General features: G+C 45.5%; 2 protein-coding genes across 2 annotated transcripts in view; one reads left to right on the top strand and one right to left on the bottom strand.

Annotated features, from left to right (window-relative positions):
- LOC146197220 (uncharacterized) overlaps positions 1-3,244 on the top strand; it is a 23,818-nt gene extending 20,574 nt beyond the window's left edge. The window contains exon 7 of the mRNA XM_084597139.1: positions 3,059-3,244. Coding sequence (XP_084453265.1) covers positions 3,059-3,244 — 186 coding nt within the window. The remainder of the gene's footprint in view (positions 1-3,058) is intronic.
- Positions 3,245-48,299: 45,055 nt separating this feature from the next.
- Positions 48,300-71,446, bottom strand: LOC146197219 (uncharacterized). Its single transcript, XM_084597138.1, has 7 exons — positions 71,434-71,446; positions 63,612-63,677; positions 61,445-61,578; positions 59,484-59,921; positions 55,647-55,730; positions 54,221-54,406; positions 48,300-48,541 (listed from the first exon to the last, which is right to left on the bottom strand). The coding sequence occupies exons 1-7, from the start codon at positions 71,444-71,446 to the stop codon at positions 48,308-48,310; spliced, it is 1,155 nt and encodes a 384-aa protein (XP_084453264.1). The 3' UTR covers positions 48,300-48,307.
- Between the last annotated feature and the right edge of the window lie 643 nt (positions 71,447-72,089).

Here is a 72,089-nt window from a genome sequence, read left to right as displayed (position 1 = left end):
GGGCTCTCAGCGAAACCAGCCTAAACAGCATAGGTGAACATTTTGCAGCACGTATGCACTCGTGCCCTTCACGAAGGGAACGTGTGGCTGTGCTGTTTTATAGTCATGTAGATTTTCGTCAGTTCACCAGATCTCTTTTTGGTGCTCAGGGCTCTCAGCGAAACCAGCCTAAACAGCATAGGTGAACATTTTGCAGCACATATGCACTCGTGCCCTTCACGAAGGGAACGTGTGGCTGTGCTGTTTTATAGTCATGTAGATTTTCGTCAGGTCACCAGATCTCTTTTTGGTGCTCAGGGCTCTCAGCGAAACCAGCCTAAACAGCATAGGTGAACATTTTGCAGCACATATGCACTCGTGCCCTTCACGAAGGGAACGTGTGGCTGTGCCGTTTTATAGTCATGTAGATTTTCGTCAGTTCACCAGATCTCTTTTTGGTGCTCAGGGCTCTCAGTGAAACCAGCGCAAACAGCATAGGTGAGCATTTTGCAGCACATATGCACTCGTGCCCTTCACGAAGGGAGTGTGGCTGTGCCGTTTTATAGTCATGTAGATTTCCGTCAGTTCACCACATCTCTTTTTGGTGCTCGGGGCTCTCAGTGAAACCAGCGCAAACAGCATAGGTGAGCATTTTGCAGCGGCAGTCAGCGGCCAGATTTCCTTATTTCTCTCTGATATGGAAGCAGAACATCGCTTGAATCGTTAGTATCAGACGAAGTAAGGCCACTTGAGCTATCATGTCTGTTTCTTTACTTGAGTTTCTTGAGTTTCTGAATACTATTAAATTTCAGCATGAAGTACTGAAATCGTAGCCGGTCTGAAGCGGAGGAACCGTGATGGAATATTAGTGATGAAATATGAAATATGGCCAGTTATCGCCGTGTGTCTAACAGTCACGAGCTTGGCGCTGATAGGCGTAGGTGCCGCCGCCTACCGCTACCGCGCGAGCGTCAGTGCGCATGCGCAGATCACCCCGATGATAACAGATGTCGTCACGTTTCCGTAAAATGCCGGCGGAGTAACATGCTGGAACCAATCAGCGCATGTTATGCAGGCGGCGTGCGGTATCTTTAGACGGCCGCGGCAAACTAAATGTCTATAACGTTTTGCAGGAGCTGCCAACCTGGCCCTCTCATTTCATACAGCTTGGTTAAAGGGGGACTTTATATGTGCGGTGGTAAGCTACACATCGCGTCATACTCTCAAAGGCGTAGCTTAAGTGTCCATAATTTATTTAAACTTTGTAGACAGACTACTTAGTTTCTATTTGTGTTATTTCTGCCTTGTGATTCATTGACGTCGTGACATTATCTCTACAAACTTGCTCTTGTTTCCATACCTTTCAATAGTTATTTTCGTCCTTTATATTTATGAACTTCCGCCAGCGAAATTATTATTACTTCAGGTCTGATCTCTTTTTTTTTAATTCCACGGCTACTACTTCCTGAAATTTTATCGTTCCGATCATACAAAATGATGTAAAAAACGCGAAAGTAGCCTTTTCTACATTCGTATCTGCCGACTCATGACTTTCAAACTGACTCCCATGTGAATGTGCGAACTATAGCATTAGTTAGTGACCGTACATGGTTTGCAGTGAAGTCACAATTCGGCAGTGCCTGCAGCTGTAGATGGTTATGAACTTCGCAAAATGATTTCTCCTATCAAAGGACATTTACTCACATAAAATCTTCTTAAATAAAAGCTAGGACGTTGATACGTATAATGGGCCATGTAAAGTGTTTTCGCCTGGAGGACCTTGATTCCCAATAAAGCTATGGATAAAAAAAAAACATTTTTTTGCTAAGTTTGCGACCAACTGTTTAAAAACTTATTTGTTTCACACTTGAATTGCTTTGAACATAAACTACAGCTACAAAGCAAGCTGACAAAAATATATATATTGTTTTAGCTTACACTTTATCGAAGTGGATATAAAAAAATCACCGTTCGGCGATTACCTTGAACATTAACTACAGATACAGAACAAGATGAAAAAGAAATATTGTTTCAGCTTACACTTAATCGAAGTTAATGTAAAAAACTGCGTAATGCACCGCATTCTTTGGAATTTTAGTAACAACTGTGCGAGATTCACATAATGCTCTGTTCATTAACTCACTGAAAGAACAATGAAGGGATACATTCTTTAATAATGTCTATAATTGTATTTTGCTTGATGCATGATTGCTTCCTCAGACCAGCTTTTGCTTCTTCGCGAAAGCCTCAAATAATGCTTACGTCACCGAAATTTTTTTTTCTCGGTGAAATTACTTTGACGAAGAGCCTTTAACACAATTTTCAAGAAGCACAATCTCTTTTTTCCGATGAATTGACGATGGTCGCCTTTGGGGTCAAGGACGTTCGCTTGAAATGACTCTAATTGGGTTTGACCTGGTGGGTATTTGCCCATAATCATATACTATGTACCTACGTCTAAGCCACACACAGCGAACACTGTATGCTTATAGCACTCTTAGAGACGCCGAACACAAACTGAAGTTGCTCTGTATCGAGAAAACACTTAATTCTAAAGATAAACTCGAGTTTCGCAAAGAACGGGCAAAATAAAAATGTACCAGGTGTCGCCATCCAATTTCACAAGTAAATTGCTGCATGTGTACGCATCATTTTGATCCGAATCTCTGAGGACCAGTATTTATTTTAAGCGATGACAACGGAGCCCTTTTCAGTGAAGTCGTCAAGAGTTTTAATGAAATATCTAATAAATATTTCTATTTATTATTCAGGGTAAAGCACCTTTTGCTGCTACGCAAGTATCAACGTACCCAGAAAAAACCACGCAAGAAATTTTTACTGGGAACCAAATTTTGATACAGTTGTCGTTCAGTGTCCTTTTAGGTTACATTATTTAAAATATTCTTCGTTGTTGAATATTTACTCGCATATTTATGCGCCCCCGCATAGAACCCTTGCCAACCCTCGCTTCTTTTACAACAGAATCTCAAACAGAACGCCAGGATGCGTTCCTAAAATCAACATATGGAAGCATGACACTGCCGTAATCTTAGGCGCATTTTTCTGTCTCATTCTCTAGTACTGCTTGATCAAAGAGCAATACGAAGACATCGGTCTGGCTTTGTTCGAGGTGGAGTGCGAAGACTGGAGCAATATGTGCACCAACCAAACCATGGCCCTGGCGGGCACGGAGAGGTTTCAGAAAATCACCACTTACTTTTCCAGTGTGGCGAACGTCTCAGCCAACGACCTAACCTGCTCATGACCAAAAGGAACAGCGGTACCGGACTGCTGCTATTTACAAGGGTTCGCTGTACGCCTGTCGGCGAGCGCTAGATACCACGAAAAACTGATATTGTGCTACGGACATACGGTATAACGGGCCGATGCTGTAGCGCAAAGTTTGGTTTATACATTTTCCTACAATCTGTTAGAGACACCGTGTTTGTCGCGCATGGTATAGTTCAGATTTATCTTAACTCTTGAGACTTAAGCTAAGCTCGTATTTGTGGACTAGTTTGCTTATGCACTTGTTTTCCTTTGCTCTTCGCTTTTCTGGTATGTCATTGACGGACAGTGGAAGAGGAGACAATGAACTTCAGTTCTTGCTTATTCTCTCTGGGATGGAGTAAAGAGCTAACGTGTGGGGCTTCCAACGCGGGAGAAGAGGCGATGCTTCCCCTACGCCCAAATAATTGATAGTAAACTTGAATGCTCAAAGCATAGTTAACAAAGTCGATTAGCTTGAGTATTTGATTCTAGTCCATGACTCACATAATAATTATTATAGAGACTCGATTGCATGCTTGAATAATGGACAGTGTTTTTATCCCCGCTACGAATAAAATCTTCCGCAGAGACCGACCCTCCCGTCGTGGCGGTGTTGCCGCCATAATAAACTGTTTGAGTAGTACTGTTCTTAGTGGTATATGATCATGAGAGCTTGTTTGTTAGGGTGAACTACTGGGGTAATTTTTATTACAGTCTACACAGTGTACAGACCCCCACCTGCATCATCCGATTACTTCGTTAAATTGTATGATCATATGTCCTTGTTCAGGGACGACTGTATCATTCTCGCAAGCGATTTCAGCCTTCGTATTGCAGACTGGGCTAATCACGATTCGGTTTTCGACTCGTCAATCAGTCCCCTCCTGGATATTATGCTTATGAATGACCTAATGTGGACTGTGTCTCAATTCACTAGATAAGTAGAAAACGCCCACTCAATTCTTGATTTGTTATCTATAAGCGCTTGTTTGACAGGTTACAGTGTGCATGTTGGTACAGGTATATCTGACCACAAGAGTGCTCGCATAACTTTGCTGCTTGATGTACAAAATAACGACAAAAAAAAAAACGAACATTATCACCGTAAAAGAACTTTTCACAAACTGATGACCATGCAGTTCTAGACAAACTCTGGAATTTGTGTCACAACCTGCCTGATAACGCAACATCAATATGGAACATCGTTGAAACTATATCAGGCCACTTCATAACGTATGAAGGCGTAATAAACATGCTACTAAAGCTTAAAATGAAATCGTCTGTAGGACCTTATGAAATCCCTAATGAGTTTTTGCGTCGTTATTCTGAGCCATTAGCCCACATCTTAACTCACCTCTTCGAACTTTCGATACAAGATTGTGTTATCCGCGATGACATGGCGCCTAGCTCGCGTAGTTTCGGTTTAAAAAAAAAAAAAAGGCGGCCGATTGAAGGTCAACAATTATCGTCCTGCCTCCCTTACTTCACGCACTGGCCAGCTCATGAATCATATAATATCTAAACTTATTATGTCATTTCTGGAAACAACTCATTATTTCGCCCTTTGAACATGTTTTTAGGAAAGTTATTACGTAGCGCCATTCACAACCATTCATGAACTTGCTACCTCGATTGATAATTGTGGACCTTATTATGTCATTTCTGGAAACAACTCATTATTTCGCCCTTTGAACATGTTTTTAGGAAAGTTATTACGTAGCGCCATTCACAACCATTCATGAACTTGCTACCTCGATTGATAATTGTGGACCTTATTATGTCATTTCTGGAAACAACTCATTATTTCGCCATTTGAACATGTTTTTAGGAAAGTTATTACGTAGCGCCATTCACAACCATTCATGAACTTGCTACCTCGATTGATAACTGTGGACAGGTTGACGTCATTTTTTTTTTAACTTTCCTTCGATCGTGTCATTTACAGTAAGCTCATCCTTAAACTACAGGATTTGGTCTTCCTACAGCACTTGCCAAATGAATTCACGCTTATCTTTCGAACAGGAAACAGTTTGTTGATATCAAAAAAATCTCGTTCTGGAATTTTACCTGTTACCTCTGGAGTGCTCCAGGGTAGCGTTCTTGGACCCGTCTTATTTCTAATCTTGATTGAATATTTAGTTCCCTCCGTAAATACATCTGAAATTAATAATAGACTATTTGCAGATGACTTCATACTTTTCAGTAACATTACCAGCTCATCAGATCAAGAATGCTTACAATCAAACCTGAATGCTATTTCAAGGGTGGCGCAATTTCTAGTCAATGGAAATTAATATCGCCAAATCTGTTCTTCTTCAGGCTACAAATAAAAGTTTCCACAGTTTTATTTACACAATTAATAGCCACCCATTAGTGCAGGTGAGTGATTATAAGTATCTGAGTGTCACCTTTACAGATCGCCTTTCATGGTCCAGCCACATTAACAATATTTGCTCGTCGGCAGCGAGAAGTCTTGGCCTTCTGAAGCACAAATTAAAACATGCCCCATCTGAGGCTGTTACTTGGTTTCAACTCTCTAATTCGTCCGAAACTCGAGTATACTTGTATTGCGTGGGATCCGTTCTTGAAAAAAGACATACACAATGGTCCAAAGAAAAGCCGCCCGCTTCATATTTAACGCATATCGAAGCACCATATCACCTTCCTTTCTGATAACTAGCAATAATATATCAACATTAGCGGACAAGAGAGCACCTGCAAAACTAAACTTCTTTGTTCACTGTATTTCAGACAACTCGATATGAATCCTTTTCTATATATAAGCTCCCGGTCCACACGACACTCGTCATGCTCACAACCATAGCATTTGCCCATACTTTACCCGTACCAACACGTTCAAGCATTCATTGTTTCCGCCCACTACCACAGCATGTAATTCATTGGCTACATATGCCACAAGATCATGGATGAAGCTGATGAATATACAGCCTTCTTCCTTTTGTATCGGTGATACGATCAGCTCTGCTTTCAAGCAATTCCATTGCATTCACAGTGCCGTGCACTATCACAGCATGCCTGTATCTTTGCGGCTCGTGACAGCACTGCTTTTGAAAAATGTGTTTTGCCATAAGTATCAAGTATTGTAGTTGGCCCTCCTTTTCTGTTTACTTTGATTGTTGCCCAGTAATGGATTTGCTAAGCTGGTGTTTATATCGATTGTTTTTATGTGTTCCCACATGCTTGGTCTTCTTGACTGTGGTATTTGTAAATAAATTTGGTCAGTGGTTTGACGGCGCTTTTATGGTGACTCTGTAACTGAAAATGGAGCAGAAAAGTTATAAACTAAGTTTGCATGATTTGGGTATTGTGGGATTCGGGCTTGCCGCGGCTGCCCTTTGAGCGGCCGCCGACGTGCCATGTTGTTCTCCTCGTTCCCTTTCTCCCGCCTGAGGCGGCGGAGAGAGGCTCGGACGACTTGTCACTGTCGTTCGGGCCACAGCTCCGCCCTGGCGTCCCAGTGGCTGTTCCCATTGGCGCCTTTTGGCGGGAACACGGAACCGCTTCGACGGCCGCGCTCGCGCGACCCTCCGAGCGGGGCCCAAGGAGAGACCCCTCCGAGACATCGCAAGGTGCGTAAGCAACTGTTCTTGTCTGCCGGCCTTTGTCCGCGCAGACCAGTGTGTACTCGAGTTCGTCTGCTCCGGGTCGTACCTGAGAGCGCAGCTCGAGCCTGTCGATCGTGATCCAACGATCCGCGACAGGCGTACCTTGCGGTGGTTGCCCACTCTCACTCAAAGGAACCCTCTGGTCACTACGAGAGAGAGATCACAGCACGCCCTTGCGTGCTTGCGGCGCGCACTCCGTGTCACTTCGTGCGCGCAGGGGAGCCTTGCTCCTCGCGCGCTCCCGGAACACGGTGACTGCGTATGTGTATGTGCGTTTGTAAATATGTGTATGTCTGTGCGTGTGTGTGTGTGTGCCGCTGGAGGATGGCGTTTCAATAAACGTCTCCTTTGTGAACTTGGAGGTTTGTGTCCTTGCAGCGAAGTGCTCTCCTCCCGATGGAGGTTGAGTGCGCGCTGCGGTGTTTCAGTGTGCGCGTGGTGACGGCTGATCGGGGCTTCGGCTCGCGCGACGCTCGAACCCGCGGTGGTTGGTGGCCTATGCCCACGTAGAAACCACAGTATGGAGGTATATTTTGACAGCGAATATTTAGGTTCGCTTTGAACACGTTTAGTTCGCATGTTTGCCATATCACCTTCGATGGCTACTTACCCTTGTTAGCATTTTTCTTTCTTTCTCCTTAAACAGGAAGACTACAAAACGTGTCCGCTAATTGGTATTAGGAACGTGTAGCGTGATATTTTCGAGAGAAAACAATAGTTTAAGAAATTTGTGCAACCTTGTTTTCCCGTCTTGCTGCGTCAGACAAGGCGGAACATTATTTATCAAACCGAATATTTAAATTATCTTCCATGCACATGAATAACATTTACTTAAGCGCTCTACATACCATAAATAGTCTCAGTTCAGTTAAGGAAAACAATTACGAAATGTTGAAAGTCGTGCATACAAAATTAAGAAACGGTAATAACAGGACTTCGCAAAATACAAGATCATTATGCTTCATTTCTTACTTCTATATTATACTTGTGTATGTTATCCTCCATTGAAGTTAAGTCTTGCAGGCTCTGAAGAGTCTTGGAAGCAAAATTTTAATAAAACAAATATTTGCATCATTCTGCTCCAAAATGCACTAAAATGTATCGTTTTAGACGGTCCTTCAAGCACATAAAAATGACGAAAAAATCTGAAGATGTGCTGGAGAACCTCAAGAAAGTAAACAAATAGTCTTATAAAGTATTTCAGGTATAGGCAGCATTCTACACTGTCCCTTTTATTAGTTGTAAATATTTGGTATTTAATATCCGGAAGCAGAGCTCGCACTGAGCCACCGCGGCAGCTATTGGAAGCCCCGCATATCTATTCTCCCAACTGCACTAAGAAAATACACTGAAGCCCACTTACCAAGCAACAAATAAGTGCGAAAAGTACACGTTTTAGGTGCGCACATGCCGTTCTCATAACATTGCTAAAGAGAACATTCGTTTTCATCCGGGCTTTTTTTCTACTCATACAACAGCTTGTTATAAGGGAGTAATTACTCATTGACATCCACCCAAGCGCAGCCAACTCTACCAACTGAGCTAACCAGGACGGTCAGCAGATCAGATGGTAGGGCGAGAGCGAACTGATCAATCACTGGGAATGTTGTTGGTCAAATATTTAGGGGAATTCCCCAGATTAGAATAGTATTCCAGGACCACCGCCACGGAAAGGCGATAGTCCCGGGTTCGATCCCCGGACCAGGACAAATTTTTCTGCAACTATGAAGTTTCTGAGAAAGCTGCGTAGCTCTCCTTTGTGGCCGTATGGCTGTGCTTGGGTGGATGTCAATAAGTAATTACTCCTTTATTACAAATCTACTCCACCTTAGGGGATTCCTCTATGGGGAAGGGGGGGGGGGGGGGGGGCGAACATGATGCCGCAGTTTATCTACATAAGCGTCGCAGTCCTTCTCCCAGCATGGCGTAAAGCAGTGCCTACGAATGTGGCCAGCACGACTGCATCTAAAGCACAGCGGTGGTCTGCTGCAAATAGTCAACAGATGTGAGACATCGCGAATGCCGACTCCTTCAGCGAGAGATTGTTCCCGGTTCAGCGTTCTCAACTCTTCCATTTTGAGATCACCGCATGTCACTAGCTTCCCTTTCGATTGCGCCGATTCGCAGGTACCATCCATAAATGGAACATTTTAAATAGGCCAATCTAACTAATTTCCTTGTGGTCCACAACATTCTGAGGGAATTCTTTCAAGTCCTGTGTCTGGTATGGGCGCCCAGCAAGGTCCGCATGCAAGAAAACGGAGTCAGGGACCAGCTTACCAGTTGGGAGACGGCGCAAAACAATACGGTAATCATCACTGCTGGTGTTAGCCTGAGAAGTATCCCGGCCAGAGGCCGATTGAAGCCTTGGTGCGGAGAACATCGAGGAACGCGACCGCTTGAAATAGCGTCTTTCGTCTTAGTGATAATGACAATGACATTAGCAATGATAATGAGAGCACACGTAATGCACCGTGTGCACCAGCAACGCTTACTTTAGCTTTCGCATTATGCAGTGTAGGTTCCACAGTGCTCTCGGAATTTTTAACGCTGCTCATGACTCATTGAATTTTTGATCAAAATGTTTTACTATAGCACGCCAGAGCTATATATTGATTTGAAGGCACCGTAGGACGCATCCTTCCGTAATGAATAGGTCTTTCGATGGAGGGGCACACCCCGAGCTGCTCGTAGTATAGTAACCTCGGATTGCTTGAACCGTAGTAGGTGGTGGCTAGGACATTCAGGTTGCTCAGAGAAAGAGGTTCCCGTTTGGATTTGCGGCTCTAAAGACCCCGTCCGCCTGAATTCCCTAATGTACAACAGCCGCCGTGTAATATTCCCTGGACGATGCTCCGCCTACGTCAACGTAGAGTTCTCTCTCTTGCGCTTTAACACGCGCATGGCTTCTTCCTTCGTGTGTTTCCTTCGTCATATTACGATGGAGAGGGGCCACCCAGAATTTGTTAGGTTCGTAATCGTGTTGAATGCACAGGCGGCTAAGCAGGCGACGGCCACTGGTTGTCTGCATAAGCGGTGAGTATTGATTTGTAAGGTGCGCCTCCCTCAGAACTCGAATATAGCTAAGGGCCCCCTAGGCAGAGAGTTTCTGATCTGAAGGACTGGTATGCAGGTCTAAGGCGCTCCTTGTTACCTTTAAGAGAATTGCATCAAGCGTAGCTAGGTGTTCTCGTTCTTGTCACTCTTAAATATGGAGTAGAGTAAGGAATCCTGCTAATTAGAAAGGCGTGGGCGAGCTGAAGCGAGTGCCTATACTTTTACACATTTTTAATCCCCTGCGTTTTGTTTGAGACTCAGTGGGTCATCTGTCCCACCTGTTCTTAAACTTTCCATATCTTATCAAACGTGGTTTTGGTTTTGTTTTGGTTTGGTTTTGGGGGTTTACCGTCCCAAAGCGACTAAGGCTATGAGAAGTCGTAGTGGACGGCTCCGGAAATTTTGACCACCTGGTGTTCTTTAACGTGCACTGACATCGCACAGCACACGGGCGCCTAGCTTTTCGCCGCCGCCGAAAAGCGGCCGCCGAGGCCGGAATTGGATCTCGCATCCTTTGGCACAGTAGTCGAGCGCCCTAACCACTGCACCACCCCGGCGGAGTGAAACGTGGTTTCGTTATAGGACCGAACATGGTTTCGTTATAGGTTCTATTAATAATAGAGTCGAACGCTGAGCTAGTTGGTCGCACATCTCTTGGAAGAAGGCAGCAGAGCAGGTAGCAACACAAAGCATAAGAAGCCCACATACACAGCGTGTGTGTGTGTGTGTGTGTGTGTGTGTGTGTGTGTGTGTGTGTGTGTGTGTGTGTGTGTGTGTGTGTGTGTGTGTGTGTGTGTGTGTGTGTGTGTGTGTGTGTGTGTGTGTGTGTGTGTGTGTGTGTGTGTGTGTGTGTGTGTGTGTGTGTGTGTGTGTGTGTGTGTGTGTGTGTGTGTGTGTGTGTGTGTGTGTGTGTGTGTGTGTGTGTGTGTGTGTGTGTGTGTGTGTGTGTGTGTGTGTGTGTGTGTGTGTGTGTGTGTGTGAGAGAGAGAGAGAGAGAGAGAGAGAGAGAGAGAGATTCGGATATGCAGGAGTTCGGATTTAGCTGGAGCGCACTGCAATCCATGAATGCTATACGAAAAACAACTGCATCACAATTTTAATAGAATTCTGGAATAACTCTCGTCATATGAGGTCGACCAGTGGCGAATACATAAGAATGAATGGTATGTAGAAGATTATCTGAAGTGACGGTGGCATCGGTCAAGCACGGGTCTCGATCAAAAGGTGATGCATCGTAGTGTCATATTGCAGCTTGCATCATTTGTCTTGCTGTGCAGTTGCTGGTGTATTTTTCAAGCCACCTCGCATTCACGCACGCCATCGACTTTGCCATCTCTCGGGCACGAACGCCGAACTGGGACATATGCTTTCGCAACATTAATCCCACATTGATTCCCGCCGCACTATACGTCCTTCCCGTCAACACATGTCCGTGCAGTGGGGCTGATTGAATAAACCACCAAGCGTCCAGCGTAACAAATGAACTCCCGTAAGACGCACAATGGAGCAAGACGATATGACTTATTTATGCATCTAAGGTCAACGCTGCTATGTGTAGTGCTGTTATCTTTATTAGTTCAGTTTGGTATGGGTAGATATCACTCGCGCGGGACGACGTACGTCTGCAAGCAAAAACCATCGAAGGCGTTCCCTGTAGAGCTCCTATCTCCCTTCGTGGCCCATGCCCTGTGCGTATGCTATGGTCAGAATCATTAAATATTTATTGCTTCGGTTGCCATACTTAGGCTCTGCCCTGAATTGTCCTGGGGCCTTTCCTGTAGAAATTCGTCAAATGAAACATGGGACAAGTGCTGTCGTTGTGTGGTCTGTATAGGTCGATGTCGAAGAAGGCAATGTTAAATTTCCACGAAGCCGAGGAGGACTCGTTGCTGGCCCCCACAAACTGCACGTAACGAAAATAAAATTTCTTTCATTAGAATATTGATTCTGAAGTTGCATATAGGAGTTTAGCAGAACACACAAAAAAAAAAGAATGCGCAAAAAAAATATTAATTCGTTACTCCTGCACAGGCATAAAAGATATCAGCCTTTACAGCATTCACCAAACTGAACAGTTTGGTGAATGCCTGCCACAGATATCGTCGTGCCCAAATACACGAAACCTTCTCTGAGTTTCAAACTGCTTCACGACGGCACTAAACTAGATTTCACGAGATGTACTTGCAGCTTCTATATGTCGTTAGTCATTGTGTTCCGACACACCAGGGAATGAAACTAGCTTTCCATTGAAAGCCAGCTGCAAAGTGTCTTCACTTACCAGCGCCTGAGCCGTGGCATTTGTGTTGCACACGTAGACAGCGCCGTCCTTCACAGCGACACCTTTATCACCGATGAATGACAAGTTCTGGCAGGTCTGTCCGCGCAATGAAAACAAAAACGTGCGAGGACAATTGACGAAGTTAACGTATTGTGCAAATACATCCGGAATCTGCAGTGAAAGATTCGTAACTTAAACGAAGCGATTTCTAGCATTTTGCAAGGTCATAGTCAAGAGGCATCTATCATAGAGTTCCTTACACTAACTAGAGGGAAAGCTGAGGGCGCTGCACTTCAGCCACCATGGGCGCGCTAAGAATCATGGGCCGGTGTGCTACTTGTTGCGGGACAGTCGGTTTTTCTCGGGTACGTGGAGTGGCGTTACTGCGATGTTTCTTTTTCGTCATCATCATCATTTGAAGGTGCGTACATAGACCGAGAAGCCATAGTAACGAAGGCTCAAAAGCAGACGTCGCCAATAAATGGTTTCTGCTTCCCGAAATGCCACTAAAAACTTCCTGAAGTGATTGCGCAACCATAAATATTTTTATAACGTTTTTTTATTTCAAAGTTTGCCTATTAAGTGCGAAATATTGGTATTTGTGCTGCTCAAAACTAAGCCAATAGGAGAAAGAGCCATCGCTTCTAATGGATAAATCTCACACTGACATGCTGTTTCTCTCTCTCTTTACAATTTATAGTCACAATATTCAATCTTAGGGCATTATTTACGGTAGAACAACGTTTATCTTTGCATTAGTTTTGGCCAAAAGTTGTAATTCTGCACTCAGTAGCTCACCGGCCCATGATGCTTTGAGCGCCTATGGTGGCTGAACTGGCCGTCTGGAAACTCCATGTAAACGCCCATAGACGGCAGCACAGCTTTCCCTCTAGGTAAGAGTAAGAAACTCTATGGCATCAATAAAGGAATTCGTTTGCAGACAGCTGCAGTGCCATCGCTGTATCCCTGTTGGATGTAATGCACAGGAGCAAATGGACGTTAGATACTGACCTTAATAGCAATCGTTTTCGTTGAATTCGCCACTTGGTTAGTTTCTCAGCAGGCCCGGGGACCGACAGCCAGGGGCGAATTAGTGTATAGAAAGTGAGCGCTAGTCTTCTCATTGCAACTCCGCAGACCATTCACTCGCACCTTAGACCTTGATTCGCCGGAGTGGAGGCGAGGTCAGTGACGTTACTTCACGTGACCCGCAGGGGGAAGGCGCAGCAGCGGCACTTACTCGAAGGCTCCCTGCTGTGATACCACGTGACTAGACGGAGTGTTTAACAACTGCTTCGCAGGCGCTTGGTTGCTCAGCCTCGCCTTGATTGAGGCGCCTGCCGGTCCCAGAGCGTTAACGCTTAAAAGCAGGCGTCAGTGTGCAGCCACGCTTAACACAGTTTACGCTCGCATAACTAGATCTAACCGGTATAAACGTCGTAATATTTTCAATATAGAAGGTGGTGGCAGTACTATGCTACACAGGAATATTTCTTTTCTGGTGCGGTTGTGCGTTGTAGGAGGTTACCAGTGCGAACCCTACTAGTTTATAACAGCTCTGTTTTTGGTGAAACCAGTCTCTTAGCGATTAGAACGGGTACCCGCATCGAAAAAGACTAACTACGGTTGTTTACAGCCTATTTAAAAGGAATAACATCTCTCTCGACCATTCATTTAAGTGCCCTGTGTCATACGCACATTGTCTGAGCGGGGTAACACTTCCCAGCTTGTGCAAGGGTCTCCGATGTTCATTTTGTCCTTGTTCTCGGCCGCAAACTTCACGACGCCGATGGTCGTGGATATTGCCACAGAGCTGTTTATGCCAGCAGCAAGGTTTTCGTAATTTTTCTGGAAACCAAGATAAAATAATGCACACATTAAAATTTGCTCGAATAATCATCTTAACTCGTAGTATAATAGAAGAGTGTGCTAACCTCATCTTCATACAAAACTGCTCCAAAGTTCGAACAAATGATCCATGCTACAAAACTCCCTTATATTATCAGCATAACGTAAACACATTTCCTTTTAAACACAAACAATTTGCAGATAGCGTGCAAAGGCAATTTAGAAATTTAACTTAATACCGGTGATCACCCAGCAACTAAGTACAAAAATTGAGAAATGACCCGCACTATTTGAAGCTAAACGGTTAACTTTCTGGTGTGCTATCGGGAGCACTTTCATGACATAAAGCCCTGAGATATATATTACTACGCTTGATTACGCAAAAAAAAAACTTAATTACACACCCTTTAGGCTCAGATAGGATATGGTAGCCGTCTAAGGTTATCATACGCAGCGTACGGATCATCTGGACCCCTTCAAAACGCATGAAATATGGAATGCTGACCCAAGGATGCCGCGTAGAGCAACACTAAAATCTACTAAAGACCTCCCTCACCTCTTAATGACGCACACGCGCGTTTCACACTGCGGGTCGTACCTCGTCAAGTGTGGAATCTTAGTGTGTACGTGAAAAACTAGAAAATAACAGTGTGTGTCTCGATATTCGTATACATATACACTGTTTTCACTGCAATATTTACATTCATTCTCGTGGCGTGTATTGAAAGCATTCTGCATTTGCTAACGGAATGCTGGTATCTTGATTTTATTTATGTTTAATTCAGAATTGCAAGTATAAATTCTGAATCATGAGCTAGGTATAGCAACTAGAGTACAAAGCAACAGATCTATTATGCAATATTGCAATATTAAGAGCATCGTTGTGTACAAGCGATGAAAAAAACATAAAAAGGAAGAATAAAGCTAAATGTTTTGACCAAGAGAGCAAAAAACGCTATTGTTTAAAAATTAAAAACACATCGGAGGGCCCATTTACAAAAAGTCAACAATCGACCTTGAGTCCAAATGCAAGCGGAGAAACTAACTACAAAAAATTTGAGAAAAATACATTAAGCAGAAAGTGTCATTCATGCACTGCAGATATACCTTACTTAACCTGAGATCTATGTCCAATACGTTTTCGTTTGTAGCTTTTGCACATGATAGTAATAAATTCATAACAATCTATACTCTGTCTAAGGAACAACGGAGTCATCACAATAAAATTTAATAAATCGATAAATTAGTATATACCTACGGTGCTTACCTTCGTAATCATAAGCTCGTTTACGCCGATCACGCACTTACTATCCGGTGGCGCATGAGACTGAAATATGATCAGGGCGCCTCTGTGGAAACAATCAGAAATTTTAAGCTGTATAGAGGTTTCGTGCCGTGCTCTCTTCATCACTTCGCCAGTCAAATAGAATTCGACGTCACAGTTCTTTGCTTCTCTCTTTCATGACAATTAAGAGCTTGAAGGACATCAGAAATTTTAAGCTGTATAGAGGTTTCGTGCCGTGCTCTCTTCATCACTTCGCCAGTCAAATAGAATTCGACGTCACAGTTCTTTGCTTCTCTCTTTCATGACAATTAAGAGCTTGAAGGACATCAAAAATTTTAAGCTGTATAGAGGTTTTGTGCCGTGCTCTCTTCATCACTTCGCCAGTCAAATAGAATTCGACGTCACAGTTCTTTGCTTCTCTCTTTCATGACAATTAAGAGCTTGAAGGACTGACAAGATAATAACTTCCAGGGTATGGTGGAGCCATACTCGAAACAATGAAAAGTGTTTTTTGATTTGTTTTAGTTTTTGGCGTTGAACGTCCCAAAGCGACCCAGGCTATGAGAGACGCCGTAGTGGAGGGCTTCGGAAATTTCAACCACCTGGGGTTCTTTAACGTGCACTGACATCGCACAGTACACGGACGCCTCTCCGGTTCGCCTCCATCGAAACGCAGCCGCCGAGGCCGGGATTCGATCCCGCTTCCTTGGGCGCAGTAGTCGAGCGCCGTAACCACTGCGCCACCCCGGTGGATATATATATATATATATATATATATATATATATATATATATATATATATATATATATATATATATATATATATATATATATATATATATATATATATATATATATATATATTTTTTTCCGGGGACCATTTAATCTCCACCTTTAAAGGTTATAACGCGAACGCTTTAATGGCTGCTGTTTGCCGGCTCTCTTTGTGGATCCTGGTTCACTGGCATGCACTTGCTACTCGCCTAATTATGAGGCTCTTAATATGCCTCTATTCTCTCATACATACCCTTCAGCATGTAGTCTTAACTACCATTTGTTATGCAAAACCATGAGATGGCATATAGATAAAGGCTGCGAGGCCTGATACGGATCCTGATGCACCCTCCCGTCTGTAATGAAAAGCCCGAGTTAGCTGCTCCGGCCAAATCATACACGTCATGTGGTCACGTGACATCAAATAGCCATACGAACAATCAGAGCGCGAGAATGCCAGCTGTGAACTACGCTGCTGAGCGTTTCCCATGGGTTTTCGCCCGCAACGCCGACGCTGACATTGCCGACGCCACATATTCCTGGACGACGGAGCTTTAACGCTGGCATGCTAAAACCTGCTGATAGTCATAGATAAAGCATGCTTTGTAAGCACGGAAAGCTTAGCCACCCATGACTACTAAATTGAGGGAACCATAGATCTCGACAAAGAACATCTCGGTATGGATGAAGTCTACGGAGTACTGCACAACATGACGCGCAGCGTTTCACAACGACAGGCTATCCAAATTAACCAACTAAATGGAAACCTCGATGATAAGCCCCTGAATAAGGTAGCGATCTTATTTACTGGCCGTTTGCAGCAGGCAACAGGTCCACAAAACTGGAAACGCGCAGAGAACCCTGATAGTACTGAACCGGGCAAACAGCCGCATAAACCGGAGATAGTACATCTCCCTCACATCGTATGTGAAAAACCCTTCGTGCACGTTATCTATGCCAGACAGCATCGGCATGTGGAGAAGCAGGCGCGCGCGTCCCCGCATATAATGTCCGAAATGTGGCGGGGAAAGAAAAGCCCTGTTTTACGTCTGCAATGGGCCTTCGACGCTCTAGGCCATGACCACTTTTAGACAACCTAGCGTACACCAAATATGGCTTATGTGCCGAAAATTGCCTGAGAGCCGTTCACCACAATAGAACAACCATACTCGGAGCAGGAGATTCAATTTGACTCCATCCGTCTCTAAGGGAAGGGAAGACCGCAGGACTAAGTTTTCTCCGCCGCGCTGTTTAACTTGGCATGCGTAATCGCCTGCTGCAGTTCCCAGAAAGTATTAGCCTTGTCAACAAACTAGGGGTTCTTCTGCTGCTACATTTAATAGAGAAAAGTTTGAATATCGTTTCGAAAGTGGCGCGCTCACAAGCAGCAGAGAGCGTAGTCATCTCTACGAAAAAAGGAAAAAAAATCTTAGAGAACCCACTTCCACATGTTTCCCAGTTTCTCTCCGTTCTCCTTCGTAGCATCGGCATCCTTAGGCTGTATCTTGACCCCAATAATGGCCAGTTCAGGCTGGGGGTACCTCTTCTTGATCCTACTGAAGGCGTTCTAGAAAGATGAACAAAAATTTGTAAAAAGTGTCTGCTTTCATTTTTGAAAATCAGAACAAGCCAAAGACACGTTGCCAACTGACGCACGAAGACCAGTAAAGGTACCACGTAATATACTCTAAACAGGAATTAACGTTCAAGGGACTAAAAGTGGAGTAACATGTCCTCTAGGACATTTCCTAGAAGAGCAGATTATCATTATCAAAACCCGGAGTTGGTTTTCGCCATTGAATAAACGGAATGTTATACTGCTGCCAACCTGCCAACGCAGGCATATATCCACCTAAACAACATTTATTTCATGCAATTATCAATAGCATAAGACATTTAACCGGGCACCAGCCATTTGGAAGTTAGCATTCAGAGGAGATTGCAACCTGGGTTAGAATCTTGATAAAGGTGAGATCTTCGCATATTTTCAAGTGCGACTCTGCTTCAGTGGCCCACGATAGATAGATAGGTAGGTGTGTTTATTGAACTGAAATGCAGAGTGGTCGGCCGGAAAGCTGTGTATGGCCAGCTACTCTGCACCACAGAAGGGGAAAAGAAGAAGAGGGCAGTGATGAGCGACGACATTATGAGAATAAGCATGAAAAAAAATGCAAAGGCACAGCAATTTGTCTCACAAGCGCGAGTACAGTTCCTTGTCGCTCAAGAAACGGCAAAAACACCGCATTGCCTATACAGATCTTCCTATGTCCAGCCAAGCGCCTAGAAGTAAATCCTGAGAGAGGCCTGCTGTCCAAACGCTTCATGGAAGTGGCCGCCGTTATCATTTCGCGCGCATACACTGGGCACACCATTAATATATGCTGCCGACCGCAGTTATTCAACAATCTTATTAACAAAAACCAGTAGTTTCGGTTAAACTGAGTAGTTGCGATAGCTTCTCGCGGCTCCGCCAGCAGAGCATTGAGTAATGCTATGTGGTTATGCTTGGCAAAGATTTTTTTAAACTAATGTGTATTCCTTGATTATTGCTATGAAGACACGTGATACCAGAAGCGGCTGTATTTTATTCCATCAATTGAGAAACTGCTATGAAGAGTCTTCTATGGTCGCTGCAGAAGTTACTCTTGGTCTCGAACTTGGTCACACGCATTGAAGACTAACTGGCTCTCGCTGTAACACTGTCTATACACAATTTACACTCAGCTGCGTGCACGGCGTTCGTGACATACCCTGTGCACTCCTTCTCCACAGCAGGTCGCGCGCGCTCTCAAGTTGACGGAACACACACGATACACACGGCGATACCCGGCTTTACCTAGATGAGTGATACTATCGCTTCAAAATCTGCCTCAGGGCATGGGCTGTATGCCCAGCAATGCGCTAGAAACCACGTTACTCCGTTTTTAATCCCCGATAAGGTGTTTTGTGTTTAAGAGTGTGAGATTTACGTCTCGTTTAACACCGTCGGCGGAACACTCATGGTGGCTTTGTTACCTTATGTCTCGACGTTCTAAAACAATCAAGTAAAACGGTTACGCGCGCGCCATGCTACGAAAGAAGTTTCATTCTCTTCGTTTATTTACGACTTCTCTCCGCGCAGCTCGAGAGCGACACCAAACACAGCAGGGTACAACAGCTTCAGGTGTCATGCGCATGTCTTTATGACTTTTGCGGTCAGCTTGTAAAGGCGTCGTACTTTACGACTGCGCACCCATGCTTTGACTCAGACAGGCATAATTCCAATAGCGCTTGCCATCGACTAAGGTTTAGAGGGCTCACGAAAATCAATTTACTAAACCTAGAAAACGCGCACGAGCAATGGACGCCTCATGAATCCTCTTCGCAACGCAAAAAAAAAGTTACGCTAGTTTCATTAGCACCGAACAAATGAATGAACTAAAATTATTCACCTCGCCTCTCACCATTGAACTCAATTCATGCCGATGTGCAAGAAAAAAAAAAAGAAGAAAACAAGTCGCAAAAACTTGTGTAACTTTGGAGCGTCCAATGAGCGCACGCGCCACCATGCCTCAGAGACGTCATTAGGGAATGTGCTGCCCAAATCGGTTACGAGCGGTCGCCAAGAGCACTTAATAATAATAATAATAATAATAATAATAATAATAATAATAATAATAATAATAATAATAATAATAATAATAATAATAATAATAATAATAATAATAATAATAATAATAATAATAATAATAATAATTATTATTATTATTATTATTATTATTATTATTATTATTATTATTATTATTATTATTATTATTATTATTATTATTATTATTATTATTATTATTATTATTATTATTATTATTATTATTATTATTATTATTATTATTATTATTATTATTATTATTATTGGTTCACAGGAAAGGAAAGGCTTTGCATATTATCGGGTCCCCGCAAAGCTTTCACGTTTGGCTCGAATACTCACAAAGCCCACCTTTCCGGATTTCTAGCATTACTCGTAATGCTTCCAGTGTCTGACTTAAAAATTCCCGCAATATCTCAGGGTGCTTCTTATGTCATGGTGGACATAATTTTAGCTATAACCGGGAAGCATATGATAAAAAATATACAGCGTTAATAATATGATAACCCGGATTCACATAGTCTCGTTGTTGTGATAGTTGGCTCGTTACTGTTTCGGAACGTAGGAAAATACACCACGTCGAAAATGGGCGCTTGTCAATTCGTTTGAAATAGATGCCTGCCTTAATCAACTTTTTGTGTCTTTTTTTTTGTAATAGGAAAAACTCGCACGAACCTTGATTTGCATCGTTTTGGTTGTGACATCGGAGAAGTCGCCCTTAACGTCGACGTCTAAAATTGCGTACTTGGACCCGACCCACGAGCTCAGATTAGCGAAATAGGCGGCCGTGGCAGTTTCCATGTTGAATCCGACGATAATTTTCACGCCACGTATTTCCAAAGAAACATCTGAAAAAATAAAAGAAAACATTACGAGGGACTTTCGCGACTAAAGTAGAGAAAGGCGATAGATAGCCTGAATGTTGCAATTTGCTACGCAACTGTCAGTATTAGTAACTGATCAATTAATGAGTTATTAATTAGGTATTAGGTAAGCGGTCAGCCATCAATTAGTCTATGCATGGTGGTGTTGTGCGATTGCTTGAGACTTCTATGACGTCATCCCGCCTCGGCCTATCAGAGCCGCCACAAAAGCGGTACAAATTTTGTCCGCGGGTAGGGTTGCTCCTGGCAGTATTCTAGTTCACTATACTCCTGACCTACGGGGCTGGGACTGGTAGGTCACTGACGCTTGCGGCAGGTGCTATCCGGCCATCAAATTTTTTATCTGCTGTTTATCTCCCACCTTCCTCCCTTCCCTTAAGGCGCGGTTGAGGCGTCCACAGAAAACAAGTGAGACACCGCGTCTTTCCCTTCCTATAAATCAATCAATCGACGCAAACTCGGAATACGGGCTCTTCTTCTGCCCTGGTGCCAACAGAAACAAGTATGACAGATACAGCCCATTCTCCTTCCTGTGAACCGATTAGCCTTTCTAGGCTCACGGTGAAAATCTCGCTTCGGCGTCCGCGAGATGCGTCAGCAAGATTCCGTGAGTGACAGATAGTGCGCCTTTCCTTTCCTTCCCTGTAAACCAATTATGGAACGCCAGTGAACTTTGTTGCGTTAACGCTGGTTGCGTTCGACAATTGGTACAGGTGGGTCACCGCCGCTTGCGGCGGGGGCTAGCCTGGCGCCGAATTTTTATCTGTTTTTTTCTAGGCCGTCATTGCACACGCCACCGCTGGTGGTGAACGACGGCTGTTGTTGCGGCGCGCGTCTTTCTTTCCCTCTTCCTTTTCTTTCTTCTCTATATTCTCTTCTATCTGCGCGAGGCAGCGGAGGTGGCTCAGCTACAGAGCCAGTAGAAGGCCCGTGCATTTTCTTTTCCTTCTTCCTACAGCCACAACAACAACAACAGCGCGCGATGTACCGTATGCAGCAGGAACGCTCAAGCTTTCGCATTTCTCCACTGCAGATTCTGCTGTCCCTTCGAAACTTTTATTGTTGCCGTTAATGACTTGGGTTGGTTTTTAAGGTTCAATGTCCCAAGCCAATTCAGACTATTGGTTAGGCCCGCCGTAGTGTAGGACTCCGGCAATTTCGACCGCCCGGGGTTCTTTAGCGTACACTGAATCGCACAGCACACGGACATCTCGATTTTCATCTCCATCGAAAAGCGGCCGCCGTGGCCCAGATTCAATTCCCGTGTCGTTGGGCTCAGTAGTCGAATGCTTAAGCGCTGAACCACCGCGGCGGGGCACTGCCTTGATGATAAATTACTACTGCTTTCTATGGCTCATCGATTATAAGGAAAAATAAAAAACAGACACATGATGCTGGTCGGATATGTCTTTTTTTGCAAACTGTAGACACTTCCTTCATAAGGCATCAAGGGTTCTATATTTATTTAATTAATTACTGAACCCTGAAGTTTGAAATCATTACTGAAGGGAGATATATTCAACGGCGTTGGGTGGAAGCATGCTTATTCGCTCGAAATGCTTTGATTTCGTTCGAATGGACTAAAGTTAAGGATTTCGGCACTTGGACTTGCGGCACTAGTTCATTCCCTGCATTACGGAGGCGAGGTTCGGTCGCGGAAATGAAAATTTGCGCTTTTGAGGTACCGCTCTGAGGTATTGTAGCAAACTGCAGACAGAAACCTCTATTTGTACTAAAATCTACAAGGGACGCCCGACTTCGGAGCCAAGTATGGCTTCAAGCGCGCTCGCTACGGATAACGCGAATTCGCCATTCATATGCCTTTTATTTCTTTGTTTCTGATTTAGTGTGCATTGTCTTTAATGGCCAGAGCGAACATTAATTCCAGGCAAGTACTATTATTCCTCGGTATTAAGGTTAATGACCGCATCAGCAGTCAGCTTTGTGGCGTAGTTTGGATGGCGTGACTATGTGCTAGCGTCACTAGCGTTTCGTAGCGAGGCGTTGAATAATGACCTAGGCAAGCTGTTATCATTATTTATGGCCGGAAATTCCTATGTATTTATGTGCAGTGGCCCCATATGCTGAACAGCCGCAGCAGGCCTTTCCTCTTTTCGCATATGGAAGGCGCGCACTTCCGTCGAGATAATTTGACGCTAGTACCCGTTTCAGCCTTGGTAAGAAAACAGCGTAAAGAAAAGACAACCACAGGCGAGGACACGACAGAAAAGAACACTCAGATGCTTCACAATGGCTCTTCTGGCTTGAAGACCAGCCCCATCGCCCCCAAGGACCGCGACAGTACGTACGGTCATCCAAGTCTTCAGGGTCAGGGTAGTACACGAGGTAATCGCAAGCTGTGTAAGGAACGTCGTCTACATATAAGTCGTAAGCCGGCTTTACGATGGTGACGCAGATCAGATGGGCTGAAATGAGAGTGCAAAAACAGAAGGCAGAACCGGCGTTCATATAATCGGAGATTAGCGGGGGTGCGCTATACGCTACTAAATCATCCATTTCCCCTCTTCCGGCAGGAGGGAAAAGGGACGGCCATGGGCGTACCGTAACTCTATCCTGCACCATTTTGCATGTGCGCCAACTACCAGTCACGTATGGCCACGAAACGCCCATTATTCAAATCAGCCGTTCTCCTCCCTCGTCGCCAACATGGGCCATAGGGTCAACTCGACAGCCTTTTTAAAACGTTCCATCTTTCTGCCATTTCCCACAACAATATAGCGCTGTTCTTGGCCACGCAGCATACACTAGTGGCACGTGTTTTGCGCGAATGGTAGTGGTAAATGCAATAATATAACGGTTCGCTTATAGAGGGTTTCAGCTCAACAGATAACTTCTAGTGCTATCGCTACCACGAGCAACAGGCTACAAGCTGCAAATGCGCATGCGCAGATAGTCCCGATACGCCAGACGCAGCCGTTATTTCCGAGCGCTTGGCTCCTTGGGCCCACTGTGCATGTGCATTGACGACTAGTGGTTATGCTGCGCCGTAGTTGGTAGCCCTGGGAGTTTACTAAGGTTTGTTGGCTAGTGTGTAGGCGCAAGGATTTCAGCTTACGCTATACTAGGACTATGATGTTAGCCGGAGCAAAAATGACCATGCAGCTAATGCTGTTAGATGACGCAAGGTGTGTAAAGTGCGAAATACGTCGTCGCATTACAGTTAAAAATTAATCGCATTCTCGCAAGCCAACGGGAAAATGTCACACAGGTACTATAGTGTGTCATATTTTCGGAATCATATTTTGTTTTGATGTCTTTGACTCGCAGTACCTTTTACAATTGTGACAGCCGTACTGTGTTCACTCATTCAATTGCAGAAAAACCAGTAAAATGCTCAGATCTTTCCGCTGGCCACTTCATACTATATATATATACACACAAGCTCTACTGCCGGCTACGGACACGATAGCAACCTGCCCTAGAAAAATGACATTCAGAATCATTTTCATTGCAATCCCTTATCCTTACTCCCTTTTTTACCATTAATCTAGTGTCACAGGCTCCAAAAGAACACTAAGTGGGACATCTACTCCAGTACTCGCGACGATCAGTCGATGTTGCGACATCGCTTGATGGTCGGCCGGCATGTATAAGTGACAATACGCCAGTCGATAGAGCGGCCTGGTAGGCATATTGAACCGAACCAATATCGGCCATACGGCTTAATACGTATCCACTCGTTGATGGGGTTGCTGAAGCTGCTACTGGAGTGCATTTCCTTAATTTCTTTCGAAAATTGGGAAACATGTACTGTGCATCCCGGGCAAGAGTAAAGTTCTTTTGTTTTGTTTTTTAACACTTACGAACGATGCCAAGGTTAATGCTGGTATCTTCGTATTTGATGTCAGGATGCGAGTCGTCGTCTCGGCTTTCTGCGAGAACGCGTACGATATATCGGTCAGGTTACAGTATACGTAATGAACCGTAGTGTTCATGAGGTATAAGCGTAAAAGAATGAGAGAGCAATGAACAGTGCATCGAAGGAGAGCTTCACTTCGTAAGCCGAGCCAACGTTTCGACAAAGGGACTTATGCTCTGGGCAGTGTTATCATCACTGGTGGGGTTTAAATGCGGTTTTGCTTCCGAAGAAGAAAAGTCAGAGAAGGGAGACGAAGAGGGAAGAAAGAAGCAGGGCAAGCAGTGAAAAAAAAATGTCTCCTTGGGTTACGAATTTCTATGAGCCTAAAGCCGGTAATCCCGTGACCTGAAAAAAAAAAATGCGGCAGCAACGGGAAAAACAACAATGTGAGATAGATGATGAGTCAGCACCTAAAGCAGGTTCGATGCTGAAGTGTTTCTTTTTTTCTCCCAGACGAAGGCAAGTCTCTTTGTCGAAACGTTGGCTCGGCTCGTGAACTGAGGCTCTCCCTCAAGCTTTGTTCAGTGCTCTCTCATATTGTGTAATCAACTTCCTTCTCTCTTTATATCCTTAAGCGTAAATTTAAGCATTCAATGACAGTTTCCTTTCGTGTATAGTTCAATTAAGACAAATATGTCAGACGCAATTACTTAGTAGCGTCCGTACGAGCGCACGCAACCATAGGGCTGCAACGGAAAGCTACGCAGACTCCTTAGAGGTTTCGGGTTTGAAAAACATTTTTTTTTTCCTATTTAGGGTATTTAACACGTGACCATCGCCGATCCAGGGGAGCAGTGCATCAACTATGCTAACCCTCTTTCTGTCCATCTTTTTCTGACATCACTTTTAACAACGATGCAACAACGGAATATTATAGGTTGCTGTTATGTACATGTTCTTGATGATGACCTAACCTTCCGATTCGTAGAAAACTTACCGTACTGTATAGTTAAGACTAGCACAGAAAACCAATGAATGAGTTTTTAAAAATAAATAGCAAAAGCTACAAGCACCCGAGAGATGGCTAGCAAATATTTTGTTTGTTTACTACATCTAACGATCTGTTGTTTGTTTACTACATCTAAAAAATTGCGGTCGTAAACTACTTTCCGTTCGCTTACCCAAAACATCTCGGAACGAATTGGCTCTTGGCTGGTTGAGCGAGGTCCAATCGACAAAGAGCACTGAACCAAGAACGGTGCGATTCTAGCTTTGGCATGGGTAATATTTGTCAAACTCCCTATTACACATATCGTCTCAATCACCGTTTAGAATGACATTTGAGCCGCTCGTTCAAGTAATATGCGTAAGGATATCCATTCTGTCTTGGAGGAGGACCAATCGCCACCTCTAAGAATGTCTGAACAGGTTAAAAATTGGAATAATGACTCTAGAACAGGTCACGACATCAGGAATTTACTGCAGCTGCACCCTTGCGCTGACGCGTTTGCTTATGCGGCTGCAACTGAGCACCCCGTTGCCTTCAAGGCTTCTGATCCAGCTGAACAGTCACATGAACCTTTCTCGTTGAGTACTTCCGTTTACCTGCTAATCAGAAATAGAGCACAATTCCTTCAAGCTTAGTAACCGTTCCGCTCTGATGCGTACTAACCTTACTGAGGTGTTAAATTTAGTGACGCAAGAATGTCCCTGTGAAAAGTCATCTTAAGGATGTGCACCGCCAGGTTTTAGAGCTGGCATTCGCTCTGCCAAAACCAGTTATAATAAACCAATGGATTTGACGAAGAAACAGCCGTTTTCTTGGAAACTCAGACGGAGCCTCCGTATTTCCTATCGAGGGAGCTCTGGTCATCTGATTCCACGAGCAGTTTAGTTTACGTTTTTGCAGCATGGTCGCATGGCTGAAGCTGCTTGTCAGTGCACATGGAGATTCCTTGCGGTGTCCACTTTGCGCTGATTTCATATGGCCAAGTTACGTTAAAAAATCCTAACAATTTATGTTCACGCGAATGCGGCCATAATTAAGTCCTTCGGTCTGACGTATGCATTTTTTTAACATAATCCTATTAGGCGGTGAAGTGTTGTAAGGCACGGGCATGTGAGCTGTGAGCCAAAGTGAAGCGAAGCCTACCAAGAGAAGCGCCTGCTAAAGTCGCTAACAAGCACCTACATTAGCTTCAGAACCTGGAACACATGATAACGCAGTCTCCATAAATCTCTTCCTGTAATCCGCGAAATATTCCCCCAAAGCCCGCTTTCTAAGTGCTTCCAAGACGCTGTGGAAAAAACAGGCGCGCTCCGGCAAGGCTAAAATTACCGGTTCGAGCGTATATAAGGCATCGAGGAGGGCGCACTGTGCTCATGTGGAAAGCCCCTGTATAACACTAAACACGAACTATTTTATCTTGACTGTGCATAAGCAGGAAAGCCGTTGATAAATGACAAACATATGCTCTAATATAGGATAGAGCAAAAAACACAGGTCAGCTTCGACTTATGAAGAAAAGTCAACCACGACTTTTTTATTTTAGTTAAGTACTTGGTAAAATTAAATTAGCACGCCATGACAAAGCATGCAATACGCTAAGCCCTCTGCAGTGCCATCATGTAAGTCACTAGTTTCTTAACTAACATTGTCACCTACGATAGAGGTAGCCCGCAGTGTATTATAACACGAAATATAAGAAATATAAATTAATATAAGATTATTCAATATTAATTAATGTGGTTATTGTGCTGAGGCTTAACTTTCTAAAGTGACATCAGCAATAATGAACGCCTCAGTAATGCGCTTCAAAAATTTAGACCACCTTTGACTATTAACGTGCACTGACGTCGCACAGTAAATATGGCCGCCTTCCTATTTGCCTCCACCATAAAGCGGCAGCCGCGGTCAGAACTGGGCTCGACCCATCGCGATCTGTAGTCCCTAACTACAGAACCACCGCCTGTAGGGTCTCTCAACTAAACAGGGTGAATAATTTCGCTGCTTTATGTTCCCATTCCTTGAAAAAGTATTGCTGGGTTTCATTCTGAATGTTTTTAACGCTTTGCCTAGTCACTATGGGCACCAAAATAAGGCCAGCAGAGAATATAACAGCCTTCGCTCACCACCAAAGGTGAATATGTGTGTGTGTGTGTGTGTGTGTGTGTGTGTGTGTGTGCGCGTGTGCGTGTGCGTGTGCGTGTGCGTGTGTGTGTGTGTGTGTGTGTGTGTGTGTGTGTGTGTGTGTGCGTGTGTGTATGTGTGTGTGTGTGTGTGTGTGTGTGTGTGTGTGTGTGTGTGTGTGTGTGTGTGTGTGTGTGTGTGTGTGTGTGTGTGTGTGTGTGTGTGTGTGTGTGTGTGTGTGTGTGTGTGTGTGTGTGTGTGTGTGTGTGTGTGTGTGTGTGTGTGTGTGTGTGTGTGTGTGTGTGTGTGTGTGTGTGTGTGTGTGTGTGTGTGTGTGTGTGTGTGTGTGTGTGTGTGTGTGTGTGTGTGTGTGTGTGTGTGTGTACACGACCGTAAGGGTTCATTACTACGCTGATGGTGCAGGAGAGCCTGTAGAATGCAGATCCTAGCAGTCGTCGCAACTTTTTCCAAATATATCTCCATAGGACCTCTTTTTTTGTTGATAAGATTGTGTGTGTGTGTGTGTGTGTGTGTGTGTGTGTGTGTGTGTGTGTGTGTGTGTGTGTGTGTGTGTGTGTGTGTGTGTGTGTGTGTGTGTGTGTGTGTGTGTGTGTGTGTGTGTGTGTGTGTGTGTGTGTGTGTGTGTGTGTGTGTGTGTGTGTGTGTGTGTGTGTGTGTGTGTGTGTGTGTGTGTGTGTGTGTGTGTGTGTGTGTGTGTGTGTGTGTGTGTGTGTGTGTGTGTGTGTGTGTGTGTGTGTGTGTGTGTGTGTGTGTGTGTGTGTGTGTGTGTGTGTGTGTGTGTGTGTGTGTGTGTGTGTGTGTGTGTGTGTGTGTGTGTGTGTGTGTGTGTGTGTGTGTGTGTGTGTGTGCGTGCGTGCGTGCGTGCGTGCGTGCGTGCGTGCGTGCGCGTGTGTGTGTGTGTGTGTGTGTGTGTGTCACACACACACCTCTGCACAAATCGTGCCATCGTTATTTTAGAGTAATGGAGCATTTTAGAGTTATTTTAGAGTAATCTTTTTGAGCTTTTTCTCGCGTTCATACAGAAGCTCTATTTGCAATACCGCTGCACAAAGGTGAAAGATAGTACGTACTGAGTGCCAAAAAGTAAGCCCCACAACCGCAAACAATCGACAGAAGTACCATCATGACGGCCAGCTTCATCGTGTTCACCGCGGTCCTGCGAGGGAACAACAAACTGTTAAGATCTCTGCGGGTATTTCGCCGCAGAAAGATGAGACTTCATTCGCAGCAATACCTGCATTATTGCACCCGAAAGAGCTCTAACACCAAAGCAGCTACCCCTCGCAATTACGTCAACAGCATCACTCCAGTTTTGTGTACCGAAGGAGATCAGCATGCGATTCAAAATGTGGTACAGATCAGTGTCTCAGCGCATATTTATTTTTGAGCAGCTTCGAATGAAGCAAACCTTTTTTTTTTTTTTTTGCTCAGTGATACTTGCGCCCTGCTTAAACTGCGGCAGATTCGCGGGAAAAGCCCGCAACACAAGAGAAAGTGATCTTATCTAGACGGTGACGCCTTAATTAAGCTAGAAAAACAAGGATAAAAATGTCGAAGAAATTCGTTGTGTAATTTAAGATAGACTCTTTAGGAAAATAGCTTCTTTCATCGGGATGGGGGGGGGAGGGGGGGGGGGAGGGGGGGGGAGGGGGGGGGGGCTCGCGCTATCGTAACTAGGAGAACAATACTGCTTTGGCTAGAAGTTCCGGCTGGGCAAGGTCAATGTAAGTGTGCAGACCGTCTCTGAAACTCCTACAAATGCGAATGGGGATCAAACCTGTTCCGTATAGAACGTCGAAACTAGTCGCAAAACTTGATTCGTCTTTACTCCTAAGGCCCATTTAACTCAGTTCATGCCTGGGTAGATTTCCGACGAAAGCGGTCTCTTAACAGCTACCTTATCATACAACAACACTATTCACTATTAAAACAGCACTATTAAAACACTAATTTAAACACAGTACAGCACTATTCACAGCCAATCGGAGCATGCGGGAAGCCGTAAGATATAAATGGCATTCAAATTTTTTCGTCTCAAGACTTGTATCCAAGGCGTGGTGCATCTCGAATATTTGGATATTTGCCGACCTTTAATAACTCACCTATCGTCCATCCTATCGACAACTTTTCCACTGGACACATTTCTGGCGTTATCTGCTCTTCCTATTGCAGCGTAACATACATGTCCCTCGAGTATGAATGGGAATAATGTTTGAGCAGTTAGTCAATGATAACTCTAGATTTATGCGTAAAAAGCATAGTGCTTATAGTTTTCAAATAGATTTCCTCCTAGCGTTATAAGATCCGAAATCTATTTCCCACAAAAAAAAAAAAAAAATATCGCTCTTTGTGTGATCCAATTGTTCTTATTCATATTAGGAGGTATGGTTGACTAGGTAAGGCACCTATAGTGTTGCGAAAATCCAGTGTCAAACGTCATGTTTCTAGCCCCGTAACTTCGTTGCAAGGAGCGGGCAGGAAGGAAACGCTTGCGGGGAAATAATTGGATCCCTTGCGACTGAAGCAAAACACAGTTGTTTTTTAATTTGGTACTCTCCAAGCTTTTTTCCTGGCCTGCTTTAAGAAAAAAAAAGGTTTGGCATTATGAACAGCTCTTTGATCGTAATTGTATTTCAGTAGCCAGTCAGGTCAAGTCATAAAAACGTATGGCCAATTCACAGCACTGTTGAAGTGATGAAGGTAATACTTACGAGTTGATTGCATTTCCTCTGTCACTGCGAAGAAAAAACGTACACATGGTCAGTGAGTGAGTTAGCGTAGAGTGTATATGCATATCGTTCCCAGTGGCTCAGAAAGGTGAAAGCGAAACTTACGACGTGGATTCCAACTTTTCTTCCCTACAAAAGGGAAACAGTTATGTTGTCATGATACAAACAAACCGCTTTCAGTACTGCTGAAATATCGAAGGGAGAACTTATTCGCTTGACGCGTCAGCGCCGTAAGGAGGAAAGCTTTTATGCAAACAAAAACATACCTACCACTAATACATAAGAACTAATACATAAGAAGGACATTTCTACGTCACTGTAAACTGCGAAGAGAAAGAAGTACGTGGGGAGCATTTTAGTCAGTGACACTGCTATCGCTGCGCGTGTTCGACCTGACTGTCTACAGGCTGTGTTCGTCGATGATCTTCCCAGTCCTAGTACCATCAAATAAACCCCCATCCTACATTTGGTGGAGTGTCGCTGGCTCCATCGATCCTGGAACTCCGTAACCACACTCTTCTGACACCCACGATGCCTGAGGACGTTAGACACGAAGTCATGCAGGTGGGCCCGGCTGTCATCTGTGCTGGCTCCCTTTGCTAGCGGTACCCAGCTATTTTCAGTAGGACCGAGAACATGACGTAGAAGATTGGCTCAGCTCCTACGAATGGGTGAGCCTTTACGACAAGTGGGACGACGACACAAAAGCTTAACAACGTAATGTTTTACCTTACTGGCGTGGCTAACTTGTGGTACCGGAACCACGAGGGGGGTATCCGAAGTTGGGCCACCTTCAAAACGACGTCCTCAGAAGTGTTTGGCCGTCCAGAAGTCAGAAAACTCCGTGCTGAACAGCGCTTGCGTGAGCGGTCGCAGCAGATGGGCGAAAGCTTTACGGGCTACATAGAAGATGTCGTTGACTTATGCAAGCGGGTGAGCCCCAACATGTAAGAAGTTGAAAGGATCAAGCATATCTTGAAAGGCATAGACGACGACGCTTATCATATGTTGCTAGCCCGTGACTTGTGAACCATTTCAGAAGTCTTCACGCTCTGCCAGAGCTTCGAGGAGTTGCGCAAGCAAAGTGCGCTGACTCGTCAGCACCCAAGCCAAGTGGAATCGCTTGCCGGACTGACGCCTGCCACCGAAAGCCCCTCCCTGCTGCAGCAGATAACAGATTTCGTCCCTGAAGAGGTGGCGCGTTAGCTTTCACTTCTCCCTAGCCCACAAGAACAGCCACCGCATTTGGCCTCTGCTCTCCGTCCTACCATTCAAGAGCAGGTAGCTGATGAAGTCCCGTCCTCCCATCCGCCACCACCAGTCGCCACTCCGCTGACTTACGCCGACCTCCCGCGACTTGTTACCGCTCCCATGACTTACGTCGACGTCGCCCCACGACCTGTCGCCGTTCCATCAACTTACGCCGAAATCGCCGCAAGACCTCGACCGCCTACCTTTCCTGCAATGTCAGTGCCTGTACAAACGCCGGCATCATCATATCGTCGACCGATTCCACGAGTAATCAACCCATGGCGCACAAATGATAACCGTCCGATTTGCTACTTTTTCGGACTTCCTGGCCATATTGCCCGCTATCGCCATCGCTGTTACTCAGTGCGAGCACCACCTGGTCCAGCTTCCAGATACTGGCCTCCATCGCGTGACTACTCCGCATGTGACGAGCAAGCATCAAGACGTCATTTTTCTCTAGAACGCTCCGCCCTTTTGAGCCCCCGTCGCCCTTCGCCCGACACCGCTCCACCTCTCCAATTCGATGTCGCCAGAATAATAAAGAGGAAAATTAGGTGTCGCAGTTCCTGGGGCATGGTCTCCATCAAACTTTCAAAGACCTCGTCGTTCACCTGCCGCTCTCATAGAAGTTTCGGTCGAGGGCATTTCTGTCATGGCTCTTATCGGCACCGGCGCTGCGATTTCAGGATTGGACACTAATCTTTATCGCTCGGTAAAGAAAGTGAAGACGCCAGTTTCAGGACTCTCTATGCGCACGGCCACCGCTGAACACGTTACGCCGTTAGCAGCATGCACCGCTCGAGACACGATCCAGGAGTCATTGTATACAATAGTTTGTCGTGCTGCCTTCTCGCTCACATGTACTCATCTTAGGCTGGGATTTGTCACGTCACGTTGCTGTCATCGATTGTTCTCGCGCTGAAGTGGGGTTCTCAACTTTGCCCGATATCTTTCTAGACACTGCTCCGTCGAATTACTGCGCTAAAGCCCTCGTCGCCGAAGATATAGACAATTCCTTCTTGCTCTGCTGTGCTTGTTCGTGTCGCTTATGACTCTGTTAGCGATGACACTGTTCTCTTCACACCAGCCCATACTTTCCTTTGCCGCAAGTGCATTGCCCTACGCTGTGCTCGCTATTTCCGCTGGCCTTTACACGTTATGGGTCTCGAACTCGTTTAACTCCCTTACTGCTTTGCGCTGTGGTGAATGCATCAGTAGTACCCAGCCAATCGTATCTCTTCTGATCTCTGAGGAGCTCGGCGACGCGACGCAATCTTCCGTGATAGCGCTCAGCCCTCTTCATCTGCGCCCGCTCCCTCCTCTAAAGACCTGTTCCTCCGTTATATCGACGCCGATCTTCCTCAAGCGCAGCGCAGGCAGCTTTTGAACCTACTACAATACTTTCGTTCCTCCTTCGCCTCTCATCAGCTCTTTGGATCAAACTTCTGCAGTCACTCATCGTATCGACACCGGCACTCACTCACCACTGCGATAGTGCCCCTATCGTGTGTCTGCAACCGAACACCAGCCTTTTGAAGAGCAAGTCGACTTAATGCTCCAGAACGACGTGATTCAGTCCTCAAGCAGCCCTTGAGCGTCACCTGTTGTCCTCGTGAAACATAAAGATGGCTCTGTATGCTTCTGTGTCGATTATCACCACCCTAATAAGATTACGCGGAAGGACGTCTACCCTCTCCCGCGCATAGACGACGCTCTCGACTGTTTGCAGGGCGCCGAGCTCTTGTGTTCCCTAGATTTACGTTCCGGGTACTGGCAGGTTCCCATGGAAGCGGCTGATCACTCCAAAACCGCCTTCGTCACTCCCGATAGCTTGTACTAATTTACAGTTATGCCGTTTGGCCTTTGCAATGCTCCTGTAACATTTCAGCGAATGATGGACACCATTTTGCATGGCCTAAAGTGGAAGACATGCCTATGCTACCTCTACTACATCGTCGTCTTTTCTCCTGACTTTGGCGCCCATCTCTACCATCTGAAGCACGTTTTTACCTGCCTCTCTGATGCCAGACTACAGCTGAATTTGAAAACAAAATGTCGTTTCGCCTCCCGCCAGCTCACCATTTTCGGCCACCACGTTGTCTCCAAATAAGATGTATCTCCAGACCCTGCCAAACGTAGTGCTGTAGCAGCCTTTCCCAAACCGACTACCATCAAAGATCTACGTAGCTTCCTCGGGTTGTGCTCTTACTTTCGTTGCTTTATTAGAAATTTTGCTTCAATCGCTGCTCCTTTGGCAGAGCACTGCCTGTCCTGCGTCCCTTCGACCCCACAGCGCCTACCAGGGTCCACATTGACGTCAGTGGTGTTGCTCTCGGCGCTGTGCTCGCTCATTGCAAATCAGGCTATGCTGAATATGTGGTCGCCTATGCTAGCCGTACACTCACGAAGGCTGAATTCAACTACTCTGTTACTGAAAAAGAGTGCTTAGCCATTATTTGGGCTCTTACTAATTCCGCCCTTACCTCTATTGCCGCCCTCTTGAGGTAGTGACGGACCACCATGCGCTTTGCTGGCTTTCCTCACTGAGAGACCCGCCCGGCATACTGACAAAATGGGCTCTTCGCCTACAGGAATATATGATGTCCGCGTTGTTTACCGCTCCGGCCGCAAGCATCACAACGCCGATGCCCTTTCCCGCTGCCCCCTTACAGCTGAGGTCGCGAGCCTTTCCTCTTCCGACGATTCCCCGCCATCGCTTCACATCAATGACATGCAGTCAGCGCAGCGTAAAGATCCTGGGATAACTTCTCGATTTTCTTTCCAATCCTACAGCTGCATCTCCATCGCGTGCTCTCCACCGCCATGCTTTAAACTTCGCCATTCGTGATGACCTCCTCTACCGCCGAAGCTACTGCGCAGGTGGTTTAACCGAAGCGTGGCCTTGTGGTAGAGCATCCGCCTCGTGTTCGGGAGGTACCAGGTTCGATCCCTGGTGCCGCCGGGCACCCACCGGTTTTTCAATGGGTACAAACTTTCCCCCGGCCTGTTGCTCGGCTCTTTGAGATGAAATGTTTGGGAAAGGGGTCATAGGTTTCAAATAGTTGCTCCGATGTGGCAGTGATTCGTTCCGCCATCGGACAACCTCGCGCGGCAAAAAGCCCATAATGTGGTACCAAGTGGTTGCTCGCTATTCTCCGGCAAGTACGCTCCCAAATCAGTGACTATTTCCACGCTGACCCACAATCCGGTCACGCGGGCGTCTTTAAAACACACAATCGCCTCCGGCTGCGTTACTACTGGTGGTGCATGTACACCTTCGTGCTCGTTCGCTCATGCCTCACCTGTCAACGTTGCAAGCCCTGTCCTCAATATTCTGCTGGAGAGTTGCTGCGTTACCCTGCCCACCACGCCCTTTCGACCGCGTCGGCATCGATTTGTGTGGGCCGCTCCCCTACACTGAAGCCGGCCACCGCTGGGCTATCGTAGCCGTTGATCATCTGACGAGCTATGCAGAGACCGCCGCCCTTCCATCTGCCACAGCGTCAGAAGTAGCTTCCTTCATTTTGCAGCGATTTGTTCCTCGCCACGGCGCACCTCTAGAGCTGCTCAGTGACAGAGAATGCGTTTTCTTTCATGACGTCGTGAAAGCCTTGCTCACCAAGTGAAACATTATTCATAGAACCATCTCCCCCTATCATCCCCAGACAAACGGCCTCATTGAGCGCTTCGATCGTACCCTTGGTTGTACGTCGCCTCGAACCACTCAAACTAGGGACCTTATCCTTCTTTATGTCACTTGCGCTTACGATACGCAACGCCGTCTACTGCTTCTCTCCTTTTTTTCTCCTCTATGGCTGTCACCCCTCTTCTACAATCGACACTATATTCCTGTATCAACCTGACATATCTGAGTTTACTCCTGCTTCTCAAGCCGCCCAGCATGCGGAAGACTGTCGACAAATTATCCGCGCATTCACGGCTAACACCCAGTACCGCCATAAATCACACGATGACAACCAATACTAGACAAAGGACTTCTCGTCTGGAGCTCTTGTGTGGCTGTGGATACCCTTCAATACTCCCGGACTGTCCTCGAAATTTCTTGCCAAATACCATAACCAATACTGTGTACTGGGGCGCACCACTCCGGTTAATTTTGTGGTGGAACCTCTTACGCCGTCTCATGATCTATACCGGCGCTGACGCCAGATTGTTCACGTCCAGCGCATCAAGCCCTATTTTGCTAATGCCGTAAGTCGACAGGATGGCTCCTCTTCGTCCAGCGGGTAATTGTGAAGAGAAAGAAGCACGTGGGGAATATTTCAGTCAGTGGCACTCCTATCGCTGCGTGTGTTCGACCTGACTGTCTACGGGCTGTGCTTGCCGCTGATATTCCCAGTCCCAGTACTATCAAATAAACCGCCATCCTACATTTATGTTTATTCATCGTTACTATAAGTGACAGTCTTCAAAGTGAAGACAGAGGCAGTATTCAAGGCACAATAAGTTACAGGTAAAAGCGAGGATTAAAAGACACGAGACGAAGAGAGAAAGAGAAAAGACGTAAAGGAGTATAGACGCCAATTTTAGAAGCGCCAGAAGAAATACGACTGCTTCGTTATACAAAGATGCTCTTCAAGCGATCCCAACCTTAACCTATCCGTATGAAAGTGCCTACGTGACCTAGGAGCAGCATGCCCGACTCGGCATCCAAGAGCACTGGAAGGTTGATTCTTATTCCACCTTCCCGCCTCAAATTAGCAACCCGATTTGGCAACTCCTCTCACCTTTCTGATATCATGTTGTCTCATTAAGCTGCACAAACTATATAAGAATCAGCGCTAGGCCATGTTATCTGCCATGAAATTACCATCTGCCAGCGCCATGCCCGTGGTTTTTCACTCCTAACGTCGAGGCCCACACCGATGCCGTAACGTACTCTTTAGCGCAACTACGTTAAAGAGGACCTTGCCTCACCTTGCAACCTCATCTTTTGTTTTGCGTTAAAATACAAAAGGGGCAATGAATATCTAACCACTTCTCTGAAAACTTTCCTTTGATACCGCGATTACACCTCAGTCACGTGACTTCATATTACTGGGTTACAGTACTCGACTTCTGCTCGCGGCACGTCAGCGATACGGACCGGTAATCTTTTCAGAAATTGCTCCATATTATGTATTCTGCTTTTTTTATATTTAGGATGTGCAGAAACAAGTTCGAAGGAGCCCTTTCGTCTGACCAGCACTACTTCTTTAACTAAGCTGTTAATGTATTTTTGTACTGACCAGAAACACAGACTTACAGTGCAGTTACGTCGGCTAAAAACCTGTGTAATAAAGCCGGAGCATTGCAATGCTAAGATGCTGTCTTTTGTAAGCCTAGAATGAGCTTCCTCCTGGGACAAACTAAGCAACCTTTTATACTATGCTTTTAGCAGCACAAGTCGAGTCGCGTTACTAGTTATGCACTAGAACTGACAGTTCCCCCGCACTCTGAAAGGTTTTATGCCAAAGCCAGCTCCGTTGAATATACGCACGTAAGGAAAATGATATATCTCTCGCTTGAAAGAGTTCCTCAGGAAAATCGACTTAAAATTATTTTCATGTTTATCTTTTTTGTTTTATCTTTAGACTTACTTCGAAGTATTCGTGGCTTCCCTTGTTGCGGGCAGCTCGCTTTCCTTTTGCGTGCTTTTTGCAGCCCCTGCGTTTAGAATGCAGTGTATGTGATGTCATCGCTTATTTGTTGTACAATGCATGTGTTCCACAACTTCGAACGTTGTGTCGCATTCGCGGTGTGTAATGGCGGCGTCAACTACGGGCAAGGTTGGGTCGTAGTAGGGTGAGTTTAAATGCGACTGCGAGGGTGGAAGTACAGTTTCTGTAATTTGACGAAAACCGCAGTGAAGAAGAGTTCGAGAACGGATATGGTATGGAATAGTAGTGAGGATCCAAGAAAGTATCGGGAGCGGCCAAAATAAGGTTTGATGTATAATACTGCCTGTGGTCATACTTCAGTGACCAATGTTCTTTGTCGAATCCCTTGCAGTCAGAGGTAATGTCTTTGCATGAGCGTGTATATATATATATATATATATATATATATATATATATATATATATATATATATATATATATATATGGAGCCAACAGCCTACAAGTCTAAGGCAAACGCTGGATGTATTTTTTTAATGTTGACAAGAGATAGTGTTAAAGAATATTAAATGCAAAGCGGAAGGAAGAACAACGCGCCGATATATATATATATATTGGGTGGCTGTGCAGCCAATGGGCTATGGAGACGTTTCTCTAGCTTCCGCAGACGCAAGTGGCGGGGCACGAGGTATACGCTGGGATTGGGATAGGAAACGTTGCATGTTGTCGGAGCATGGACATTTTTGGGAGCTTTGGACGTGACGGCTGCGGGGAAGTCGAAACGACGAGGTAGGAGGGAATGTTGGTTTCGAGAGGGATCAAATTGCTGTAGAAATTAGCGAGAATAGTGGCACGGGATGTAGCATATAGGTGAGAGGAAGAGCTCGGCGGCCACTGTCAAGCGCTTCCTCACCTTACTTCCTTTACATACCTAGTCTGCACAGACCCGCAGGCAGGCCTAAGTGCACTTCACGACTTACCCCTCCCTTCACCTACTTTGGTCTGACTTAGATGCCACACTCGCACTCCTGAGCCCACATCAGTCACTCTTCGCTGGATCCATGTTCACATGCTTCTTCGTGAGAATGCGCTGATTTAACCTGCCGACGTTACTATACATCCGGCGTCGGGGTTCTCATAGACACCATGTGCACCAGATGCGCAATATATGGATTAACGGATGTTGCTTTCATTCGTATTCTATTTTTGCTTTTAACCATCGAGCGTTTCCCAGCAATTCTAGCAATTCTAGCAGGCCCTCGCGGGTATACTTGCGTGTAACACCTTTAACCAATTAGTACAAGGTTTTTCTTTATTCGCAAACTGACTTAAAGAACATATTATTATTTTGATAACATTATAAAATAATTATGACACATTATCACTGTGTAACTGCCGTAGTCAATGGCGACAAATTTTGTTTCCTCAGTGAGAACATTCTCCCTGAGAGCTTGTTAAGACAACAAACGCCAGTTCAGTTCAGTTCAGTCGTTCAGTCGTGTCCGACTCTTCGTGACCCTATGGACCATGTCACGCCATGCTTTCCGGTCTCTTAACTATCTTCCTAACATCACATAACTTCATCTGCAGTGCCTCGAGGATGCCATCTAACCATCGCGTTCGCTGCCTACCCCTTCTCCGGCGACCCTCAACCTTTCCCAACATCAAATCTTTCTCCAGCGACTCCTCTCTTCTCATCAGAGGACCAAAGTAACTTTAACTTTAGAATTTGACTCTCCACTGAGCAGTCAGGGTTTATGGTCGACAATATCGACTGATTTGATCTTCTGGCAGTCCAAGGAACTCTCAAGGGTTTTCGCCAGCACCACAATTCAAACGCGTCAATTCTTCGGCGGTCAGCCTTTTTCAGAGTCCAACTCTCGCATCCATACATCACAACAAACGCCAGCTCGAATAAAAAGAATTAGAGGGTCTCTTAGATGTCCCTTAAGAGGAGAATGGCGAAAGCTTACCGTTCTTATCCTATCATTTGCCTCTCATCGTTTGCCTCTTATCGGCGTTCGTTGCCGTGCTACATATAATTATGAGTGGTTTACAGGAAAGGAAAGGCGCATTATCTGTCACATACTGTCCGGTAAGTGCGAGTCTGAACGGCACACCATCGCTCCTATCGCCTGGCGTTCCATGACGCGCGTTCAAGTGTGAGATTGCAGATGGCAGGAACGCTAGGCAAGGAGACATTTCGCGGAATCTCGCGGAATATCACAGATCTCGCGCACGGGATTTCGTTCCATTATCCTAGAAAGGTTTGCGCCTTAAAAACACACCTACACTCTTAATCTGGTTCCACATAAGTTCCAGTTATAAATGAAACTTTTAAAATTGTTCCGCTTATAAGTGGAACGTTTTTTTTTGTTTTTGTTTTTTTAAGTTTCACTTAGTATTACAGAGCAAAACAGCGCAAACTTGTCCGCTGTTTTGCTCTGTGATGAACCAACTAGCTCGAGATGTTTTCTTCAAGTTCACTTAGTATGTGGAACCAGATTAAGTGTGTGTGAAAATCGGCACTGTGAAGCAGAACGCTGCTGAGTACAGAGAAGAAAACAATGTGCGAGGCCTTTGAAAATAATGTACCCGCAAGCCTAACCGGCTGTATCCACAGAGACATTACTCCGCCATGCTCACCTTCCATCGTGTAGCTGCTCTTTCGTCTTCCGTTCTAATGGTGGTGGACAGATTGGCAGTCGGGGCAGAGCCTTTGACTCACAGGACCCAGAGAACTTCAGCTTCTTCGTTTTGCGGCCTCAGCTCAAACGGAAGTTGCGACTGTCGATGTCATACACTTCTTTTTCAAATCTTTATGGCTCAGAGGCTATTCTTTCGTCTCGTAATATTAACTGTGCAATGTTGGTTAAACAAATAGATCAAATTCCAGACAGTCAAGGTTCGGTCGAAAAGCCGTCGGCGTAGTAGTCGACACCGCGTGTCGGAAATAATCGGGGGCAGCGTAAAAACAATCGTATCATGGTGATGTTTGGTTCTAGTTATAGTGAACTAGAATATTCTAGTGATTGATGAATGATTGGCATGTGACAGACAATAGCGAGTTATTGAAATCGTAATATTATATCAATATATTTGAGTAATCAAAGGAATGAAGACTAGAAAATCGGAAAATACGGTGCTCAAAGCTCTCTGGATTGTGCAAGCAGCTCGTGTCTGCGGCTCCGCCTGACGACGTTACGAAAAGGGCTTTGCTCCATGGAACTTCTGCAAATCGGCTCAAGCCAGGCCCTTGTGTGGTGCGTCGATAATTTTCCGTTTGCAAGAACGTCACGTCAATGGAGACGACGATTACTGGAAAAACGCAGCATTCAGGAATGCAATCTCTTCTCATTTCCGTCTCTGAGGAAGGCGGAAAAGTCTGGAAACAGTTTAGCAAAACACTGTGTTTCCAGGACAGGAAATAGTGTCAGTAGAAAGAAAACGCTCGCCGTCTCTTTTGCTCGATATTGCCGAAGTCTTAACTAGATGATCGCTTAAACTGAGGGTAAACATCTCTTGTGACCAGCCTTCGGATGAAGTTTTGAAGGTTGTGCAAAGTGTACGTAATTCAAGACAAGCACTTCACATGTAAACAGAGAATAAGGTACACGCACTGCTGCGTCAGTTGGAGGCGAAGTTCCTCGTACAGAAGATCTAAATGTGACACACAAGGGTATAAGGAGAGACAACAAAGTAACTGATGCAACACTCGAGAACAATACAATTAGCGGACTGTCTACCTGAGATCAGTCATTCATCTTCAGCGTTTTTACCTGTGCGTGAGTTTCGGTTCTCCTTTGTTGGTTGTGTAATCCACATGCAACGATATGGCAGTCATTTTTCCACCAAAATCGGCCTAAGCGCTGTGTGCGGAAGCTGCCGCTGTCCACACGAGCACCACCGCTGCGCTTCCGAAAAAGAAATAGTATAAATAAAATACTTAATTTACAGGGAGAAACATATATCCCAGCGCGCCATTAAGAACTAGCTAGAATCGTAGCTGAGTGTCTCGAGAAGGTACATTCCACTCTGCCGCGGGTGGTGGGTGCAGATTCTGTCGAGAGTCGTCGGTGTCTGGAGGGCACATGTCGCATCCTGCTGGTTTCTATCAGGACCGTCTCCTCTATGTGATGGTATGACGGTATGCCATCCTAGGCATTGGGGACCTAGATGTATCGTTGTATCCTCTTACTTCCTCCTGAATGGGGGTGGTAACAGACTCTGTTACAGCGAAACTGTACGACGGTATAGCTAGAACAGAACTCTCGGCAGACCTCACTAAATATTTTCTGCAACTGAATTTTCGCATTTGATATTTTATCATTCACTTTTTTCCGCTTGCGCCCCAGTCGATTCGTACTGCCATACGTTACGCGACCAACAAGGTATTGCCTTCTAGGATATACTTTAATGCGATGACGTTAAAGACTCCGTTCTCCAGAAAATCAGGCATAAGCGTTTTGCATTAGCGTTAGGAACGAAAGTTAGGAACGAAATTTCGGGCTTGCAGCAGCGCTGCGAGCCAGTTTTGAGGGCAAAAAGGACGTCTTATATACAGATACCGCACATTTCGCGGATGGTATGGGACGCATTTAAGTAACAATTAAATAAAACGGGCCTCGGTATAGTTTTCTGCAGCACCCGACACCCGACCACAACGAAGGCGGAAGACGTGGCTATTGCGCTAGCTGTAACAAAGCAACAGTAAAAAGTATTGTTACAGACTCAAAATCAGCGATTATAAACTTTGACGCGGGCCACATTTCGGTCATAGCAGCAATAATGTTAGCCAGTGGTCCATCACCAGCAGAGCAGGTCGTGCTCATTTGGACATCGGCGCACCAGGCGTTGAGGGGGAACGAGACAGCGCGCGAACTGGCCCGAGGATTAGCTACATTCCGGGATCCTAGTGATGCCTTATATGCAACTCCGTACCTCTTGCGTGGTTAGGAGCCCATACAATGCGATAATGACCATAATGCATACCAAGATGTCCTAGATCATTACAAATTAGGCAGATAAATATTTCCAAAAGCGTGTAAGTAACTCACCAAAAGCGAGGAGGTTATGTGGCGTAAGCTACAAACTGGAGTAGTCCCACAAACCCCCAACTTTATAGCATGTGGCACCCGGAAATTTTCAGCCCCATGTGCAAACGTTGCGATGGCATAGCGGATATGATCCACATGATATGTAAGTGTCCTAGATTTGGAGAACCTGACAGAACAGATGAGTCCTGAGAGGCACTACTTCTCAAACAAAAAGGAAAAGGGCAACGTGAAGTCATCCATCTCGCCCTGGCCGCTGCTGGGATGACATAGCTGGGACAGAGCTGCGTCTCGGATCCTCGCCAACCTTTTGAGAGGTGCAAATTAATGTTATTTCTCTCTCTCTTCACCACAAGCATGGCCCTGGCAGAGGATGGTTGACTGGTGATACGGCCTGGCGCTGATCGATAGGCGGGCTGTGTGACGTCACGAAGCCACATCGCCAAGTTGGCAGACCCTGCTCGTTCGTGCTTCACCCTTAAAAGGGGACAGATCGAAATCGAAAGCAATGAGACCGTTCGGCTCCTCCTCACGCAAGCCACTCTATGCAATGCAAACACGTTCGTACGGCTTATTTACAGCGGGACGTTATGCGTATGTCCGGTGGTCTTTTACATTATATGGAAACTTAATCTGTATGCTAATGATCTCAGATGACACAGGCACAAATTAAGGGATTAGCGATTAAACAGAGGCACATATTCGAACGAGGATCCGCAAGGGGATACCGAAGGCGGAAGCCATTAAAGCTGTCGCATCATGTCATTAAAGGTGTAACTGAAGTCCCTCCACTCCATTTGAAATCGTAACTTTACTACTTTGGGTACAGCCTCGAATTTCTCCTCTCTGGGACCGAACTCTCTGGAATCGAATACCTGTGACCTAATTAAGTGCAGATATGCACTTAAAAGTGGAGCAGATACTTCGCCTTCCTTTCCCCCAAAATCAAGAACAAAAATATAAAAAATCGCGAAATAAAAAAAGACGGTGGTTAAGGCGCTACTGCGTCTACTCTTAATGCTAAGCTTGAGCGTACCCACCCCTAATATAAGCCGTCCTACCGTGTATATTCTTGCTAAACCATCTATGAAGGAGCACTAAAAAAGTGTAGAGGGCGGATCCTCAGTTTGCAAGCCGAGCCGGCGCTTCGACAAGCGGGCTTGTCTTCGTCTGCGCCCAGATGAAGACAAGTACGCTTGTCGAAACGCTGGCTCGGCTTGCGAACATAGAGTCCCCCCTATCCGTGTTCAGTGCTCTTTCAAACTTTGTAGCCATCTTCTTTTTCTCGCTCTACCCTTGCTAAACCATGCAACATCATGCTTAGCAGAGTTCGCTCGTATCACTAGGTTCAAGCTGTGCTTAAACCTTATCACTTTTTGCCCTACGTATCAAACTTCCGACTTAAAGGTGCCGAAGGAGCAAAAGCACACTAAAGGGAGTACTCTCCTTCCTGCAATTTGTCGCTGAACGTAAGGAGGAAGTAGCACGTACTGTATGAGTCCGAACTCTGACATAAAACGCAGCATAAGTGTAAGCACACGATTCCATACGAGCTGGTGCTTTTCTAATTACTCCTCTTCACAAAGAGAAGGATGTATCCTCATAGGAAGGGCAAAACTATGCCAACTTTTAACGCATTTCATGAAGCGTCAAGCTTCTTTTGAGTAGCACACAAAAATAGAGTTGTCACACTTACTAAAACAGGCCATAAATCGATCTGCATTCGCACGAGAATGCTTACGCCATGAGGAGTAACGAAAGCGCGCGTGACAATCTGTAATGCATTCAGGTCGAACACTTCACCTCTCACCGATCCGTCATCTTCCATCACAAATGTTCTTTAGAACATCGGCGCTGAATATAGAAAGTTGGCCGTCCGCGTTTGTTGCACACGACATAGAAAAAGGTTACTACTTTGGAGGCAGCACAGAATTTCGTCATGCAACTATGCCTGCTGAAACGAAGCCAGACATAGTTTACACAGGATATTTCGCAGGATTTCCGTCCTCTTCTTGCATCACAGGTGCACATATATCTTGGACACCATGGCAACGGGCCTCTTGTAATGCTACATTACAATAAAAGTAAGCGCTCAGCAGACTCCCTTTTCTCCGTGTATGAAGCAGCCAGTGAAAATGCACGCCCAGTGGTTCCTACTCTTGTCGGCAGTTTGCTGTCCCTTCTTTAAACTAGTACGTGCTACTCAAGAGCGCCGGTTGTTGCACAATTTGAACAACGTTATAAACAACAGTAATCGCGTCTACGTCATTCACAACTGCAAACGATTTCCGCTAGATGTAACAAAGCTGATCACCACCTCCTATTCGACCTGGAGTTCATCGGGAATGCAGAGGCTGCTGGACAACGTGAACACATTGAAAGGCTTTAAATCAGACTTCCTCGTGGCCTGTTGGGAGCCGTCTTTGGGACATTTGCTGACGTTCATCCAGAGCTACGACATGCCCGTCCTACACGTGCGGTGGATATTTCTGACGGAAGAAGAGGCCCTTACGGAAACGTTCATGTCGAAGACGCTCCAAAGTGTCGGATGTCGAGGCGTATTTGTGACCGCCTCTTCATCTTACGTTGCATTAGACACGTACTCCAACTGCTCTAACGGAATCCGACGTTTCTTAGGTCCCAGTGACCAGGCTTTCGAGGACAGGTCTGTAGCCAACCTAACCATACTCAGGCACGTCAACGAGAACAGCGTGCCAACCATCAAGGACTTCAGGAACCGGCGGCTGGAGCCACAGACAACAATTGTTGAGGGTATTATTCGCAAGAGCAACGCTCCTGTTTCCACAGCGGGATCTTTCGACAAATTTGGACGCGGCGACAGCAACTGCCTGTTCACTGGGGCAGTCGGAGCGGTTCAGAAAAAGCAGAAGGATTTGGGAAGCTTCGAAATATACCTGACTGAGAGGATTTGGTACGGCCTTGATATCGCCGGAGTTGCGCGCTACGATTCCTTAACGTTCCTTTCTCCTTTACCGAAAGCAATCACAGACTTAACCATCATAGGCAGGCCGTTTACGCTATCTCTGTGGGTGGCCGTGTGGGCATCACTGGGCGTATATCTCCTCCTGATAGTGGTGATTATCGCGACGCACTCCACTAGCGGTACTGCAGAGAGGACCCTTGACGTGCAAGAGGAATGTGTGGAACTGTTCTTCTACTTCTCCTCTGCTCTAGTCAACCACGCTCCGTGCGTAAGGCTCCCGAGACACAGCAGTGCCAGAATTCTGGTAGCATTCTGGTTCATTTTCGCGACTATCATCTCTGCCGGATTTATGGGCATGCTCACGTCTTACACAAACTTCCCGCCACGGACGCGCCCAATCAAGACACTGAAACAGCTGTCCGACGCCCTGGAGCGAAAGAGCGTCAAGCTCTGCATCAAGAACAACCGTTACTACCGCGATATCCTATCTTTCCACCTTCTCAGTCGCTCCAGCGTACTCAAGGAGCACCTGGAAGAGAAGCTGTTCAGAAGCGGATGCCAGACTACCATATGTTGCTTAGAGAAGGTCGCCAAGGGCACCCACGTCTTCGTCACTAACCGGGAAGAGGCGCGGTTTCACACCGGCAAAGCATACAATGGTGTTGTGCGGGCCAAGGAAGATTTTTTCTTGGTGCACGTTGTCCTTATTGCTCCCAAGGCTTCTCCCTACGCCAAGGCGTTCGCCGAACTCTCCCAGAGACTGATGGAAACCGGAGTGTCCGTCTTCGCACTGAAGCTCGTACGGCTGCAGAATGCGAACAGAAATAAGTTCCGCGATACCATACCTGACCGGCGCCAACAGGTGTGCTGTCGCGCTCTTCAGCTCAAAGATTTGTACGGACTTCTCGTTGTGTGGGCGATCGGTCTTACGCTAGGACTGATAGTACTCCTCTGTGAAATGGCATGGAAAGCAGTTTGCGGAACGAGGCTTCCTAAAGGAAACGTAATAGCATCAGAAAACTGCTCTAACAGAGAAAATGACAAGCCTTCGCTTGGCGAAGTAATTAAGCCGGACAAATCGACTTCTCTTGTTGTATTTGGCTGTCACGGAAGAGAGAACCTAGGCCAGATTATTAAGCCGAAAGAACGCCGCGTTTTCGTGTCACTAAAAAAGGTCTCCTAAAAATTTGTGATGACAATCACAACTTCCTCGTGTGTATACCTTCTGTATTTTTATAGCGAAAGCAGTACTAATCTAGGTTTCGAGCCTTCTGCGTAGCGCGGCCGGTAGCCACGTCTTACTCACGTGACACTAGGGTGTGGGCTGGCAGGAGCTGCCAACTTGGGTCTCTCGTTTCACATGAGATGGTTACGTCAGAATCGGCCTGCTAGGACCCTGGCAACCACATTACCCCTATAGGCCACTAAGGCACATTCATACGGCTTGGTTAAAGCTGGGCTTTATGTGTGGGCTCAGGAAGAAAAAAGAGAGAAGGAGAATGCTCGGTCAACAGCAGCTAATGCTTTCGCTCAATATTTGGTTCAGCAGCTTTGAACCCTTGTAATTTTTTATAGCGAAAGCAGTACTACTCTAGGTTTCGAGCCTTCAGCGTAGCGCAGCCGGTAGCCACGTCTTACACAAGTGACGCTGTGACGTCACATCCCACGTGACATTAGGGTGAGGGCTGGGCTACCAACTGAAGCGGTCGGCAGGAGCTGCCAACTTGGGTCTCTAGTTTCACATGGGACGGTTATCACATGGGACGGTTATGTCAGAATCAGTCTGCCAGGACCCTGGCATTCACGTTACCCCTATAGGCCACTAAGATACATTCATACGGCTTGGTTAAAGCGGGGCTTTATATGTGGGCTGAGAAAGAATAAAAAGAGAAGAACGCTCGGTTACCCTTTCACTCAATATTTGGTTCAGCAGCGTTGAACCCTTGTCATTTTTTCTTCCGAATTTCGAATAAGTGAATGTACGTTTGCTCTAAATTTCAAAGGAGATGAGGGGAATTAGTCTCGTATTGTCCCTAGACTTACTCAGTTTATAAGCTTGTGTGCTGCTAAATCTAGTCTATGTGTAAGGCCGTCACATCGCTATTAGCTCCTTAATGCTCTTCATGGTTTCCGAAAGTAAACAAACCCGCAAACTTACTCTTAATCTCTTTTTATTAAGAGCGGGGAACGTGAGAAAACGTAAAGGTTTCTTAAAACCGGTACAGATGCGTAGCTACAATCAATTTTTAGCATGCTTATGAAATCAGTTTCGTGTCTGTACTCAGTTTCGTAAGGCACTTTTTTCTGTGTTTGGAGTTGGATTTCTGATATGTTCTCCGTCTTTTGTGGTCCGAGACACAATATCAATTCCTGCATCTTCTGCACAATATAGGAGCGCAGATCTAATGGAAGCAGTAAGGACAAATAGTTGCGTGAACAAATTCAATATTGTTTGAAATTTACCTCATACTTATATTGCTCTTCCATACTGAAATTAGTTCGTATGATGTAGTCATTATATATGATCGCGCATGTCTTCAGACTGTCTGAAAAAAATGCTTTGCTTCAGTATGCCGTTGTTGTGACAATGATACGACGCTGCAATTGGCTTTCCTCCTACCGCTACTATCAGAAATGGCGCTTGAGCCTAGGTTGCCAGAACAGTGGTGTATATCAACGTTTTTCACCCTGGCTACGACGTGATCATTTCCAAAACCGGCTAAGAGAGCGTCTGCACAGTGTCACAATAGACGAGAAATTTTTCGAAAAAAAAAATGAGATTGTTGACCGAAATTTCCGGGTGGAATGAGCTATAGACTGCTACCATTGTATGAAACGTAGGAAAAGAAAGGAAAATAGTTTCCACCCCAGATCTCAGTCACTAGATTAAGAGGCCGGGTTGATGATGGAGCTCTGCATGGCGAAACATAGTGGTTACCCGCCATGTCGGTGATGCTGGCCCCCAAAATTGACCACAGTGCAGACGGCGTGCCGTAGGAACAGCTGAAAAGACTGAACACAAAAGAGCATAAACATACAATTAAATTAAAATTAAAACATAACATTAAAAAGTGGTCGGGTTTATCTACATGCGTAATATGCTATTCGGAAGGGCAACTATGTGAACAGCTGCAGAAATCGGTGCGAGGCGACCACGCGCGAGTTCTCCTGTCCTTCGACGAGGAGGTGCAGCGTGGTAAGTGCACCGGCGAACACCACCATGGCAGCGGCGAGGATCTGCGCCGAGTCCAGCAGGTCCGGGTCCACGAAGGCGCTCTCCAGCACCATGGCGCACACGATGTTAGCCACAATGCGCACCAGCAAGATCACCCACGTGTGCTCACGACGAACCTGCGACAGCCACCGTTCTGGTGTCTTAAATTAAACACGATACATAGCGAGGCAAAGTCCAAACAACGTTGGTGACCGCTACGTTCGCTCGGACAGCCAGCCACTGCTATTCTGTGCGCCTACAGCTAGTTTGTCATTATCTCCATTAAAATGAGCGAAACCGAGATAGGCCTGCAATTGCCAGTGTAGCGCTCTCCTATTAAGTCTGGCGCTTGCAGGCGAGGCCTTAATGCGGGCTGAAGTAAATAAGAATAAAGTTGAGCCGGGCGTGCAATATGCGCAAGCACGGCATGTGAAGAGTCCCGTTCTATATGCCTGCCGCGCTAACCGCTTCTTCTGGTGCTCCGCTGCCATTCCCGCCAGGACATAACGGAATGAAACCGACGCTTCATTCGCATGTGTTATTTCTTGGGTGATTAACAGGCCTGGTATATCCCGAAATTACTCTTTACTGCCGAGAACTCAGCGACAGGAAGTGTGTTTTACCCAGTGCCGCTTCTGAATACGTAGTTCAACGAAGAGAGTCCCGTCCAGCAATCCTATCACGGCATGCATACGGCACATTAGGTGCTGCCGAAAGATAGCAATGTTTATTGGCTGTCAGATAATGATTTAATCTTTAATGCTCATACCGTGTCTAGTATTAATGTCGATAAACACGAAACTACATCATTAGACCGTCCGCCAAATTTCTATCATGGATTCCTTCTGAGAAAGAGGTACTAGCCTATTTTATTACATACTGACGCAGACCAGAGCACAGAATGCAGCGCTTAACACTATTCAAAATATGCCGCTGTGTATATGCTTACTTCCGAAATGTTCACTGTGACAAATAACCATATGATGTCATGCTACTCTAGTGAGGAAATCACATGAAGCGCCTCAACAACACATACAAATCCACTGCAGCATATTTTCAATAAAACTGCAGCCCAAGGAAACAACCTCAACAAGAAGGGACGTGCACACCCGGGCCGACGCAACAGCCCAGCAGCGTCCATCCATGTGTACGCGCTTTGCTGTGAACACTATTTCCTTGCACTACAGAGCTGGTTCTAGGCACTGCTCGTGCCTATCACCAGCTTTCAGTGATATCTTCTCATGTGCAGGTGACAAAGTACTCTGAGACCGCTTTGAAAACTGAAGTTATTGATTGCGTCAAGGAATCTATCTTTTTTTTTTTTTTTTGCTAGTGTAAACGAGCATCTTTTACCTTTTCTGAGTACCATGACCCATTAGTGCTGACACATGAATTGCCGGGGAATAATTTTAATAAGTTTGTAGATCTATAGGATTACATTTTTCAGACAACCGCACCTGCTGGAGTATAAAGGAGGCTATAGCTGGATCTTTGAAGCCAGAGGCAGAACACCCTTGCTCCCTTTCCACTCAGCGAACTCACAGTTGGTCAAAAGAGGCATTGTGTTGTCGAGTTTCAAGCGCGCGCTCACAAAATCCTGTCCGCATAAAGGTAGCAGACAGCTTCGCCTGTTAGGTTCAGCGCCTTTCAAGCGCAACATATTACCCTTCACAGCTGGCGTCAGTATACGAAACGCTACCTGAAAACGTCGAGCGGATCAACAAACAAGCTGCTTGAAAAGGCAGAGACAGAAGGTGGCTGTTATCCCATATTTTCACTGGTTATCTCACAGCCTAAAGAAAGTCGGCAACAGGGTAGACTTGAAAGTTCTTTTCTCAGCTCCCGAGACACTATCCATAATCTGCAGGAAAGTAAACACTGTTAAACGCTGAGAACACGACAAAAGCCTGCTCAAAGCGACACCAACAGCGCTTCGTTGAATGCAACCAAACGGTGATATATTCCACACCGCTGGCTTGAGGCAAAAGGTAAATAAATAGGCCAAATTGAAAGATGCATTAACGAGATGCTGAGGGGGCATGCCACAGATGCTGAGAGAATCAGAGGAAGTAATACGACTCATCACATTAACGAATGTGAGTGCTGAAGTACTGCGCTTAAAAGCACTGCAGTTTTGAGCAGGGCTCATTCCCAGCTTTGGAAGGAAATAGTAGAGAATATTTAAATTAAAAAAGTCTGGTATTTCGTGCGTAAGCAAGTTTCTAAGAAAACTGTATCACTGAAAAGGGCAGTTTCACCCTTAGGCAGAGCAGGTAACTAGGTGATATGATAGGCATTATTGTTCCATTTTATTTTGTTGTTGGTAAAAACCGCTGTACTTAAGCTGATATTTCTTGCAATAAAACTTCAATTATTAGAGCGCCTTGTCCTGTCTTCAGTGTGTATGTTTGCCCCTGTCTTTCTGCGCTAATCGTCTGGCATTTGCCAGACGATTAGCGCCAACTAGCTTGCAAGAACATTCTCGCTAACTGCAGTCTTGGCCGAAAATTCAGAACAACTCGTCCAAAAGATCGTCTTTCTTTCCTTGTAATAGCACGCCGCTCACCTATAGCCATATGCAAGATAGAACGCAAACAACGATTGAACTACGCTTAAATAGCTTTATGTCACCGGTCATGCATCCGTAATGCTCCATCCCTCTTGTTCCGAAATATAAATTTCCGACAGCAAAAAGCTACCATGAACTTCATCGGTACTCAAGAGAACCCGGGATCGGTAACGCCAAAAAAAGAAAAGAGGACACTCGGAAGTGAACAATGTACTTTCCTGTTAGAACAATCGCCGTCCACTATTGACACAAGGTCGCTCTGTCAATGTCCTGGCCATTACTCGTGTTTACGGAGGTCTCGATCACCATAGCAACACCGCTCTCGGTGATAGATTTCTCGGGAATCCATAAATGCGTTGGGAGATGTTCACTGCTGAAAACACCGCACGAAAATGAATACCGGAAGGCCATCACTCTTGATGATTTCTTGCGACTTACTGACACTTGTCTGGGGTTCCTGGAGACATATCGAACCACGAGCGGCGTGACCGAAACGAATTATCTCTTCAACGTGATCCTCAACTATCAACATTCTACTCACGACGAAATCAGACAAGTATCTGTCCCTTACTAGATTCGGAACTCATTCAAAACGAAGCAGCGCCTACACGATGTTAACACGTTGCAAAGACATAATGCCGACTTCATGGTCGCCTGATGGGTGCTGTCCTTCGGACACTACCTCGTGTTTGCCCATAGCTGCGACATTCCCTTTCTCACGTGTACGCTGGATATTATTGGCGAGAGAAGCCCCAAAGAATATATTCCTATCGAGGACTCTTCAAAGTGTCGTTTGCCACGATGTCTTTGTGACCGCCAATTTATCCTATGCCGCCTTAGGCACGTAAGGCAATTGTTCCCGTGGAGTTGACCATTTTTCTGGTCCAGCAGAAAGCCTCCGAAGACACGTCTCTAGGCAACTTTACCATGTCGCAGACACGCCGACGAGAACAACGTGGAACCGTCAAGAACTTCAGCAATACACGTCTAGAACCGCAAGGACTATCTCTGAAAGTATTATTCCAGAAGCCGCTCTACTGTGTCCACAACTGGATGTTTCAAAAGTCTAGACGCATAAACCAAAGTGTTCATTCCACTGGCACGCTTGACGCGGCTCAATTGAAGCATAAAGACCTGAGAACCTTGGAGATATACTTCATCGAAACCATCTAGTACGGACTCGGCACAGCCGGGTCATCCGCTACGGCTACTCGACTTTCGTTTCCCCATTGCCTTCGACAATCACGCAGTTCACCATTATCGGTAGATTGTTCAGTCGAGATCTGTAGACAGACGTGTGGGCCTCTCAGGGCGCATATTTTCTCCACTTAACAATTATTACCAAGCACCCGGCTGCAGCGGTAGAAAACCCTACTGAAAAACCAAAAGTTATACCGGGAAATGAAATAACCTCACAAAATCTCACCAAATCGCATAGACTCTCATACGGTGGACATCATTGTTATGAAATATTTCGCACAATTTATGATAATGTACAAGAAACTATGAGATCTTAAGCAATTATATGCGATTTGTATGTCATTTCTTATGCGAATTGAGTGAGATTGTGTGAGAAAATGCGAGGTTATTGCCTCATACAATACCGTGCTCCGGAGATGCGACTATCCACTCCGCGAGATTCATTGGTATGCTGACGTTATACACGAAATTCTCTCCTAGAGCTCGCCCCGTCGCGCGCCCTAGAGCAGTGCCGATATAAACCAAGAACCGCTATTTCCGCGACATCTTGTCCGTCCCCCTGCTGAAACGATTCCCGGTGTTCAGAGAGCACTTTAGAGAGACCTTGCACAGAAGCGGTTGTCAGGCGAACGCATGCTGTCTCCGAAAAAATTGCCAAATGCATGCTCATTTTCGTCACGAACTAGGAACAAGCTCGCTTTCACGCGGTCAAAACGTTCTATGATGTTGTAAGGGCTGAGGAGGTGTTCATCATAGCCCAAGTCGTCCTGATTAAGTCCAAAGCGTCGTCCTAAACGAAGACCTTCGCCTAGTTGCCCCAAAACCTCATAAGAAAAAAGGATTGCCACCAACAGTAGCCTTCAAGTTAACACGGACACCGAAATCGGTGAGAACTCGATTTCGGAAGGAAAAGGTTCCCGGCGCCGCCATGGCGGAAGACGTGCTCATCAGCTCAAGCACCTGTACGGACTTCTTGTGGGGTTAGCATTCGGGCTTGCTCTTGGACTCTTGACGCTGTTATGTGGGTTTGAGTAGAAAAGATTCCACTTGATGAGTCATTGAAAACGAACAAGAAAGAAAAAAAGAAGCTTCCTCGCTTAGAAAAAAATCTGTCGCTTTGCGAAGTAGTTCACCCAAGCATCTGCTGCGTCTATGATTGTGCGGCTCTCCTACAAGACTTTTTACCCAGAGAATATGTTGTTGTACGTAAGCAACACAGCTCTTTTGTGTGGCTTGGAAAGCCGGCTCCTTTAGCTTTCACATGAAAGGCGTGATCACAGTGATTGCCGAATGCGCTCCTGCATTCGCCTGTTTGCATTTATTCCCTAACAAAAGCAGAAATAGTTGACCAGAAAATGTTTAAGAAGCTTGCAACCTAAACCGCCTTGCTCTGCTTACGTACGTCTTTTAGTGTGCAGGTGAAAACATGTTTTATTAACGTGCGCAGCCTGATTTCATTAATTTTCCACCTCTTATGCATGTTCCAAGAAGGCAAAAAAAAAAAAAAAAAACACTACCTTAACCTCCCCGGCAAAGACAGATATTTGTCTCAGGAAAGTTACGGGTTATAATATGCAAATTTTCTACCTTGCTACATTATACCGTCTTTGACAAAAGTAACCAGGCTTCGGGTTTCGCTTCTCGGTCGGGTAGTAGAGAATTCGTACCACTTAAGAAGATGTAAATATGTGCAAAGTAAAGGCGAGCTCCTGTTTTCACTTGTTGACAAGTTGTAATCCTCTGGAAAGCCATGTTGGCTTTAGAATACAAGCGAGAAACTAAACATGCAGCCTGGTTACTTTCGGCAAAGACGATACATAGTGCAGAAGCGTTGGTTTCGCGGAGCCCGAAAATCGTTTTGCGCGCTCCCTAAAGTCCGCGGACCTATATTTGAGAACCACTACGCCAATGCACGAAAATGCAGTGTTTGAAATGAATTCGCGGTTATAACGCGTGGGGAAATTCAAGTCAGCGCCTCTGTCCACCATGAACCGGATCTACCAGGAACCTGCTATAGCCAGCGCAGAACCCACACCGAGTGTCTTACCTGTCTGGCGAGCGAGATGTGGGACACGTAGGACAGGTAGACGACGAAGAGCAGCTCGGAGACTTCTGGGCCACTGCGGACGATGTTGAAGGTGCCCGCCAGTGATCCAGCCACAAAGGAGACCACCATCATCACGCAAGACAGGTGGAACAGCACCACGACGCGCGTCACGCCAGGCATATTTACCTGGGCACGGTAAGCTCACGGCATTAGAGAGACTCAATTCTTCAGCATCATGCATTACGTCATCTGTGCGTCGCCACGCTCTCACCTTCACTAACAAAATAATGCGTCCACACAGTAATTTCGCATGCCTCACCGCACATACCAATGAAGTACTGGTTTGTTAAAAAGGTTCACAGTATGTTCTTAGCTACCGTATATGTTCGATCTGTCTGAAGGTTATAACTCGTCAACTTATACCCGAGTGCTCGAACAAAACCATTAAGAGGTTAATATTACGACTCGGTAACCTAACAGCAGAATACATGATAACAGAGGAGTATACGCATGGCAACATAGTCCAACGTCTTCTTTATTTGCCGAGTAGAACCATAATTATGCTTTTTTTTTTTTTAGGCGCTTACGCCAACATCATTTCGTTCAGGCATCCGGGCAGCCTCGGGGCATTGGCGCAGCATGAACTCTTTTTTCGTTCATACCGTATTCAAATTGAAATTCAAATTCAGTATTAAAGTTTTATGGCACATATTAGTTCAATCAAGCTTTTGCTGAGAGCACGTTAAATAGCGAAGCACAGGAACACTCGTCTTTTGTATGCTTCTGAATCTGAGGTCCCGATCCCGGCCGTGACGACATCATTTGGATTGAAGCGAAGCGAATAAATAGCTCGTTTAAGTAAGCACACGCTAAGAAGTTAGGTGGTGGTAATTAATTTGGACCCCACCATTACAGTGTCACGCATAGTGAACGCACAGTGTATGTCAGGCGTCTTCGGGATATACGGTCTGTTTTTGAGCGACATGAAGAGTCCCTCACGATAGTCTTCAAGCCCGAATGGCATCCAAAGGCGGATAATAGTGAGTTGTTCTCGCCTGGCGACAGAAGCTTACTGCATGATGGTCACCCTTAAATTTTCACTACACGGCTCACACAATGATCATCTAGACTGAATAAGGGGTTACAGGTGCGGCTTAACCACCCATATGGCGCCTACGAACAAAGAGGCTGATACCGGAGTAACGATATGCAGGAGTCACAAAGGCGGGCGGCATCCGTTTACAATAGCTTCAAACCAGAATATTTGCTCTGAATGAGGGCGTTAGGACGCATGTATCACTTTCATTCGGCGGCACCATTTCTGAAACACATAAGCTCGTCCCGGAGCGTGTACTTAATTTTGGCATATGTGCTGCACGAAAAGAACATATTTCACAGTTACGAATCCTCGTAAGAGGGCGCCCACCTTGAAAGCATTCTCGACGCCCACGAGTAGTGTGGACACAACGCCGCACGAACCACCGATGATCATCTCACGGTGTAGCGTGTTCTGCAAGGAATCCAGGAGAACTTATTGAGTGGTCGAGCAAAGTAAAACACAAAGACGCTTTCTTTTCCTCCCACCAACGTGAGTTATTTGCTTCAGATTCCACATTCTTTCAACATTTCAACCAGCATAGTTTATCGTTGTCGCTACACTAAACACTGGGGGAAAATCCAAAGCAAGAACTGGCGTCGCAATTTTAACCCTCTGTTGTCAAGGCCAGAAAACTGTCACGTCAAATTGAGGAATATTTGTTCTTTTAAGAACCGGGAAAAAGAAAGTGAGAATTTAGAGTATTCAGGTTTACCTTCTCTCCGGAATTACAAGCCGCGTAAAAGACGTATATATTCAGGATGCAATTACTGTACAAAATAATTGCGCACCACAGACAGACTTAAACACATACACATGGTAGACAGAAACAGCCCCGCCGGGGTGGCGCAGTGGTTAGGGCGCTCGACTACTGTGCCCAAGGAAGCGGGGTCGAATCCCGGCCTCGGCGGCTGCGTTTCGTTGGAGGCGCGAAGCGAAGTGGCGTCCGTGTGCTGTGCGATGTCAGTGCACGTTAAACAACCCCAGGTGGTCGAAATTTCCGGAGTCCTCCACTATACGGCGTCTCTCATAGCCTGAGTCGCTTTGGGACGTTAAACCCCACAAACCAATATAACCAACGGTAGAAATAATCATCTGTATACTGGCTTACATATCAACTGCTTTGAAGACTTCTGAGAAACAACACAAAATCAGTATAAAATATTTTATAACGTAAGTTATACAAGAGCCAGGTATGCCAAACAATGTTTCTAAAAGAACGGCGTTCAGTGCGGTAAGAAAGAAAAACGTTACAACGAACACGAAGGCAGTCATTGCGGTTAGCGTTTCAGTATAACTGCGCCGACAAATACATGTCCGTAAAGCTGTTCTGTCAAACTCAAGAAATCGGGAAACACATCGCATCTGTAGGGGCTAAATAAAAGTGTGAAGGCGAACTAACCAATTTTTAGAAGGAAGAACTGCTGTTTGCAGATTTATTACTGCTATATGGATTTAGCGATTTAGTGGCAAATAACGCTCACTAATATTTTATTGCAGATCAGGAAAGGGGTAGTGAGCGCTTTCTATTACGAGCCGAGGTAAATGCGAAAGCAATTTGTGCTGCGTCTAGAGACAATGGCGTGACATCGATGCAGGCGCTTAAACTTATCACACTGGGATCTAGCTGCGATTCATGAGAATGCTTAAAATTATAAACTTTTCCAACGTTTTTGAAGCAGCGATGAGCAATAAACGAAAAATGTTTGTAGACTGAGCGCAAATTGTATGATCAGGTGGACTTGGGGTGAAAGAAAAAATGTTGCAGTCAACTTTCTATACATAAAAAAAAAAATGAGCCACTGCATCAGCGTGCGTGTTTATATTACAAAACCCAAATTGTTGCATCCCTCAGCTGCTCCACGTGGAAGAATTCTTCAAACTTGATTGTAAATGCAAGGAGGCGAAGAGCGGCTAAAAAACTGGTACACGGTCAAATATATTTTATTGAGCTTAAGCGGTCCTGCACGGTTTGTCAATGACTAACATGACTAACCAATGCTGTAACTATAGTACTATATGTTCCTCAGTAGCTATTGAACGACATACAGCACTATATACCGTATTTGAATTCAATTATTTGTCATAGTAGTGTCGCTAAGTAATTACCTAAACTATAAGATTATGCTTTCTCTCGCTAGTAGCTATTCAATTATATAGATTTAGATTTGTTCGACTACTGAACCGCAGTACGCGGGTGCGAACTCGAGTATGGTGGCTGCGTTTTTGACGGCGGCGATATACGCAATTAAATGCGGCCGTGTAATTTATTCCGGACTCCTCCACTATGGCACCTCTTTCTTCTTTCGCTCCCTTCCTTTTTCAGGCGCTGTTCGGTTGTCCACCGGGTGTGGGACAGACATTGCGTATTTTCTACAAACCAAACTAGCATCAACACAAAACACAGTTGCCTTAGCCGACTGCTACATAGAAGTCAGATTTGACCTCTGCTGGGCTTAAAGGTCAAAGCAGGATAGGAAGCCGATTTCCGAGTATGTTCCCTTGGAACATTAGAGCGTACGCTCTAAAACTGTAAGCGGCGTAACGCAGCCGTTCGCGCAGTGTTTTTTGCGCCAGCTGCGTAAGGCAACGTTAAGCTGATAGGTTTTTGCCTTTCATTTGCGGCTAACAGAAACCGAGGAACCACCAGATGCAGCAACATCCCTCAAAGCAGACCTGCGTGGCACATAGCGTTCGTAAACTGCTAATATTGTTTTTCGAGAAAAATGCGAAAATTCTAATTAAATACCTCGCATAATCTATAGAGCCCTTCTTTTTCGAGTCTTACTTCTAAAAATGTTGGGTAACAAATTGTGTACTATTTTCTCCGTCAAATTTGAGTACACATTTCGCTATTCGAAAAACAGTTCCATAATTCAAGCATTTCCGGCATCTTTGTCCAGCACAAATAATCAACTCTTAGTGTTCGTTATGATAAAGAGACATTAACAAGCGATTCTGTTCCTCAATCAATTCACAGTCATTGGAAACTGGATTTAGCAATATTTAAAGCTAGCACCTATTTAGTGAAGATAGCCTAGCAGTGCTGTTCAAGAAACTAGCGGGCGCCAAATGGAATATCAGGGCTTTGTGCTGTTACAATCTATAGGAAGACAAATCAAGCGCTCAAGCTAAATAGCGGGCACGTACTATGCTGTCGTGATTTAGCGCAGACACTACAACTAGGTGTAGGATTATCCGTTAATAAGCATATAACTTTTAACATAGAGCTAGGAGTTCTGTAGCATTAACAAGGGGCTGGCAGGATTGTAATTAAGTTTAACGCAACGTATAAAGTGAAGGAAGTACAGGCCCACATGCGTCTACCTGTAGTCGAAATGATCAGGTAGTCGACTACTTTTATGAAGACTTAGAATAAACTGTGGGTGAAGTAGAAACAAAGTATATTACTGTGCTGATAGACGACTTCAATGCTAAGGTTGGAAAGAAGCGAGCTGGAGACCAGGGAGCGGTGATTATGGCATTGGCTCTAGAAACAGTAGGTAAGAGTTATTAGTAGAGCATGCAGGGCGAAATATTTATTCATGATGAATACAGTGGAAGAACCGGAAGTGGGCGTAGAAGGGCTCGAATGGAAGGACTAAAAACAAAATGGATTTCATAATGTGGGTTAACACTGGTACGATCTCTTATTGATCTCGACACTAGGGCGCCATCAACACTATCAGATGTTGCAAGAGTGAAGTGAGCATCTGAGCTTGCTGGTACGCGGCAGCCACGACTATATTTAGAAAGAGCATCCGCTTGGGTTGAGTCCTGACGTCCTGACAAACGTTTAGACCATGACCGTTATAACTACAGGGATACCGTCAATGGAGGCGGCCGAACATTTTGCCTTTAAATGTAAGCGCTGCTGGCTATGGCACTGAGAGAGAGAGAGAGAGAGAGAGAGATTTTAATGGCAACAGAAGATGTGTGCCTTTCTTCTGTTTGAGCATTCTTTGGATAAGTGATGCTTTTAAAGGGATTCAATTTTTTCCAGAGCACGTAATCACATACTTCGGCGTCATAAACAGCGTACTATTCCCTCCTTGGCGCAGAGCGTTTTTCACCTCGGAACATCTGTACTCTGCATTGATTCGTTCCTTCATAGGTCACAAAGGCCGACCGAATGGCGACTCGGTCCAGCGCGATTCTGTCTCCCACCTGGAATCCGAGTGCCGGAGGCTTGACCACAAGCACGATGGCCATCACGCAGGAGGCAAGCACGGGCACCAGGACCCAATGAAAAGGCCTGCGGCGCACGGCCACCATGGTGAACCAGGTGGTCATGGGCGTAATGGCCGCCACTACGGTGGCCTCCACCACCGACATGAACTGCACGGCCATGTAGCCGAGGATGTAGGCGAGCGTGGTGAGCACCGCGCTCACCCCGAGGCGTTTCTGGGCCGAGGCCGGCCCGAACGGCTGCAGCGTGTCGGACAGGGTGGGCATCACGCTCACCAAGATGCCCGTACCCACGAAGAAGACGCACTCGGCCGAGCTGATGTTGTCGTGCCGCTTGATGGTGATCTTGATGAGCGCCAGTGCGATGCTCGAGATGCACGCGATGATGAGCGCCACTGATAGGGACGACGCGCGGCCCTGCATTCGGGGTCGAGGAGGGAGACAGGAAATGCTCAACACTAATTCTCCACGACCTGTCTTCGTGTTGCAGCCTCTAAAGTCTTCCACAAAAAGCCCCCTTTACGAGTGTGTTAGGAAACAAGCGAGAGTTAATTACATTTAAACTGAAATCAGGAAGAAGATATGGTCGTCGGTACAGCATGAGAAAAGGTGATGACCAATTTTCCTCGGTGTAAAGAAGTGGATGCGAATAGAAGGAAAGTAAATGAGGGGGCGGCAAAGACTTAGGCAAGGAGATGCGATTAGTTTGCGATACTGGGGTCGCAGTTGACATGGCCGGACGAGGTTATTTCCCCACGATCTGAGGGTAAAGAAGCTACCTTCAATGAAAACGAACCTCTATAAGCAACGCAAGGTCGAAAAATGAAATACAGATACAACCTCCACCAGCTGTTTCGGCAACCACGAAGCCGTGACGGAAAGGCGAAGTTTTACCCCCCATGGTGGGTGGCTCAGTGGTTGCGGCACTCCACTGCCGTATCCAAGGACGTGGCTGCAATCCCTTCCACATTGGCCTATCTTCAGTCAGATGAAATGCAAGGCACCCCTGTTCTGTGCGATGTCAGTGCACGTTAAAGAACCCCAGGTGGTAAAAGTTTCCGGAGCCCTCCACTACGTCATCTCTCATAGCCCGAGTCGCTTTGGGACGTTAAACCCCCCATACATAACCCAAACTTGACGATAGCAGATTTGCGACGCTTGCGGCGTCGTTGATTCTGCATTTAAGACGAATAACTACAGGACTCACCAAAAGACTCCTTCAGAATGGTCCAATTTCCCTCAGAAGAAAAAAAAAGTAACAATAGCAAGCATTGTTGTTGTTTCAAACCTATTCCATAGCACATGAGCCTCGTCACCACAATCACAATAGCTTACGCAGAGTCTGCTGATACTCATGCCACGTGATGGTGACAGTGCTGAAAGCAACAGATGACCGAGACAAGTCGCAATTATATGAAATTTCTCATAACTGGGCTATCTTGCGCCCTCAAAGAAATTAAGCAACTCAGCGGCGGCGATATTAGCGATCGAGTTCAACGGCAGCCGAACTACAAATGCACGCCCTGCTCCTCAACGCTCACTTTCAAGTCTGCGAAGAAACATCTACAGAGAAAGCGCAAATGTGTCCCGAGCAAAATGAAACATCGTGGAAACAGACGCGAGTGGCTGGAATCATTCGAGATGCATCTAGGCGCATCTTGAAAGCCGTGTCTCATGATACCAAGAAAAGAAATAAAAAACCAAAGAGCATAAGATCCTTTCATCCGCTATAATCATGGCAATAAGGTCGCATGCCGGCGGCTGTTGGAAAAACAAAAAAATGAAGCTTTAAACGATTCGTGGAAATAACAGCGGTGTCATTTGCACGAACCGTATCTCGAACACTTACAGGCGGAAATTAGTGAGAAGTTATTTCAGATCCAAGGGACTTAAAAAACGATAACAGGTGGTGATCAGAAATTCTACATCTTCACGCGTACCTGTACCGCCCCCTCGTGCAGCAGGCGCAGGTGCTGCAGTTCGCCGGAGCTCAGGTGGGCCGGATCAGAGGTCGGAGCAGCGAACATAGGAGCCGTGGTGACCACCTCTTGAGTCACCTCCGCCGTCATCGTCTCTGCGGGCGAATTCGCGCATAAGTTCACTCATGTACGTGTTTGATGCCCTTCAAACCCCTGCGAAACGGTGGCCGATGCGGGTTACCCAGAATGCTTGCATCTCCCACATAAATACCATAGTTGTAAAACCTCCAGTTATTCAACAAAAGAGCAGTTCACGGTGCCAGTGGTCAATTACATAAGTGCCAGCGATGGAGGTAGGCATCGTTTTCGTTATATGCGGGGACCTTAACTACCCTACAGCTTTAGCGTCGCCATTAACTTCATCTGGCCTCCTCCGCATTCTACAGCCCATGTACTTCGCCGACGTGAAAGGTGTTTGTGTTCGGCAATTTTCTGATAAGTCTATAGGCAAGTGATAGGCCCCATTTTCCCCCGTTTTCTGGCAAATGTAATCGAGTTTAACCCTATAGCATTAAATTCGGCCCGTTCTCTATAATATCCGGCATCGACATTGTGAGCCAAAAAAGAATGACTACTGCTTAGCTCAACTAATCCCGGTTATGCAAGCGCAATATTTTTTATGCTTGGTTATTCTGTATTGCTAAACCAAAGTAGACTCTCATAGAGCTGAACGTAGTTTAGAGAGCAGAGGCTCGATTAAGCGTGGTCAGACATGGTTTGCTCTTGTTAAACTCCTCAGTGGCTGCCTGCAAACGCCAAGGAAACACAGCTGAAGTACTGCTTCCAGCGAGCGACTACTCTATGTTTGTCTGCGAACCTCAAGGGAACCACAGACTGGTCTAGACGAAGCGAAGGTGTAGAAGGAATTTTGAAGGGGCAGATATCCCAGGAAGTTAGCCAGATTGGCAGCGATGGAAATGGAGGAAAAGGGTAGGCAGGGCACTGAAATGCCGTGTAGAATTGCGTCAGGCAATGTTGCATATTTGTGGAAACATGTGCCAGTACGAATGAAGTTTTCCAAGTGTGGGCAGAAAAAGCAGCAGCAGCAGCCGGTGTGCGAAGTAGATGAAGAAGCAAGTAAAGAGCTCGCTATAGAATCATGGGTGCGGCTCTGGCAGATAGTAGCCAGTGGCTGGCATGGCCGGGAAATGATTGGTCGTAGGTTTATCTGACGCCATGCGAACACATGGCGTGACTGATTTGGCAGAAGCTGCACACTCCGGTCTCTTCTTTCAGATACTCTACGAATAAAACCTTTGGTCCATAGTTCGGACTTGTTTAGACTCGAATAATGAACTTGAAAAGTGGCACTTAAGACGGCCATGCATTATGTCTAAAAGCACATTTTACAAGTCAGATTAAATGAACGCGGAGATTACTTCGGAACGACAAAGCGTCCTCGTCGTCAGAAGAACCCCCCCCCCCCCCCTCCCAAGGACTAAGTCGTGAGCTTTGGAAACGTCTACGTTTAGTTTAGGAGAAACGCTAAGCATAAATACATATGTACATCAAGACGTATGACTATATAAACTAACCCTGAAAAGCTAGTGCAGTAGTACAGTGTGTTCTATTTCATGAGAGGCAAAATTATCATTTGGGTTCGAAATTAAGAGAACAAGGCGTTAACAAAACAGCCTTCCTACAGCACAAAATTCCAAAAAGTGACGCGCTGCGGCGAAGCTGCAGCCTGAACTAATTTTTTCCAGTTTTTAGATTCGGCTGTCACCTTACAGTAAGTCAAATTGAATGTGCGAAATTGTTCCGATAACCGATTGATACTCTCGCGTTATATTGTTACGGGCGAAGAGGCGGGCATTGGCGTGGGCAGGCGCACTCGCGCTAGGTCCGCCATCATTTATTAAACGTCATCTACCATCGCCATCGGTCATGTTCTGTCTTCTTTCTTCATCGGCTTGCCGCCCCGTAACAATATGCTCACAAGTGGCAGTGCAGAATACATACATTGGCGCTGCCACCTATGACGGCAGGATACCTACCAACACGGATGAAGAAAAAGAGGAAACCAGCACAGTGTCATCGGCTTTATAGTATCACTAGTGAGACTAACGAGCTGCATTTAGGCGAAATAATAAAAGAGGCGGCTGCCACAAAATGCTCGCTCACTCACTTTCAATGTCCTGGTTGGAAAATGAGACCACGCGGTGTGGCGACTTTCGAGCGCTGCCTTCGGGAACTGCAACAAAAAAAAAACGGAAAATTTACTACTCGTTAATAATTTTACACCACGAGCATTCGAAATAACTGTCATGGAAAGGACAGATTGTTCATTCATTCATTCATTCATTCATTCATTCATTTATTAATACTGTCAGCCACCATAAGGGGCTGTAACAGGAGTGGAAAATACAAAACGAAAAAATGAGCAATATAGAACACGATGAAAATCAATAGTCAATCAAAAATTGTCTCTGAATGCACACACAAACAAAACAAAAATGAATTACATAGAAATCGGAACAACAGCCATCCTACACAACAGCAATAGAACCTCATCACCCTGTGGTAGTGCCATAGATGAAATTTTCTAAATGGCGTACAAATTCAGATAATGATGATGATCGAACAGCAGAATCTGGAAGAGAGTTCCAGTCCTTACAAGTTCGCGGAAAATATCTAAACTTGAAGCAATTATTTTTCATAGCCTGCAATGGAATGAACCTACTATGACGATGCCTTGATGTCTCATTAGTTTTGATCTCAAAGTAGTCTGATTTATTAATTTTTAGATAATTATTGATAATGAGGTAAAGAGTTTTTAGTCTTTCATACCTTCAAGCAAGAAATGTGCTTATGGAAGTAACGGTAAATATAAGCCGACGAAAAGCCCGCAGGCTCTTCCCAACACTCGGTGTTCCATTGCCACTAAAGTGGAATAGTTGACTGGAACGTTCATTTTACATGGACCATAGGTTAACGACGATTGGCGCCGCAAAGCGATGAAGCAAGACATCTCAGCTTTGCCTAAACCCTCCTTTATTGTCTCCAGAAAATGCTGTAATTTAAGGTAAAGATATTCTGATTTTCTCTGAGTGAAACATTTTAGCTTACCTTCGTAGCATAACACTGCTGAGCGTCATCGATTTCTGATGTAGTACAGTCGAACTCAGATATACAGGATGTATACCCCCAGCTAAGATGAACATAGATAAAGAAAAAACGTAAGCGTCCTCCCTATCTGAAATCGAGTGTTCTCAGGAGCCATAAAAAATAGTTATTTTTTTTTTCGTTCCGCGTTCTTGAATAATTTTTCTGGATTAACTACCTTTTTAAGTGTCACACAACGCTCAAATGCGCCAAAGAGTTGTCGGGCGCCACGTAAACAGTCCAACCGAGGTGTATTCGGCGGGGTATACCTTTAGTCTAGCCCTGTCCATTCGGCAAAAGTGAAAGCCCCCAAAGTCTAAAACAATATCATAAGACAGCGTTCTCCGTATGCCCGAATGCTGCACAATATTAAAGCGCTCACATACGCGACTGAGTAAAGCGCTGCTAGATTTGGGCCTTCTGAAATGCCCAATAAGAAGCTTACCGAGGTGTAAGGGCAATAAATGTATCCCGGCAGCCGTGTCAACGATAACATCCCCCTTGAGCCCGTATCATGCAAATGCCGATAGCAATGGACACAAGGATAACGGGAAGCGTTATTTAAAGCGAGTATTTTACCAACCCCATTAATCGAAAGACCAATTGCAGGTCCGTCGGCAGCAGTACGAAGAGAGCTGGCACATGTGGAAAGGGAGAGATGCAGACCTTCGGAGCGTGCGTGCGACAGGAGTAGTGGCGAGAGCGTAAGGTGATCATATATAGACCGTTTTATCATGGGCGCTGCCATTTTGTGTATGTGGCGCCATCTAGCGGCCGAGTTGTGAGCAACCGGCATGCTGGTATGTGGGACCCCATCCGCGGAACAGGCGACAAGTAGCGCAAATCAGCATTTTGGAGCTTTCGCGGGCAATGTTTTGCTTTCTGAAAGTACCTAGCTGAAAGAAAAAGAAATTTTCAGTAGCAGCGAAGCTATTCGGTCAGAAATGACAAAAAATTATGCTCGTGATCTGGTTGGCTGAAGGCTACAAGCCTGATTACAATTACTGTGTACCTTTGATGTGGCACAGAGAGGCGGCGGCGCACCACTGGCCGCGAGAGCAGCTTTCGATCTACTTTTTTATTCTTAAATGATTTCTAGAAACGGCTTACCGTAACAATTTGAGGAAAAAAGCAAGCGAATGTAGCCGTTTCATGTCACGTTTAGAAGCAATGCTAATCGCGCTACATTTGTTGGGTCAACCGATCATTCATATACTCTTTACTGCTTGAACGGCTACTGCGGAAGTTCCCACACCTCCACAGGGGTTCTATTAAGTATCCATTATCCATTTCGGATCCATTTAATCTACCCTGGCTACTTTTGTTGGGTGACAATCAGGCAGCGTGTTCAAGCGTCCACTACCAGGCAATCGGATTTCAGCATTACCTACATGACTCAGCCACCTGTTTGCCGGTATGTGCGGGGAGTGGCGATGACTTGTCAATGGTGGGAGCTGCTATCCTGCAATTTCTCTGACTGGGCGTTAGTTGCGTTTGTCCGACGCTGCCGTCATGCTGACATCCAAATACAAGATAAAATGGACAATTTATACCTATGAAATGGTGACCTTAAATTATGTCCCATAATGACCTCATCAAAAGTTGCTTTTGTCAACAATTATATAGTCCATTTTTCGTCGCAAGGTTTGCTTACTGCAAGCAATCGCTGCTATTCCTATGATCATATTCCCCTTTATTATCGGCAGCAATGCGTGTTTAAAAAAAATATATATTGTGGCGCTGTTTCACTAAATAAGTTGAATACCAATTTATTAGTATATCGTTGTCTTCAAGTGGGACAGGTTCTTTCATACTTGCATTAACCTCAGGTGACTACATCGAAATAGTTCTTCTTTACCTGGCAGCATCTCATAAATATTTGCCGCAAGAAATATCATCCGCTTGTTGCCCAAAGACTGCCGTTGTTGCACGGGTATTCAGTTTTCCGGTCCCTACTCGACAAACACAGTGTTCGGAACTCGCACGAAACGCTGCCAAAGCTAAACATTTTCGTTTGGGGATTGAAATTCAGAAGCTGCTCGTCTCAGCCCAATTGAGTGAGTTGCAAGTGGAACAGTGTAGAGCGACACACGCGCATACCACCGCAGTTAATCCTGTTAAAAATAAATCTTCTGTTAATCATCTCATGTTGGTTATTTTTTGGTTAATGCAAGCAACTGAGTAAAAAAAAAAAAAAAAAAAAAAAGATTGTGCTAACCGCGGCAGCTCTTAGCAGCTAAACTGCGGCCGGCGGAAATGAAACGATCAGGGAAATGAAGGAAAGAAAGGGGTGAAAGGAGAAAGAACAGGGAAAGAAAGCACATCGCTCACATCAGCTTAGATACTTTGCGGCTATTCAAGACACTCTGTGTGCAAAAGAGTGCAACGTGTACCCTTTCTCCGTAGAATGCCCTGCCGCCTCCGCTGCTATCCCCGCGTCCCCACATACCAGACAGGAGGAGCCACGCAGCGCGTTCCGGTTTGAGGCTATTTTCCTCCTCGCCGCGAAAACGGGCGCTCCCGCACGTGCATTCATGTTACAGAATTCGAGCACCAGTACACACGTGTACACAATAATCACCCCATTCATTCATTGATTACGAAAAAGCATTTGACGCAGTGGAGACCTCGGCGGTTATGCAGGCACTGCGAAATCAGGGTGTAAAAGAGCCGTATGTGAAAGTACTGGAAGGTATTTATAGGGGCTGCACAGCAACAATAGTTCTGCATAAAGAAAGTAACACAATTCCTATAAAGAAAGATGTTAGGAAAGGAGACACGATCTTCCCAGTAATATTCACAGCTTGCTTAGAGGAAGTATTCACAGACTTGAAATGCGAACTGTTAGGGATAAGTGTCGTTGAAGAATACCTAAGTAATCTGTGGTTCGCTGATGATATTGCCTTGCTATTTAACTCAGGGGATGAACTGCAAAGAATGATTGATGACCTATACAGGACAAGATTGAAAATCAATATCCAGAAGACTAAGGTAATGTTCAATTGCCTCGGGAAGGAACAGCAGTTTACGTTAGGTAGCGAAGCACTGGAAGTCGAAGTAGTGAGTATGTCTACTTAGGACAGGTAGTAACCGCAGATCCATACCATGAAAAAGAAATAACAAGAAGAATAAGATTGGGATGGAGTGCATTCGGCAAGCACTCGCAGATTATTACTAGCAGCTTACCGGTATCGCTCAAGAGAAAAGTGTGCAACAGTTGCAGCTCACCTGTACTCACCTATGGGGCTGAAACGTGGAGGCTAACCAAGAGGGTTCTACTTAAGTTGAGGACAACTCAGAGGGCTATGGAACGAAAATGGTAGAGGCAACATTAAGAGATAAGAAGCGTGCAGAGTAGGTCAGAGAAATAACTCGAGTTACTGACATTATAGTGGAAATCAAGAAGAAATGGGCATGGGCAGGACATGTAGCGCAAAGAGAAGATAACCGATGGTCGCTTGGGTAACAAACTGGATACCAAGGAAAGGAAAGCGTAGCAGGAGGCGGCAGAAAATTAGGTGGGCGAATAAGGTTAAGAAGTTCGCAGGGGTCAAGTGGATGCAGCTGGCTAATTGTATGAGTAGGGGAGAGGCCTTCGTCCTGCAGTGTGTAAACTCCAGCTGATGATTATTACACACGTGGAGAATGTAACATCCACATCGGCTCGTTCTGCGGGCGGGAGTCTTTCTCACGTTGTCTACAGACCGTGGCAGGTGCAGCACCGGGTCAACACGTGCGACGTTTTGAAAAAGCATGCGCTTTCGTAAAATAAATCTCAATTTCAGCAACGTGACAGCACCCTATGTGGTCCAGTTCGAAGAATCTGTCATTATGTGACCCGAGTGCTACGCACCAACGAAGGAGTTTCGTGAGTAGATTCCAGCGCGTAAGTGCTTACATAACCATGGGAGTGGCTGCAGTGCCGGCGCTGTTGTGTGCAAAGTGGAGAGATTCCTGTGGCCTTTTCAGTAGTGTTCATGCTTTCACAGAATCACATCTAAGCAGTCTTAACTGTTTCTATCAAATTTTTCGCTCATATTTCTAAGCCTTCCTCAGTCACTACATTTTCTGACCATACTTGCTCCCTCTTTTCGCTTATCGCCATCCATCTTTGTTCTCATATCTTTGTTAGCCTTGGACTCTCATACCACAATACGGCCCGGGGTATGATACGCATGATGGCTCAGTCTAAGAAATCATGTTGAGCACTATACAAGCGTGGTTTGAGCTTCGCACGTACTGCGAAAGGTCATACCGAATGCCGGAATGCTGTCCATCGTTGACAGAAGAAACCAAGGGGCCGGCCGAAACGAAACAGCTGTCAAAAGGAGGGCGTCTACTTCCTCTTCTTTCTTGTTTCGGCAGCAAAGCGGCCCTTGCAATTAAGCTCGGCAAATGTTTTTTTTTTCTTTTCTTTTCAAAACTCGTATGAAATATTTGGAATTTTTTAAAAGTGTCTTTGAGAGTAATTCGTTCACATATTGTATAATATGGACATGAAGATCGTTACATGCGCAGATATTCCCTCAGAATGCTTTTAGTTTCTCGCTATTAATTTTCAAAAACTCTCCCACTTGGTTTTCAATGACAGTCTGACTTACTTTTTTGCGAGCGTGTGGCAAAACCCAAAAGAGAAACGTTGCCTCACAATTATTTTCAAAAACGCAGCCCACTGGTTTTCTGCTGCTTACTTAACTGCTCACTGCGAGGGCAAAAGAAAGAAAAAAACCTTTAAAGGAAATTTTTGCCATGTGTGGGGAGTTTAAACCATTGCCATCAACATTTGAATAACAGTAATATATATCATGGTGTTCAATAGTTGCCTCACAACAGTATCTCAATCCTGGAGTTGAGAAACCTTTGGCCTAGCTCTGAGAGAACCCCGTGCACCTTAGAGAATGTTTTTATGCAGCCATACCGGCGCACAACTGTGTATGAAAATGCATTTCGTCATTCGTCAATCAACGATCAGCTAGAGCTTATAATTCATTGACTGGCACCACGGGTTCAATCAAAGAAGTAATTACTGAAAACCGTCTTTCTGAGCGCAACTGGACAAAGGCGTACTTTTGTTATCCTACCGCCCAGTTACTGTAAAAGCTGCATATCCTTCCTCTGAGCCAGCATGGGTGTTGTCATGTTAATACCAATGGCAACTTTGCAATCCTCACTTAGTGACGGGCGCACAGGCGACTAAAGTGTCCACCGAGCAGTGAGGTGTAGTATGCCTATTTATCGGACTCCAATCAGATTGTATCAATCTAGGCCGAAGAGCCCCGCTTTGTGGACGTAGTCGCGACCCGGTGTAACAGCACCGGTTTGTCTCTCTAAACAATAATAGGGCAGTTCCTGGCCCTACGGGGTTGGGACGGTGGGCCAACGCCGCTCGCGGCGGGGGCTAGCCAGCCACCAAATTTTTACCTGTTGTAGGCCGTCATAGCACCCGCCACCGCTTCGGTGATGGTGGACGACGGCCGTTGTTGCGGCGCGCGTCTTTCTCTCCCTCTTCTTTTTTCTTCTCTATTTTCTCTTCTGTCCGCACGAGGCAGCGAAGGTGGCTCAGCTACAGAGCCAGTAGCAGGCCCGTGCATTTTCTTTTCCTTCTTCCTACAGCCACAACAACAACAACAACAATGATGAGGACAGGTCTTTGCACGAGCGTGGGTCCCAGGACGCGTACGCGGCGGGCAGCCTTAGAGTCTGTAACAATATACGACACGTCGTGCTTTATGCCCTAAGCGAGAGCGTTGATTTGCGTCTCTGCTTGTCGTATGTGGCAAACGATGCGGTCATGTATTGAGCGGTAATCCGGAGCTATCTACTTGTCCGCGAGCCTGCATCGGTTACACTAGCACGTAAGAGACTGACTGTCTGGCGATTCCAAATACCTTAAGGATACTACTCTCGATTAGCGCGGATGAAGTTATTATACGAGAGCTTTATTTATGAAAGAAGCCGGTGACCAAGACAGAGATAACGTAAAGACGTGAAGTGGAAAACGTTGGGGCACATGACGTGTCCTGCTTTCACGCGACGTCGACGTCTTGGTACTTATATTATTGCACTTAATAAAAAAAGGGTTCAGCAAATATGGAGACGCATAATTGACCGCTCACGTAATTTGGCATACAGATCCAGTTTGAGGTGCTCAGCTCCATGAGCCAAGCAGAACATTAATTCTGAATGAGGTTTCAGTCCTTCTGAGACAAAGACTGACCGCGTTTGGTATGAATGCGGAAAAATAAAATGTAGTCGTCCAAGGAGAGTTACGATTAAATTTCCGCACGAAGATCACCAAAAAATAATTTCGGTTTTATTAATGCGGGATTTTCGTTGGTAAGAGAAGGTTCTAACACCTCAATGTGCGAACATTAATATCATCGCTCCAAGTAGAGGAACCTAATGGTGAAAAAAAGAAAAAACAGCTTTCAAAACACGCGCAAGTACACGCCCAAGATATCACGTTTTTTTTTTTTTTTTTTTTTCAATTCGCAGAGTGAAACGACGGTGTTAAATGCGCTATCGCGTCTACTGTTAAAACGAAGGTTAAGTCTTTTCTTCATATTCGTCGAGGACGCGAGCTGAAACATTCTTGATAAGTGTGCTAGGGGCGGTACTCTTCTCCTTGGCTGTATACACCTGGAACGCTCGTCGTGAACTCGGAAGCATACCGACATTTGCTGCTCGATTGCAGCAGCTGAAAGCGTTTCCTGTTTTTTTAGCCAACTCGGAGCCGCTGGGCTTTCTTTGAATGGTTGGAGAAAAAAAGACAAAAGAAAACAGGGAAAGAATTCTGTAGGAGTCACGACTTGGTTCCACCAGGCACTCATTCTCCGTAGGCGTACCTGGCGCGCGCATCATGGAATCGGGAACAGAGTGGCATTGATCTCTGACGCATTAACCGTAGGCGTTTTCCTGTTTGTCCTCACCATCTCAGAGCGATTCGGCTTTGTTTGAATACATGCTTGAAGACAAAAATGGAAATAAATGGAGGACGAGTACCGTCGATATCGCGATTGGTTCCACGAGGAACCGATTTCTTCATACGCATTCCTGGCGCGCGCGTCGTGAAATACGGACCAAACCGGCTTATACTGTTCGATCTCTGCGCATCAGCCAACAATTTTTTTTTTTTCATTTTCTACACAACCGGGTTGTTCGGCTTTCTTTAAACGAATGACGACCAAAAAAAAAAATGAAAAACAAATAGCAGACGAATACCATCGATATCACGACTAGCTGCCCAACAGGCACAGGAGCGTAGTAAATAGTGAGCTGAACCCGTGAGGCTCCGTCCACTTTCCCCATGACGGCTGATGGGTACCTAGGTCCAGCGCGGTCAGGGATTTCCCCAGCCGTCACTGCTTTTTGTATCTGTTGTATTTTTGTTAATAATATGCACATTCAAGAGTGCATAAAAGTAATGCTTAAAAATTTATCTTGTCATTTTAGTTATTTTCTAACAAAATATTTTATACTTGCTACATTTATGTGCCATTAA

Source organism: Amblyomma maculatum, chromosome 3, assembly GCF_055883805.1.
Source record: "Amblyomma maculatum isolate TAMU_Amacu chromosome 3, ASM5588380v1, whole genome shotgun sequence".
Taxonomy (NCBI): domain Eukaryota; kingdom Metazoa; phylum Arthropoda; class Arachnida; order Ixodida; family Ixodidae; genus Amblyomma; species Amblyomma maculatum.
Note: the sequence above shows the minus strand (reverse complement) of the source record. Positions and strands in the feature narration are given on the sequence as shown.

Coding starts and splice junctions, on each gene's coding strand:
- LOC146197219 (XM_084597138.1), bottom strand. Junction 61,579..63,611: donor TTCCAACCAGGACATTGAAA/GTGAGTGAGCGA, acceptor ATTCGCCCGCAG/AGACGATGACGGCGGAGGTG. Junction 54,407..55,646: donor GCGTCGAGAATGCTTTCAAG/GTGGGCGCCCTC, acceptor TACCGTGCCCAG/GTAAATATGCCTGGCGTGAC.